This window comes from Anser brachyrhynchus (assembly GCF_964034855.1).
Source record: "Anser brachyrhynchus genome assembly, chromosome: 21".
NCBI classification, from domain to species: Eukaryota; Metazoa; Chordata; class Aves; order Anseriformes; family Anatidae; genus Anser; species Anser brachyrhynchus.
This window is the reverse complement of record NC_137714.1, coordinates 220,197-287,204: the sequence shown is the minus strand read 5'-3', so window position 1 is coordinate 287,204 and position 67,008 is coordinate 220,197. Positions and strand designations below refer to the sequence as shown.

The 67,008-nt window shown below is 59.3% G+C and overlaps 3 protein-coding genes and 1 long non-coding RNA gene across 7 annotated transcripts; 2 read left to right on the top strand and 2 right to left on the bottom strand.

The window, feature by feature from the left end:
* The first annotated feature begins 44,338 nt into the window (after positions 1–44,338).
* LOC308181285 lies at positions 44,339–46,878 on the top strand. 2 transcript variants are annotated; one of them, XR_013941391.1, is made up of 4 exons: positions 44,339–44,504; positions 44,755–44,864; positions 44,939–45,065; positions 45,872–46,878. It is a non-coding gene; the product is annotated as an uncharacterized lncRNA (long non-coding RNA). The 2 variants fall into 2 exon arrangements; XR_013941392.1 differs by having other exon boundaries at positions 45,757–46,878.
* Positions 46,879–47,018: 140 nt separating this feature from the next.
* Positions 47,019–51,200, bottom strand: CLDN19 (claudin 19). 3 transcript variants are annotated; one of them, XM_080564295.1, is made up of 5 exons: positions 50,902–51,182; positions 49,790–49,954; positions 49,551–49,635; positions 48,878–49,024; positions 47,019–47,394 (listed from the first exon to the last, which is right to left on the bottom strand). In XM_080564295.1, exons 1-5 carry the CDS (start codon positions 51,122–51,124, stop codon positions 47,346–47,348), a joined length of 669 nt encoding a protein of 222 aa, XP_080420421.1. In that variant the 5' UTR covers positions 51,125–51,182; the 3' UTR covers positions 47,019–47,345. The 3 variants fall into 3 exon arrangements, with proteins under 3 accessions (XP_080420421.1, XP_080420423.1, XP_080420422.1); XM_080564297.1 differs by lacking the exon at positions 49,551–49,635 and having other exon boundaries at positions 50,902–51,199; XM_080564296.1 differs by lacking the exon at positions 49,551–49,635 and having other exon boundaries at positions 47,019–49,024; positions 50,902–51,200.
* Positions 51,201–52,594: 1,394 nt separating this feature from the next.
* P3H1 (prolyl 3-hydroxylase 1) lies at positions 52,595–60,504 on the bottom strand. Its single transcript, XM_080564293.1, has 15 exons — positions 59,980–60,504; positions 59,245–59,397; positions 58,720–58,909; positions 58,118–58,249; positions 57,018–57,157; positions 55,977–56,066; positions 55,797–55,849; positions 55,307–55,428; positions 54,980–55,107; positions 54,778–54,873; positions 54,447–54,597; positions 53,949–54,066; positions 53,656–53,731; positions 53,320–53,460; positions 52,595–53,206 (listed from the first exon to the last, which is right to left on the bottom strand). The coding sequence occupies exons 1-15, from the start codon at positions 60,478–60,480 to the stop codon at positions 53,063–53,065; spliced, it is 2,235 nt and encodes a 744-aa protein (XP_080420419.1). The 5' UTR covers positions 60,481–60,504; the 3' UTR covers positions 52,595–53,062.
* A 62-nt stretch (positions 60,505–60,566) lies between these two features.
* Positions 60,567–64,177, top strand: LOC308181044 (uncharacterized protein C1orf50 homolog). Its single transcript, XM_080563620.1, has 4 exons — positions 60,567–60,744; positions 61,774–61,860; positions 62,944–63,075; positions 63,834–64,177. The coding sequence occupies exons 1-4, from the start codon at positions 60,589–60,591 to the stop codon at positions 64,014–64,016; spliced, it is 558 nt and encodes a 185-aa protein (XP_080419746.1). The 5' UTR covers positions 60,567–60,588; the 3' UTR covers positions 64,017–64,177.
* Positions 64,178–67,008: the final 2,831 nt, after the last annotated feature.

Sequence of the window (67,008 nt, the reverse complement as noted above, 5' to 3'; positions counted from 1 at the left end):
CCTGCCCCCGCAGCGGAGGCCCCGGGACGACGAGTGGTGGGGGGCCGGGGTGGGCAGGGGCCTGCAGCAGGCAGGTGCCTGCGGGGTGCAGGAGCTCCCCATGGAGCACGGCCCCGGGCCCCAGCCAGAGGGGATCCTGGGGCAGCACCGTCCCCGTCCCCACGGGCTGTCCCCACTGGTAGACGGGGGCCCAGGGAGGAGCGGTGTGGGGGAGCTGCCCCACAGCAGGGAGCTGCCCCACGGCGGGGAGCTGCCCAAGCTGCAGGTGGTGCCCCTCGGGTGGGAGGTGCCCCCCAGGTGCCAGCTGCACCCCGGCGGGGAGCTGCAGCACCTGCCCCTGGACCCCCGGCACCACGTGCCAGACGGTGGCCTGGGGCAGCGCGTAGGGGAGGGTGGGTACCTGGGGGGGCTGCAAGGGCAGCGCCATCGCTCCGGGGAGGGAGGGCAGCAGCCAGGCAGCCACCGTTGGCGGCACGGCTGGGACGACGAAGGGGGAGTTTTGCATCTGCGGAAGCCGCGGAAGCCGTCTGGGGAAACCCTCTGTGGGAAAAAGGGCGCTGGGGTGAGATCTGGGGCGCTGGGCTCGCCAGCAGGGCCGCAGCCCCGGGAGGAGCGGGAGCCGGCTGCTGTACCTGCCATGGTGGCTGGAGAGTGGGGCGGTCGGTTGGGGAACGCGGGCAACGGCCGTTCCGTCCCAACGGCTGACCAGCCCCTCGCCGCCATCTTGGTGAGGACTGCAGCTTTTGGACCCAAGCAGGCTTCCCATCGCAAGACTTTTCCATCCCCATCGGGCTTTCCCTCCCACGCATCATTTGCCATGCCCAGGACGGTTTCACACCAACACTTCCCCGTCCCAAGCATTTCCCGTCCCAGTACCAGCTTTGCATCCTAACGGTCATTTCCCATCCTTACAATTTCACATGATAACAGATTCCCATACGAGATATTTCCCATCGACACGAAGCGTTTCTTAATCCAAAGAGATCTCATCCCAAAGAATTCCCATTCCTCTGATTACTTTTCCAAGTACTTCCTTCCCCAGTGAATGTTACCCACCCCATTAAAGACTTCCCATCCCAATACTTCCCCATCCCCGGAGTGATTTCCCATCCCAACGCTTTTGCTTCCCAATGATTTCAAACCCAGGGAAGATTTCCCATCTCTTTGAGTTCCTAGCCCAATGGCTTTCCACCCCAAGGAAGTCTTCCCATCCCAGCAATGATTTCTCGGCCCACTCATCATTTCCCATCCCAATCATTTCCCATTTTCACCATCCAACAGACAGCTTAGCCAGCCCACAGCTAGAGAGAGATCACAACAGGGATTTGGACGATTCTGTTAGATGCAAGGTCACGGAGACTTGGTGTGCTACCGATTGCTCTTTATTACAGATCAACACAGATCGCCAGTACCAAGGGCGCTGGGATGAATCTGGTGAATATGCAGATACAAGGCTCTTACATTTCTTACCAGGAAATAAACAGATATGGGCATTTCTCTCTACCCACCTTAGTAAAAAGATAGGAAGGGTAGAGCACTAATTAAGAGTAGCATGCTCAGCCACCGGCACGGAGGCTGCCCGCTCCTCAGCACCTCTAAGCAGCAGCACCTTCACGTCTCCTCCTGCACCAGCAGCACATCAGCGCCTCTTGTTCCAGCAGCAGGACATCGGCGTCTCCCATTGCACCATGCAGACCTCCACGCCTCGAGTGCCACCAGCAGTACTCAATGCGAGCTGGACGCTCAGGGCACTTATGGCCACCCACCTTTGTGACTCTCTGCTGACCTCACACGGCTCTCGGGCGCCCCGATGGCAGAGGTTACGGCGCTAAGCTGACTGCCAGGAGAAAAGGCTGACATGAAATGGCTGCTCCACAATGCCAGGAGCAAGGTCTGCTGGAATGGGGGTTCGGAGGGGAGCTCGGCCTTGGGCCTGGGAACTGTGCCTGGGAGCCAGGGACGTCCTTGGTGTGCAGCTGGACGCCTGGGCCTGAGAAAGCAAGGTTTCTTTAGAGAGAATTGGAAGCATCGTCACCTAGTGGCTGTGTCAGGGGGACGAGAGAAATGCACAGCATCTCTTGGTTCCCTGAAGTGCACGTGTCCTACGCCCTTGGATGTCTCCATGATAGAAAAAGGGACTGATTTTTACCCAAAACAGAGCTCCTTTCTCTCGGGAGCTTCTCATGCTGCGTGTCCTCCTCTCTTTCTTGTATTTGGCTATGACTTTAGGCTTGTTCTTGCTACTCCTTAAGCAGACTGAAGCTTCCCCGGAACATCACATTAACTGCTTTTCACTACCTCTAAGTGCCTTTCCTCCGCTTCTCATCTAATTAATTAGTGCTATCCTCTTCACGCCTGCTACAGAGGTATCTTTCCTACCTGGTACAAGCTAGAAGAGCTTAGCAGCATCCATACGTCTCTTTCCTTTAGTCCTCACAGTAGACTTGCTCGAGGTAATTTGTGTTGAGCAGTAATCAAGAGAAAGTGTCACCAAGCCAAGGCTGCATTTGCTTGTGTCTTATGGAATCCCTGCAGCTGTGTCCCCTCCCAGCTTCCTGTGTGCCCCAAGCATCCTCGCTTGCAGGGCAGTAGAAGATGCAGAAAAGTCCTGGCCTTAGTGGAAGCACTGCCCTGCAAGAGCTAAGACATCCCTCTTAGCAGCTCACTGTAGCCCCGAAATCCCAAAAAACGGCATGTGCCAGCTACTGGGAAGGAAATGAACTCTGTCATTGTGATATACCCGCTCAAGGCCCTGCACTTTGGCCCAGGTGTCTATGAGACGGTTTTGGAAATGAATCCTGTTGTGTGACTCCGTTCTTTCTGGGTGCTACATCCCCATAAAGCTTGCTTTTCAAGGCCCAGGAGGGTCTGCCGGGCACTGGCCTGGGTTCCCAGCCTGACCCACCTGCTGGGAATCAGGGAGGCTCGGTCGGTGTCTTGTGTTGGGTTTACGAGGACAGGTTCTGGTAGCGGGGGGCTGCAGGGGTGTCCTCTGTGAGGAGAATGCAGCAGCTGCCCCATGTTAGATAAGGGCCGGTTCCAGGAGGCTCCAGAGGGACCCGCTGCTGCCCAGAACTGAGACAAAACGGATGATGTTTGCGCCTGTGTGAGAGCCCATCTAAGAAAGGGAAAGAAACCTGCTGCACAGCAGCGTCTGGGTCAGGGAGGAGTGAGAAACCTCTCTGCAGCCCCCAAGGTGAGTGCAGCAGGAGGCAGGAGGTGCTCCAGGCTCACAGCAGCAGTTCCCCTGCGGCCTGGGGAGAGGCCCCTGGTGGAGCAGGCTGTCCCCCTGCAGCCCACGGGTCCCACACGGAGCAGATCTCCACGCTGCAGCCCGTGGAGGAGCCCCCGGTGGAGCAGGTGGATGTGGCCTGGAGGAGGCCGCGGCCTGTGGAGAGCCCCCGCAGGAGCAGGCCCGGGCTGGACTGGAACAGGCTCTGCTGAGCCTCTTTTGCCCGTGACGATCATTGTGGAGTGATCTCCCTGTCCTTCTCTCAGCCCTTGAGCCCTTTCCATCCTATTTTCTCCCCTTTCCCTTTGAGGAGGGGCAGGGAGAGAGCGGTTGAGGTGGAGCTCAGCTGCCCAGCTGAGGAAAACCACCACGTCTCTCCCTTGCCGCTGCTGCAGCACGGTGGGTGCAGGCAACACCTGCTGTTCTTCGACCCTCAGCAACCCCACAGCATCTTCCTGGAAGGGATCCCTTTCCTTCACGCCTGACAGGCGCCGCCTCCAGAGGCTTGTGCCCCGTTTCCGATCGCTTTCTCAGTGCCCCCTTCCCCAGAGAAGGATCCCAGCTGCTTGGCTTCCCTGCCCTCCGATTCCAGGCTCCCGGAGCTGTTATCCCAGCATCGCAGCAGCCAGGTGACAATGTGCTCGCCTGCATGACAGCTGAAATCTTGTCCCATGTCTCGCAGCTCGCCCAGGGATGGGGATCACCTGCTTACTGCTGCTTTTCTCTCTTTTCTATTTTATAACAGCCTCCTCTTCCCTGGGATGGCCCTACATTGGGGTCGCCTGCCTCGCCTTCCTATTGCTCCTTCCCCTTCTTCGGAGGACTTTCTTCCCTGCCTAAACGAGATGACTTCTGCATCCATTCCTTCATCTTGTGTGTGTATTGGCGACTGATACGGCAACGGGGTAGTCCCCGGAGCCAGCTGTAGGGCCTGTCACAGGGTTGGAGTGGCTGCTGGTAAAATCACAGGGCTTGGAGGGGCTGCAGGGTGCGTCGCAGGTTTGCATCAGATCAAGATGCATTTCCCTAGAACCACACATTTCCTCCTGAAGGTGCTGAATAGTATTGAATGGTCTTCAAAATGCATAGAGCAGACCCAGCAAACGTACAGCTGGTGCTCGGAAGTAGTTAACTTTTATTTTGTTGCTGTTAATTTTGTATCATGACAACAGATGCAAATATGTATCTTGAGTTGAGGGCAAAGGTGAGCTTGGATCTGAAGCACACAGGCGTTCACTAATGTCCCCCCCATCCTGAGTGAATCCAGAACGACTCGGAAGGAAAAATGAAGTACAAAGCAGTGCGTTGTGATAAAGAGAGTTTAATAGGGTAGAAAAGGAAGAGAACCTAAAAAAATGCCATCCTGTACAACACAGTCAATAAAGTAAATTTAATAAATAAAATTAATAAATATAATAAATAAAATAAATATTAAAATTAATAAAAAAATAAATAAAAATGAAACCAATTTGTCCTATTCTAATGAATTCCTATCCCCATCGTGACTTCCCATCCCACTGGTCATTTCCTATCCCAACAACCTCCCGTGTCTGATCCCAAGGCTGAATTCCCAACTCCCATCACCCTCCCATCCACCCAGCCGTCCACCCATTTTCTCCCGTCCGTGCTGGCCATGCCCACATCCATGCACGGACTGAGCATGGGCAGCGGGAGCGGGCTGCATGAAATCCCCTCGGCATCCCAGTGCCAGAACAGCTGCAGGCAGAGGCCTTGCTGAGTGAACACCTACACTAGAGGAATTTAATAAGGAAGGCACTAAATAAGAGAAATGACCCGAAAGAAGAAAGAAGTTTGGGATCTCAGCCATTTGGTGTCCCAACAAGCAGTTCCCACGCCCAACCTTTCCCACCCCAGCTATTGCCAACATCCCAACAGCTTCCCATTGCAACGTTCATTCGTGACGCGCGCATTTCCCATTGCCCCAGTTGCCCATCCCTGACAGTGGCAAACACTGCCTAGCTCCAGCACTGGAGAAGGGAGAGGGCAAGCGAGAGGGGCAAGGGCTGAGGAGCGTGGCTGAAGCTGGAGCAGGTGCCTGCAGAGGTCTCTGTGCCTGCATGCTGAGCGGGCCCGGGTGCTGCGGGGGCCGTCGAGGAGCGCAGGGTCACGGGTAGCCGTAATACTTGGCTATGGCGTGGTCCTTCTGCCGCTGCACGAAGAATTGCACGGGGCCGATCTTCATCTGGTGGGCCGCCCGCTGCCGCTCCTCCTGGGCCAGCTTCTTCAGGCGCTCCCGCTCGGGACGCTGCTGCGGCGTGATGGGCACCGACGCCTCCTGCTCCTCCAGCGGCGTGGGCGCCGCGTCGCCGCCCGCCCAGGGCCCCACGCAGGGCACGTAGTCCACGCGGGGCTGCGCCGGACGCTGCAGCGTGCGCGGCTGCGTGGGCAGAGGCTCCCGCTGCGCTTGGCCCCCCGCGGCTGGCAGGCACGGCGCTCTGGGCGCCTGCTGCAGGGGAGCTCTCCACGCTCGCGCCGTGCTGCCTGGTGGTGCCGGCACCGCCTGGGCCTTGTCTCCAGCTGGGGGCCGGGGGGCAGCGGGCACAACGCTGGAGCCTGGCACCGTCGGCGGGGCCCTGGGCATGCTGCTGGGGCCGCTGGAGGTGGGCTGCGGCTGCACACAGGGCGGCTGGCGCACTGGCCCCAGCGCCTTCGCCCTGGCCCCCAGCGGCTGCAAAGTCTCGCTGGGGGTCTTTGTCCCCGGGTGCTGGCGCTGCAGCGTCTTGTCCCCGATGGCTTGGGGACGGAGCCTGTCCTGGGCCCGCACGGCACGGGCACGGGCACGGGGCTTAATGGGGGGGGGCTCCAGCAGCAGCAGCGCTCTCCGGGGAGGCGGTGCCGCTGCTCCTTGCCCCCCAGCAGCCCCCGGGCTTCGGGCCCTCTTGCTGGGCGCCCTGGTGCTGTCGCTCGCCGGCTGCTGCCTGCCGCCGCCCGCTTGGCCGCTGCTGCCAGCCACCGCGCTGTGGCCACCCGTCTTCCCCTGGCACAGCGTCTTGGGGCCTTGGCCACCCTGGCCCAGCAGCGTCGTCTTCTCCTTGCCGGGGGTTTTCTCCGTCGCCGGCCTCCTGTGCTGGGAGCTCTGCGCTGTGCTGGGGGTGCTGGTGGGCGCGGGGCGCTTGGCCCCCCACTTGGTGCCGGTGGGCGCAGGGGCAGGCGGGGGGCTCTTGAGGGGACTCAGAGGGGGATTGGGCAGGGGCCTCCTAAGGGCACTAATAAATTCAGGGCCGGGGGGGCTCTTGAGGGGACCCAGAGGGGGATTGGGCAGGGGTCTCCTAAGGGCACTAATAAATTCAGGGTCGGGGGGGCTCTTGAGGGGACTCAGGCGAGGCTTGGGCAGGGGTCTCCTAAGGGAATTAAGGAATTCAGGGTCGGGGGGTCTCTTGAGGGGACGCGAGGGAGGGTTGGGCAGGGGTCTGCTAAGGGCAGTGAGGAATTCAGGGTGGGGGGGCCTTCTGGGGAGAGTGAAGGGAGGGTTGGGCAGGGGTCTCCTGAGGGCACTGAGCTGGGGACTGGCTGCAGGCTTGAGGGGGGAGCTCGCTGCCGGCACAGCGGGGGGCTGCACCGCCCGCCCACCCTGCACCTTCTCGGGGTGCACCCCAGGGGTTGAGGGTACCTCACCCAGCGCTCTGGTGGCTGCCAGTCCCTGTGTGCTCGGCTCCTCGATGTCCTCGCAGAGGTCGGGCAGCTCAGACAGGAAGCGGCTGAGCACAGGACTGCTGGGGACACCGGGGAAGGCGTCCTGGGGCTCCACAGCATCGAGCCAGCTGAGCAGCTCCTCCAAGCCGGAGATGTCCAGGTCGGCCGGGAGCTGGTCCTGCAGGTGCTGCAGCTGCTGGCTGTCCCCTGCCAGGTGGGGAAAGGCCTCGGCGAAGGCATCGGGGCCCAGCTCAAGCAGCTCCAGGGGCTCCTCAGGCACCTCTGCAACTGTCGCCGCTGAGGAAAAAGCAAGCAAATCCCCCAGGATGGGCGATGCCAGCTTTCCCATGGCTCCTGGGTGTGGGGCGCCCAGCGGCCGGCTGTGCCAGCCCCAAACTCACCGTCGGGCGTCACCGTCTGGGTGCTGGCGGTCGTTGGAGCCTGGGCAGGCTCGGGGGGAGTGGGGCCGGGCAGCGGGGGCCCCTGGTCCTCGCTGAGCCCCACGGCGTGGTCGCAGGGCTCCGGCAGCTGCCCCCGGCTGCTGGTCAGGGTGCGGGGCACGGGGAGCGCCTGCCCCCGCAGCGGAGGCCCCGGGACGAGGAGGGGTGGGGGGCCCGGGTCGGCAGGGGCCTGCAGCAGGCGGGTGCCTGCGGGGTGCAGGAGCTCCCCATGGAGCACGGCCCCGGGCCCCAGCCAGAGGGGATCCTGGGGCAGCACCGTCCCCGTCCCCACGGGCTGTCCCCACTGGTAGACGGGGGCCCAGGGAGGAGCGGTGTGGGGGAGCTGCCCCACAGCAGCGAGCTGCCCCACGGCGGGGAGCTGCCCAAGCTGCAGGTGGTGCCCCTCGGGTGGGAGGTGCCCCCCAGGTGCCAGCTGCACCCCGGCGGGGAGCTGCAGCACCTGCCCCTGGACCCCCGGCACCACGTGCCAGACGGTGGCCTGGGGCAGCGCGTAGGGGAGGGTGGGTACCTGGGGGGGCTGCAAGGGCAGCGCCATCGCTCCGGGGAGGGAGGGCAGCAGCCAGGCAGCCACCGTTGGCGGCACGGCTGGGACGACGAAGGGGGAGTTTTGCGTCTGCGGAAGCCGCGGAAGCCGTCTGGGGAAACCCTCTGTGGGAAAAAGGGCGCTGGGGTGAGATCCGGGGCGCTGGGCTCGCCAGCAGGGCCGCAGCCCCGGAAGGAGCGGGAGCCGGCTGCTGTACCTGCCATGGTGGCTGGAGAGTGGGGCGGTCGGTTGGGGAACGCGGGCAACGGCCGTTCCGTCCCAACGGCTGACCAGCCCCTCGCCGCCATCTTGGTGAGGACTGCAGCTTTTGGACCCAAGCAGGCTTCCCATCGCAAGACTTTTCCATCCCCATCGGGCTTTCCCTCCCACGCATCATTTGCCATGCCCAGGACGGTTTCACACCAACACTTCCCCGTCCCAAGCATTTCCCGTCCCAGTACCAGCTTTGCATCCTAACGGTCATTTCCCATCCTTACAATTTCACATGATAACAGATTCCCATACGAGATATTTCCCATCGACACGAAGCCTTTCTTAATCCAAAGAGATCTCATCCCAAAGAATTCCCATTCCTCTGATTACTTTTCCAAGTACTTCCTTCCCCAGTGAATGTTACCCACCCCATTAAAGACTTCCCATCCCAATACTTCCCCATCCCCGGAGTGATTTCCCATCCCAACGCTTTTGCTTCCCAATGATTTCAAACCCAGGGAAGATTTCCCATCTCTTTGAGTTCCTAGCCCAATGGCTTTCCACCCCAAGGAAGTCTTCCCATCCCAGCAATGATTTCTCGGCCCACTCATCATTTCCCATCCCAATCATTTCCCATTTTCACCATCCAACAGACAGCTTAGCCAGCCCACAGCTAGAGAGAGATCACAACAGGGATTTGGACGATTCTGTTAGATGCAAGGTCACGGAGACTTGGTGTGCTACCAATTGCTCTTTATTACAGATCAACACAGATCGCCAGTACCAAGGGCGCTGGGATGAATCTGGTGAATATGCAGATACAAGGCTCTTACATTTCTTACCAGGAAATAAACAGATATGGGCATTTCTCTCTACCCACCTTAGTAAAAAGATAGGAAGGGTAGAGCACTAATTAAGAGTAGCATGCTCAGCCACCGGCACGGAGGCTGCCCGCTCCTCAGCACCTCTAAGCAGCAGCACCTTCACGTCTCCTCCTGCACCAGCAGCACATCAGCGCCTCTTGTTCCAGCAGCAGGACATCGGCGTCTCCCATTGCACCATGCAGACCTCCACGCCTCGAGTGCCACCAGCAGTACTCAATGCGAGCTGGACGCTCAGGGCACTTATGGCCACCCACCTTTGTGACTCTCTGCTGACCTCACACGGCTCTCGGGCGCCCCGATGGCAGAGGTTACGGCGCTAAGCTGACTGCCAGGAGAAAAGGCTGACATGAAATGGCTGCTCCACAATGCCAGGAGCAAGGTCTGCTGGAATGGGGGTTCGGAGGGGAGCTCGGCCTTGGGCCTGGGAACTGTGCCTGGGAGCCAGGGACGTCCTTGGTGTGCAGCTGGACACCTGGGCCTGAGAAAGCAAGGTTTCTTTAGAGAGAATTGGAAGCATCGTCACCTAGTGGCTGTGTCAGGGGGACGAGAGAAATGCACAGCATCTCTTGGTTCCCTGAAGTGCACGTGTCCTACGCCCTTGGATGTCTCCATGATAGAAAAAGGGACTGATTTTTACCCAAAACAGAGCTCCTTTCTCTCGGGAGCTTCTCATGCTGCGTGTCCTCCTCTCTTTCTTGTATTTGGCTATGACTTTAGGCTTGTTCTTGCTACTCCTTAAGCAGACTGAAGCTTCCCCGGAACATCACATTAACTGCTTTTCACTACCTCTAAGTGCCTTTCCTCCGCTTCTCATCTAATTAATTAGTGCTATCCTCTTCACGCCTGCTACAGAGGTATCTTTCCTACCTGGTACAAGCTAGAAGAGCTTAGCAGCATCCATACGTCTCTTTCCTTTAGTCCTCACAGTAGACTTGCTCGAGGTAATTTGTGTTGAGCAGTAATCAAGAGAAAGTGTCACCAAGCCAAGGCTGCATTTGCTTGTGTCTTATGGAATCCCTGCAGCTGTGTCCCCTCCCAGCTTCCTGTGTGCCCCAAGCATCCTCGCTTGCAGGGCAGTAGAAGATGCAGAAAAGTCCTGGCCTTAGTGGAAGCACTGCCCTGCAAGAGCTAAGACATCCCTCTTAGCAGCTCACTGTAGCCCCGAAATCCCAAAAAACGGCATGTGCCAGCTACTGGGAAGGAAATGAACTCTGTCATTGTGATATACCCGCTCAAGGCCCTGCACTTTGGCCCAGGTGTCTATGAGACGGTTTTGGAAATGAATCCTGTTGTGTGACTCCGTTCTTTCTGGGTGCTACATCCCCATAAAGCTTGCTTTTCAAGGCCCAGGAGGGTCTGCCGGGCACTGGCCTGGGTTCCCAGCCTGACCCACCTGCTGGGAATCAGGGAGGCTCAGTCGGTGTCTTGTGTTGGGTTTACGAGGACAGGTTCTGGTAGCGGGGGGCTGCAGGGGTGTCCTCTGTGAGGAGAATGCAGCAGCTGCCCCATGTTAGATAAGGGCCGGTTCCAGGAGGCTCCAGAGGGACCCGCTGCTGCCCAGAACTGAGACAAAACGGATGATGTTTGCGCCTGTGTGAGAGCCCATCTAAGAAAGGGAAAGAAACCTGCTGCACAGCAGCGTCTGGGTCAGGGAGGAGTGAGAAACCTCTCTGCAGCCCCCAAGGTGAGTGCAGCAGGAGGCAGGAGGTGCTCCAGGCTCACAGCAGCAGTTCCCCTGCGGCCTGGGGAGAGGCCCCTGGTGGAGCAGGCTGTCCCCCTGCAGCCCACGGGTCCCACACGGAGCAGATCTCCACGCTGCAGCCCGTGGAGGAGCCCCCGGTGGAGCAGGTGGATGTGGCCTGGAGGAGGCCGCGGCCTGTGGAGAGCCCCCGCAGGAGCAGGCCCGGGCTGGACTGGAACAGGCTCTGCTGAGCCTCTTTTGCCCGTGACGATCATTGTGGAGTGATCTCCCTGTCCTTCTCTCAGCCCTTGAGCCCTTTCCATCCTATTTTCTCCCCTTTCCCTTTGAGGAGGGGCAGGGAGAGAGCGGTTGAGGTGGAGCTCAGCTGCCCAGCTGAGGAAAACCACCACGTCTCTCCCTTGCCGCTGCTGCAGCACGGTGGGTGCAGGCAACACCTGCTGTTCTTCGACCCTCAGCAACCCCACAGCATCTTCCTGGAAGGGATCCCTTTCCTTCACGCCTGACAGGCGCCGCCTCCAGAGGCTTGTGCCCCGTTTCCGATCGCTTTCTCAGTGCCCCCTTCCCCAGAGAAGGATCCCAGCTGCTTGGCTTCCCTGCCCTCCGATTCCAGGCTCCCGGAGCTGTTATCCCAGCATCGCAGCAGCCAGGTGACAATGTGCTCGCCTGCATGACAGCTGAAATCTTGTCCCATGTCTCGCAGCTCGCCCAGGGATGGGGATCACCTGCTTACTGCTGCTTTTCTCTCTTTTCTATTTTATAACAGCCTCCTCTTCCCTGGGATGGCCCTACATTGGGGTCGCCTGCCTCGCCTTCCTCTTGCTCCTTCCCCTTCTTCGGAGGACTTTCTTCCCTGCCTAAACGAGATGACTTCTGCATCCATTCCTTCATCTTGTGTGTGTATTGGCGACTGATACGGCAACGGGGTAGTCCCCGGAGCCAGCTGTAGGGCCTGTCACAGGGTTGGAGTGGCTGCTGGTAAAATCACAGGGCTTGGAGGGGCTGCAGGTAAAATCACAGGGGTTGCAGGGGCTGCAGGTAAAATCACAGCGGTTGCAGGGGCTGCAGGGTGCGTCGCAGGTTTGCATCAGATCAAGATGCATTTCCCTAGAACCACACATTTCCTCCTGAAGGTGCTGAATAGTATTGAATGGTCTTCAAAATGCATAGAGCAGACCCAGCAAACGTACAGCTGGTGCTCGGAAGTAGTTAACTTTTATTTTGTTGCTGTTAATTTTGTATCATGACAACAGATGCAAATATGTATCTTGAGTTGAGGGCAAAGGTGAGCTTGGATCTGAAGCACACAGGCGTTCACTAATGTCCCCCCCATCCTGAGTGAATCCAGAACGACTCGGAAGGAAAAATGAAGTACAAAGCAGTGCGTTGTGATAAAGAGAGTTTAATAGGGTAGAAAAGGAAGAGAACCTAAAAAAATGCCATCCTGTACAACACAGTCAATAAAGTCAATTTAATAAATAAAATTAATAAATATAATAAATAAAATAAATATTACAATTAATAAAAAAATAAATAAAAATGAAACCAATTTGTCCTATTCTAATGAATTCCTATCCCCATCGTGACTTCCCATCCCACTGGTCATTTCCTATCCCAACAACCTCCCGTGTCTGATCCCAAGGCTGAATTCCCAACTCCCATCACCCTCCCATCCACCCAGCCGTCCACCCATTTTCTCCCGTCCGTGCTGGCCATGCCCACATCCATGCACGGACTGAGCATGGGCAGCGGGAGCGGGCTGCATGAAATCCCCTCGGCATCCCAGTGCCAGAACAGCTGCAGGCAGAGGCCTTGCTGAGTGAACACCTACACTAGAGGAATTTAATAAGGAAGGCACTAAATAAGAGAAATGACCCGAAAGAAGAAAGAAGTTTGGGATCTCAGCCATTTGGTGTCCCAACAAGCAGTTCCCACGCCCAACCTTTCCCACCCCAGCTATTGCCAACATCCCAACAGCTTCCCATTGCAACGTTCATTCGTGACGCGCGCATTTCCCATTGCCCCAGTTGCCCATCCCTGACAGTGGCAAACACTGCCTAGCTCCAGCACTGGAGAAGGGAGAGGGCAAGCGAGAGGGGCAAGGGCTGAGGAGCGTGGCTGAAGCTGGAGCAGGTGCCTGCAGAGGTCTCTGTGCCTGCATGCTGAGCGGGCCCGGGTGCTGCGGGGGCCGTCGAGGAGCGCAGGGTCACGGGTAGCCGTAATACTTGGCTATGGCGTGGTCCTTCTGCCGCTGCACGAAGAATTGCACGGGGCCGATCTTCATCTGGTGGGCCGCCCGCTGCCGCTCCTCCTGGGCCAGCTTCTTCAGGCGCTCCCGCTCGGGACGCTGCTGCGGCGTGATGGGCACCGACGCCTCCTGCTCCTCCAGCGGCGTGGGCGCCGCGTCGCCGCCCGCCCAGGGCCCCACGCAGGGCACGTAGTCCACGCGGGGCTGCGCCGGACGCTGCAGCGTGCGCGGCTGCGTGGGCAGAGGCTCCCGCTGCGCTTGGCCCCCCGCGGCTGGCAGGCACGGCGCTCTGGGCGCCTGCTGCAGGGGAGCTCTCCACGCTCGCGCCGTGCTGCCTGGTGGTGCCGGCACCGCCTGGGCCTTGTCTCCAGCTGGGGGCCGGGGGGCAGCGGGCACAGCGCTGGAGCCTGGCACCATCGGCGGGGCCCTGGGCATGCTGCTGGGGCCGCTGGAGGTGGGCTGCGGCTGCACACAGGGCGGCTGGCGCACTGGCCCCAGCGCCTTCGCCCTGGCCCCCAGCGGCTGCAAAGTCTCGCTGGGGGTCTTTGTCCCCGGGTGCTGGCGCTGCAGCGTCTTGTCCCCGATGGCTTGGGGACGGAGCCTGTCCTGGGCCCGCACGGCACGGGCACGGGCACGGGGCTTAATGGGGGGGGGCTCCAGCAGCAGCAGCGCTCTCCGGGGAGGCGGTGCCGCTGCTCCTTGCCCCCCAGCAGCCCCTGGGCTTCGGGCCCTCTTGCTGGGCGCCCTGGTGCTGTCGCTCGCCGGCTGCTGCCTGCCGCCGCCCGCTTGGCCGCTGCTGCCAGCCACCGCGCTGTGGCCACCCGTCTTCCCCTGGCACAGCGTCTTGGGGCCTTGGCCACCCTGGCCCAGCAGCGTCGTCTTCTCCTTGCCGGGGGTTTTCTCCGTCGCCGGCCTCCTGTGCTGGGAGCTCTGCGCTGTGCTGGGGGTGCTGGTGGGCGCGGGGCGCTTGGCCCCCCACTTGGTGCCGGTGGGCGCAGGGGCAGGCGGGGGGCTCTTGAGGGGACTCAGAGGGGGATTGGGCAGGGGCCTCCTAAGGGCACTAATAAATTCAGGGCCGGGGGGGCTCTTGAGGGGACCCAGAGGGGGATTGGGCAGGGGTCTCCTAAGGGCACTAATAAATTCAGGGTCGGGGGGGCTCTTGAGGGGACTCAGGCGAGGCTTGGGCAGGGGTCTCCTAAGGGAATTAAGGAATTCAGGGTCGGGGGGTCTCTTGAGGGGACGCGAGGGAGGGTTGGGCAGGGGTCTGCTAAGGGCAGTGAGGAATTCAGGGTGGGGGGGCCTTTTGGGGAGAGTGAAGGGAGGGTTGGGCAGGGGTCTCCTGAGGGCACTGAGCTGGGGACTGGCTGCAGGCTTGAGGGGGGAGCTCGCTGCCGGCACAGCAGGGGGCTGCACCGCCCGCCCACCCTGCACCTTCTCGGGGTGCACCCCAGGGGTTGAGGGTACCTCACCCAGCGCTCTGGTGGCTGCCAGTCCCTGTGTGCTCGGCTCCTCGATGTCCTCGCAGAGGTCGGGCAGCTCAGACAGGAAGCGGCTGAGCACAGGACTGCTGGGGACACCGGGGAAGTCGTCCTGGGGCTCCACTGCATCGAGCCAGCTGAGCAGCTCCTCCAAGCCGGAGATGTCCAGGTCGGCCGGGAGCTGGTCCTGCAGGTGCTGCAGCTGCTGGCTGTCCCCTGCCAGGTGGGGAAAGGCCTCGGCGAAGGCATCGGGGCCCAGCTCAAGCAGCTCCAGGGGCTCCTCAGGCACCTCTGCAACTGTCGCCGCTGAGGAAAAAGCAAGCAAATCCCCCAGGATGGGCGATGCCAGCTTTCCCATGGCTCCTGGGTGTGGGGCGCCCAGCGGCCGGCTGTGCCAGCCCCAAACTCACCGTCGGGCGTCACCGTCTGGGTGCTGGCGGTCGTTGGAGCCTGGGCAGGCTCGGGGGGAGTGGGGCCGGGCAGCGGGGGCCTCTGGTCCTCGCTGAGCCCCACGGCGTGGTCGCAGGGCTCCGGCAGCTGCCCCCGGCTGCTGGTCAGGGTGCGGGGCGCGGGGAGCGCCTGCCCCCGCAGCGGAGGCCCCGGGACGACGAGTGGTGGGGGGCCGGGGTGGGCAGGGGCCTGCAGCAGGCAGGTGCCTGCGGGGTGCAGGAGCTCCCCATGGAGCACGGCCCCGGGCCCCAGCCAGAGGGGATCCTGGGGCAGCACCGTCCCCGTCCCCACGGGCTGTCCCCACTGGTAGACGGGGGCCCAGGGAGGAGCGGTGTGGGGGAGCTGCCCCACAGCAGGGAGCTGCCCCACGGCGGGGAGCTGCCCAAGCTGCAGGTGGTGCCCCTCGGGTGGGAGGTTCCCCCCAGGTGCCAGCTGCACCCCGGCGGGGAGCTGCAGCACCTGCCCCTGGACCCCCGGCACCACGTGCCAGACGGTGGCCTGGGGCAGCGCGTAGGGGAGGGTGGGTACCTGGGGGGGCTGCAAGGGCAGCGCCATCGCTCCGGGGAGGGAGGGCAGCAGCCAGGCAGCCACCGTTGGCGGCACGGCTGGGACGACGAAGGGGGAGTTTTGCGTCTGCGGAAGCCGCGGAAGCCGTCTGGGGAAACCCTCTGTGGGAAAAAGGGCGCTGGGGTGAGATCCGGGCCGCTGGGCTCGCCAGCAGGGCCGCAGCCCCGGGAGGAGCGGGAGCCGGCTGCTGTACCTGCCATGGTGGCTGGAGAGTGGGGCGGTCGGTTGGGGAACGCGGGCAACGGCCGTTCCGTCCCAACGGCTGACCAGCCCCTCGCCGCCATCTTGGTGAGGACTGCAGCTTTTGGACCCAAGCAGGCTTCCCATCGCAAGACTTTTCCATCCCCATCGGGCTTTCCCTCCCACGCATCATTTGCCATGCCCAGGACGGTTTCACACCAACACTTCCCCGTCCCAAGCATTTCCCGTCCCAGTACCAGCTTTGCATCCTAACGGTCATTTCCCATCCTTACAATTTCACATGATAACAGATTCCCATACGAGATATTTCCCATCGACACGAAGCGTTTCTTAATCCAAAGAGATCTCATCCCAAAGAATTCCCATTCCTCTGATTACTTTTCCAAGTACTTCCTTCCCCAGTGAATGTTACCCACCCCATTAAAGACTTCCCATCCCAATACTTCCCCATCCCCGGAGTGATTTCCCATCCCAACGCTTTTGCTTCCCAATGATTTCAAACCCAGGGAAGATTTCCCATCTCTTTGAGTTCCTAGCCCAATGGCTTTCCACCCCAAGGAAGTCTTCCCATCCCAGCAATGATTTCTCGGCCCACTCATCATTTCCCATCCCAATCATTTCCCATTTTCACCATCCAACAGACAGCTTAGCCAGCCCACAGCTAGAGAGAGATCACAACAGGGATTTGGACGATTCTGTTAGATGCAAGGTCACGGAGACTTGGTGTGCTACCAATTGCTCTTTATTACAGATCAACACAGATCGCCAGTACCAAGGGCGCTGGGATGAATCTGGTGAATATGCAGATACAAGGCTCTTACATTTCTTACCAGGAAATAAACAGATATGGGCATTTCTCTCTACCCACCTTAGTAAAAAGATAGGAAGGGTAGAGCACTAATTAAGAGTAGCATGCTCAGCCACCGGCACGGAGGCTGCCCGCTCCTCAGCACCTCTAAGCAGCAGCACCTTCATGTCTCCTCCTGCACCAGCAGCACATCAGCGCCTCTTGTTCCAGCAGCAGGACATCGGCGTCTCCCATTGCACCATGCAGACCTCCACGCCTCGAGTGCCACCAGCAGTACTCAATGCGAGCTGGACGCTCAGGGCACTTATGGCCACCCACCTTTGTGAGGTCAAAGGCTGACAGTGACTCTCTGCTGACCTCACACGGCTCTCGGGCGCCCCGATGGCAGAGGTTACGGCGCTAAGCTGACTGCCAGGAGAAAAGGCTGACATGAAATGGCTGCTCCACAATGCCAGGAGCAAGGTCTGCTGGAATGGGGGTTCGGAGGGGAGCTCGGCCTTGGGCCTGGGAACTGTGCCTGGGAGCCAGGGACGTCCTTGGTGTGCAGCTGGACACCTGGGCCTGAGAAAGCAAGGTTTCTTTAGAGAGAATTGGAAGCATCGTCACCTAGTGGCTGTGTCAGGGGGACGAGAGAAATGTGCACGTGTCCTACGCCCTTGGATGTCTCCATGATAGAAAAAGGGACTGATTTTTACCCAAAACAGAGCTCCTTTCTCTCGGGAGCTTCTCATGCTGCGTGTCCTCCTCTCTTTCTTGTATTTGGCTATGACTTTAGGCTTGTTCTTGCTACTCCTTAAGCAGACTGAAGCTTCCCAGGAACATCACATTAACTGCTTTTCACTACCTCTAAGTGCCTTTCCTCCGCTTCTCATCTAATTAATTAGTGCTATCCTCTTCACGCCTGCTACAGAGGTATCTTTCCTACCTGGTACAAGCTAGAAGAGCTTAGCAGCATCCATACGTCTCTTTCCTTTAGTCCTCACAGTAGACTTGCTCGAGGTAATTTGTGTTGAGCAGTAATCAAGAGAAAGTGTCACCAAGCCAAGGCTGCATTTGCTTGTGTCTTATGGAATCCCTGCAGCTGTGTCCCCTCCCAGCTTCCTGTGTGCCCCAAGCATCCTCGCTTGCAGGGCAGTAGAAGATGCAGAAAAGTCCTGGCCTTAGTGGAAGCACTGCCCTGCAAGAGCTAAGACATCCCTCTTAGCAGCTCACTGTAGCCCCGAAATCCCAAAAAACGGCACGTGCCAGCTACTGGGAAGGAAATGAACTCTGCCATTGTGATATACCCGCTCAGGGCCCTGCACTTTGGCCCAGGTGTCTGTGAGACGGTTTTGGAAATGAATCCTGTTGTGTGACTCCGTTCTTTCTGGGTGCTACGTCCCCATAAATCTTGCTTTTCAAGGCCCAGGAGGGTCTGCCGGGCACTGGCCTGGGTTCCCAGCCTGACCCACCTGCTGGGAATCAGGGAGGCTCGGTCGGTGTCTTGTGTTGGGTTTACAAGGACAGGTTCTGGTAGCGGGGGGCTGCAGGGGTGTCCTCTGTGAGGAGAATGCAGCAGCTGCCCCATGTTAGATAAGGGCCGGTTCCAGGAGGCTCCAGAGGGACCCGCTGCTGCCCAGAACTGAGACAAAACGGATGATGTTTGCGCCTGTGTGAGAGCCCATCTAAGAAAGGGAAAGAAACCTGCTGCACAGCAGCGTCTGGGTCAGGGAGGAGTGAGAAACCTCTCTGCAGCCCCCAAGGTGAGTGCAGCAGGAGGCAGGAGGTGCTCCAGGCTCACAGCAGCAGTTCCCCTGCGGCCTGGGGAGAGGCCCCTGGTGGAGCAGGCTGTCCCCCTGCAGCCCACGGGTCCCACACGGAGCAGATCTCCACGCTGCAGCCCGTGGAGGAGCCCCCGGTGGAGCAGGTGGATGTGGCCTGGAGGAGGCCGCGGCCTGTGGAGAGCCCCCGCAGGAGCAGGCCCGGGCTGGACTGGAACAGGCTCTGCTGAGCCTCTTTTGCCCGTGACGATCATTGTGGAGTGATCTCCCTGTCCTTCTCTCAGCCCTTGAGCCCTTTCCATCCTATTTTCTCCCCTTTCCCTTTGAGGAGGGGCAGGGAGAGAGCGGTTGAGGTGGAGCTCAGCTGCCCAGCTGAGGAAAACCACCACGTCTCTCCCTTGCCGCTGCTGCAGCACGGTGGGAGCAGCCAACACCTGCTGTTCTTCGACCCTCAGCAACCCCACAGCATCTTCCTGGAAGGGATCCCTTTCCTTCACGCCTGACAGGCGCCGCCTCCAGAGGCTTGTGCCCCGTTTCCGATCGCTTTCTCAGTGCCCCCTTCCCCAGAGAAGGATCCCAGCTGCTTGGCTTCCCTGCCCTCCGATTCCAGGCTCCCGGAGCTGTTATCCCAGCATCGCAGCAGCCAGGTGACAATGTGCTCGCCTGCATGACAGCTGAAATCTTGTCCCATGTCTCGCAGCTCGCCCAGGGATGGGGATCACCTGCTTACTGCTGCTTTTCTCTCTTTTCTATTTTATAACAGCCTCCTCTTCCCTGGGATGGCCCTACATTGGGGTCACCTGCCTCGCCTTCCTCTTGCTCCTTCCCCTTCTTCGGAGGACTTTCTTCCCTGCCTAAACGAGATGACTTCTGCATCCATTCCTTCATCTTGTGTGTGTATTGGCGACTGATACGGCAACGGGGTAGTCCCCGGAGCCAGCTGTAGGGCCTGTCACAGGGTTGGAGTGGCTGCTGGTAAAATCACAGGGCTTGGAGGGGCTGCAGGTAAAATCACAGGGGTTGCAGGGGCTGCAGGTAAAATCACAGCGGTTGCAGGGGCTGCAGGGTGCGTCGCAGGTTTGCATCAGATCAAGATGCATTTCCCTAGAACCACACATTTCCTCCTGAAGGTGCTGAATAGTATTGAATGGTCTTCAAAATGCATAGAGCAGACCCAGCAAACGTACAGCTGGTGCTCGGAAGTAGTTAACTTTTATTTTGTTGCTGTTAATTTTGTATCATGACAACAGATGCAAATATGTATCTTGAGTTGAGGGCAAAGGTGAGCTTGGATCTGAAGCACACAGGCGTTCACTAATGTCCCCCCCATCCTGAGTGAATCCAGAACGACTCGGAAGGAAAAATGAAGTACAAAGCAGTGCGTTGTGATAAAGAGAGTTTAATAGGGTAGAAAAGGAAGAGAACCTAAAAAAATGCCATCCTGTACAACACAGTCAATAAAGTAAATTTAATAAATAAAATTAATAAATATAATAAATAAAATAAATATTACAATTAATAAAATAATAAATAAAAATGAAACCAATTTGTCCTATTCTAATGAATTCCTATCCCCATCGTGACTTCCCATCCCACTGGTCATTTCCTATCCCAACAACCTCCCGTGTCTGATCCCAAGGCTGAATTCCCAACTCCCATCACCCTCCCATCCACCCAGCCGTCCACCCATTTTCTCCCGTCCGTGCTGGCCATGCCCACATCCATGCACGGACTGAGCATGGGCAGCGGGAGCGGGCTGCATGAAATCCCCTCGGCATCCCAGTGCCAGAACAGCTGCAGGCAGAGGCCTTGCTGAGTGAACACCTACACTAGAGGAATTTAATAAGGAAGGCACTAAATAAGAGAAATGACCCGAAAGAAGAAAGAAGTTTGGGATCTCAGCCATTTGGTGTCCCAACAAGCAGTTCCCACGCCCAACCTTTCCCACCCCAGCTATTGCCAACATCCCAACAGCTTCCCATTGCAACGTTCATTCGTGACGCGCGCATTTCCCATTGCCCCAGTTGCCCATCCCTGACAGTGGCAAACACTGCCTAGCTCCAGCACTGGAGAAGGGAGAGGGCAAGCGAGAGGGGCAAGGGCTGAGGAGCGTGGCTGAAGCTGGAGCAGGTGCCTGCAGAGGTCTCTGTGCCTGCATGCTGAGCGGGCCCGGGTGCTGCGGGGGCCGTCGAGGAGCGCAGGGTCACGGGTAGCCGTAATACTTGGCTATGGCGTGGTCCTTCTGCCGCTGCACGAAGAATTGCACGGGGCCGATCTTCATCTGGTGGGCCGCCCGCTGCCGCTCCTCCTGGGCCAGCTTCTTCAGGCGCTCCCGCTCGGGACGCTGCTGCGGCGTGATGGGCACCGACGCCTCCTGCTCCTCCAGCGGCGTGGGCGCCGCGTCGCCGCCCGCCCAGGGCCCCACGCAGGGCACGTAGTCCACGCGGGGCTGCGCCGGACGCTGCAGCGTGCGCGGCTGCGTGGGCAGAGGCTCCCGCTGCGCTTGGCCCCCCGCGGCTGGCAGGCACGGCGCTCTGGGCGCCTGCTGCAGGGGAGCTCTCCACGCTCGCGCCGTGCTGCCTGGTGGTGCCGGCACCGCCTGGGCCTTGTCTCCAGCTGGGGGCCGGGGGGCAGCGGGCACAGCGCTGGAGCCTGGCACCGTCGGCGGGGCCCTGGGCATGCTGCTGGGGCCGCTGGAGGTGGGCTGCGGCTGCACACAGGGCGGCTGGCGCACTGGCCCCAGCGCCTTCGCCCTGGCCCCCAGCGGCTGCAAAGTCTCGCTGGGGGTCTTTGTCCCCGGGTGCTGGCGCTGCAGCGTCTTGTCCCCGATGGCTTGGGGACGGAGCCTGTCCTGGGCCCGCACGGCACGGGCACGGGCACGGGGCTTAATGGGGGGGGGCTCCAGCAGCAGCAGCGCTCTCCGGGGAGGCGGTGCCGCTGCTCCTTGCCCCCCAGCAGCCCCCGGGCTTCGGGCCCTCTTGCTGGGCGCCCTGGTGCTGTCGCTCGCCGGCTGCTGCCTGCCGCCGCCCGCTTGGCCGCTGCTGCCAGCCACCGCGCTGTGGCCACCCGTCTTCCCCTGGCACAGCGTCTTGGGGCCTTGGCCACCCTGGCCCAGCAGCGTCGTCTTCTCCTTGCCGGGGGTTTTCTCCGTCGCCGGCCTCCTGTGCTGGGAGCTCTGCGCTGTGCTGGGGGTGCTGGTGGGCGCGGGGCGCTTGGCCCCCCACTTGGTGCCGGTGGGCGCAGGGGCAGGCGGGGGGCTCTTGAGGGGACTCAGAGGGGGATTGGGCAGGGGCCTCCTAAGGGCACTAATAAATTCAGGGCCGGGGGGGCTCTTGAGGGGACCCAGAGGGGGATTGGGCAGGGGTCTCCTAAGGGCACTAATAAATTCAGGGTCGGGGGGGCTCTTGAGGGGACTCAGGCGAGGCTTGGGCAGGGGTCTCCTAAGGGAATTAAGGAATTCAGGGTCGGGGGGTCTCTTGAGGGGACGCGAGGGAGGGTTGGGCAGGGGTCTGCTAAGGGCAGTGAGGAATTCAGGGTGGGGGGGCCTTTTGGGGAGAGTGAAGGGAGGGTTGGGCAGGGGTCTCCTGAGGGCACTGAGCTGGGGACTGGCTGCAGGCTTGAGGGGGGAGCTCGCTGCCGGCACAGCAGGGGGCTGCACCGCCCGCCCACCCTGCACCTTCTCGGGGTGCACCCCAGGGGTTGAGGGTACCTCACCCAGCGCTCTGGTGGCTGCCAGTCCCTGTGTGCTCGGCTCCTCGATGTCCTCGCAGAGGTCGGGCAGCTCAGACAGGAAGCGGCTGAGCACAGGACTGCTGGGGACACCGGGGAAGGCGTCCTGGGGCTCCACGGCATCGAGCCAGCTGAGCAGCTCCTCCAAGCCGGAGATGTCCAGGTCGGCCGGGAGCTGGTCCTGCAGGTGCTGCAGCTGCTGGCTGTCCCCTGCCAGGTGGGGAAAGGCCTCGGCGAAGGCATCGGGGCCCAGCTCAAGCAGCTCCAGGGGCTCCTCAGGCACCTCTGCAACTGTCGCCGCTGAGGAAAAAGCAAGCAAATCCCCCAGGATGGGCGATGCCAGCTTTCCCATGGCTCCTGGGTGTGGGGCGCCCAGCGGCCGGCTGTGCCAGCCCCAAACTCACCGTCGGGCGTCACCGTCTGGGTGCTGGCGGTCGTTGGAGCCTGGGCAGGCTCGGGGGGAGTGGGGCCGGGCAGCGGGGGCCCCTGGTCCTCGCTGAGCCCCACGGCGTGGTCGCAGGGCTCCGGCAGCTGCCCCCGGCTGCTGGTCAGGGTGCGGGGCGCGGGGAGCGCCTGCCCCCGCAGCGGAGGCCCCGGGACGACGAGTGGTGGGGGGCCGGGGTGGGCAGGGGCCTGCAGCAGGCAGGTGCCTGCGGGGTGCAGGAGCTCCCCATGGAGCACGGCCCCGGGCCCCAGCCAGAGGGGATCCTGGGGCAGCACCGTCCCCGTCCCCACGGGCTGTCCCCACTGGTAGACGGGGGCCCAGGGAGGAGCGGTGTGGGGGAGCTGCCCCACAGCAGGGAGCTGCCCCACGGCGGGGAGCTGCCCAAGCTGCAGGTGGTGCCCCTCGGGTGGGAGGTGCCCCCCAGGTGCCAGCTGCACCCCGGCGGGGAGCTGCAGCACCTGCCCCTGGACCCCCGGCACCACGTGCCAGACGGTGGCCTGGGGCAGCGCGTAGGGGAGGGTGGGTACCTGGGGGGGCTGCAAGGGCAGCGCCATCGCTCCGGGGAGGGAGGGCAGCAGCCAGGCAGCCACCGTTGGCGGCACGGCTGGGACGACGAAGGGGGAGTTTTGCGTCTGCGGAAGCCGCGGAAGCCGTCTGGGGAAACCCTCTGTGGGAAAAAGGGCGCTGGGGTGAGATCCGGGCCGCTGGGCTCGCCAGCAGGGCCGCAGCCCCGGGAGGAGCGGGAGCCGGCTGCTGTACCTGCCATGGTGGCTGGAGAGTGGGGCGGTCGGTTGGGGAACGCGGGCAACGGCCGTTCCGTCCCAACGGCTGACCAGCCCCTCGCCGCCATCTTGGTGAGGACTGCAGCTTTTGGACCCAAGCAGGCTTCCCATCGCAAGACTTTTCCATCCCCATCGGGCTTTCCCTCCCACGCATCATTTGCCATGCCCAGGACGGTTTCACACCAACACTTCCCCGTCCCAAGCATTTCCCGTCCCAGTACCAGCTTTGCATCCTAACGGTCATTTCCCATCCTTACAATTTCACATGATAACAGATTCCCATACGAGATATTTCCCATCGACACGAAGCGTTTCTTAATCCAAAGAGATCTCATCCCAAAGAATTCCCATTCCTCTGATTACTTTTCCAAGTACTTCCTTCCCCAGTGAATGTTACCCACCCCATTAAAGACTTCCCATCCCAATACTTCCCCATCCCCGGAGTGATTTCCCATCCCAACGCTTTTGCTTCCCAATGATTTCAAACCCAGGGAAGATTTCCCATCTCTTTGAGTTCCTAGCCCAATGGCTTTCCACCCCAAGGAAGTCTTCCCATCCCAGCAATGATTTCTCGGCCCACTCATCATTTCCCATCCCAATCATTTCCCATTTTCACCATCCAACAGACAGCTTAGCCAGCCCACAGCTAGAGAGAGATCACAACAGGGATTTGGACGATTCTGTTAGATGCAAGGTCACGGAGACTTGGTGTGCTACCAATTGCTCTTTATTACAGATCAACACAGATCGCCAGTACCAAGGGCGCTGGGATGAATCTGGTGAATATGCAGATACAAGGCTCTTACATTTCTTACCAGGAAATAAACAGATATGGGCATTTCTCTCTACCCACCTTAGTAAAAAGATAGGAAGGGTAGAGCACTAATTAAGAGTAGCATGCTCAGCCACCGGCACGGAGGCTGCCCGCTCCTCAGCACCTCTAAGCAGCAGCACCTTCACGTCTCCTCCTGCACCAGCAGCACATCAGCGCCTCTTGTTCCAGCAGCAGGACATCGGCGTCTCCCATTGCACCATGCAGACCTCCACGCCTCGAGTGCCACCAGCAGTACTCAATGCGAGCTGGACGCTCAGGGCACTTATGGCCACCCACCTTTGTGAGGTCAAAGGCTGACAGTGACTCTCTGCTGACCTCACACGGCTCTCGGGCGCCCCGATGGCAGAGGTTACGGCGCTAAGCTGACTGCCAGGAGAAAAGGCTGACATGAAATGGCTGCTCCACAATGCCAGGAGCAAGGTCTGCTGGAATGGGGGTTCGGAGGGGAGCTCGGCCTTGGGCCTGGGAACTGTGCCTGGGAGCCAGGGACGTCCTTGGTGTGCAGCTGGACACCTGGGCCTGAGAAAGCAAGGTTTCTTTAGAGAGAATTGGAAGCATCGTCACCTAGTGGCTGTGTCAGGGGGACGAGAGAAATGTGCACGTGTCCTACGCCCTTGGATGTCTCCATGATAGAAAAAGGGACTGATTTTTACCCAAAACAGAGCTCCTTTCTCTCGGGAGCTTCTCATGCTGCGTGTCCTCCTCTCTTTCTTGTATTTGGCTATGACTTTAGGCTTGTTCTTGCTACTCCTTAAGCAGACTGAAGCTTCCCAGGAACATCACATTAACTGCTTTTCACTACCTCTAAGTGCCTTTCCTCCGCTTCTCATCTAATTAATTAGTGCTATCCTCTTCACGCCTGCTACAGAGGTATCTTTCCTACCTGGTACAAGCTAGAAGAGCTTAGCAGCATCCATACGTCTCTTTCCTTTAGTCCTCACAGTAGACTTGCTCGAGGTAATTTGTGTTGAGCAGTAATCAAGAGAAAGTGTCACCAAGCCAAGGCTGCATTTGCTTGTGTCTTATGGAATCCCTGCAGCTGTGTCCCCTCCCAGCTTCCTGTGTGCCCCAAGCATCCTCGCTTGCAGGGCAGTAGAAGATGCAGAAAAGTCCTGGCCTTAGTGGAAGCACTGCCCTGCAAGAGCTAAGACATCCCTCTTAGCAGCTCACTGTAGCCCCGAAATCCCAAAAAACGGCACGTGCCAGCTACTGGGAAGGAAATGAACTCTGCCATTGTGATATACCCGCTCAGGGCCCTGCACTTTGGCCCAGGTGTCTGTGAGACGGTTTTGGAAATGAATCCTGTTGTGTGACTCCGTTCTTTCTGGGTGCTACGTCCCCATAAATCTTGCTTTTCAAGGCCCAGGAGGGTCTGCCGGGCACTGGCCTGGGTTCCCAGCCTGACCCACCTGCTGGGAATCAGGGAGGCTCGGTCGGTGTCTTGTGTTGGGTTTACAAGGACAGGTTCTGGTAGCGGGGGGCTGCAGGGGTGTCCTCTGTGAGGAGAATGCAGCAGCTGCCCCATGTTAGATAAGGGCCGGTTCCAGGAGGCTCCAGAGGGACCCGCTGCTGCCCAGAACTGAGACAAAACGGATGATGTTTGCGCCTGTGTGAGAGCCCATCTAAGAAAGGGAAAGAAACCTGCTGCACAGCAGCGTCTGGGTCAGGGAGGAGTGAGAAACCTCTCTGCAGCCCCCAAGGTGAGTGCAGCAGGAGGCAGGAGGTGCTCCAGGCTCACAGCAGCAGTTCCCCTGCGGCCTGGGGAGAGGCCCCTGGTGGAGCAGGCTGTCCCCCTGCAGCCCACGGGTCCCACACGGAGCAGATCTCCACGCTGCAGCCCGTGGAGGAGCCCCCGGTGGAGCAGGTGGATGTGGCCTGGAGGAGGCCGCGGCCTGTGGAGAGCCCCCGCAGGAGCAGGCCCGGGCTGGACTGGAACAGGCTCTGCTGAGCCTCTTTTGCCCGTGACGATCATTGTGGAGTGATCTCCCTGTCCTTCTCTCAGCCCTTGAGCCCTTTCCATCCTATTTTCTCCCCTTTCCCTTTGAGGAGGGGCAGGGAGAGAGCGGTTGAGGTGGAGCTCAGCTGCCCAGCTGAGGAAAACCACCACGTCTCTCCCTTGCCGCTGCTGCAGCACGGTGGGAGCAGCCAACACCTGCTGTTCTTCGACCCTCAGCAACCCCACAGCATCTTCCTGGAAGGGATCCCTTTCCTTCACGCCTGACAGGCGCCGCCTCCAGAGGCTTGTGCCCCGTTTCCGATCGCTTTCTCAGTGCCCCCTTCCCCAGAGAAGGATCCCAGCTGCTTGGCTTCCCTGCCCTCCGATTCCAGGCTCCCGGAGCTGTTATCCCAGCATCGCAGCAGCCAGGTGACAATGTGCTCGCCTGCATGACAGCTGAAATCTTGTCCCATGTCTCGCAGCTCGCCCAGGGATGGGGATCACCTGCTTACTGCTGCTTTTCTCTCTTTTCTATTTTATAACAGCCTCCTCTTCCCTGGGATGGCCCTACATTGGGGTCACCTGCCTCGCCTTCCTCTTGCTCCTTCCCCTTCTTCGGAGGACTTTCTTCCCTGCCTAAACGAGATGACTTCTGCATCCATTCCTTCATCTTGTGTGTGTATTGGCGACTGATACGGCAACGGGGTAGTCCCCGGAGCCAGCTGTAGGGCCTGTCACAGGGTTGGAGTGGCTGCTGGTAAAATCACAGGGCTTGGAGGGGCTGCAGGTAAAATCACAGGGGTTGCAGGGGCTGCAGGTAAAATCACAGCGGTTGCAGGGGCTGCAGGGTGCGTCGCAGGTTTGCATCAGATCAAGATGCATTTCCCTAGAACCACACATTTCCTCCTGAAGGTGCTGAATAGTATTGAATGGTCTTCAAAATGCATAGAGCAGACCCAGCAAACGTACAGCTGGTGCTCGGAAGTAGTTAACTTTTATTTTGTTGCTGTTAATTTTGTATCATGACAACAGATGCAAATATGTATCTTGAGTTGAGGGCAAAGGTGAGCTTGGATCTGAAGCACACAGGCGTTCACTAATGTCCCCCCCATCCTGAGTGAATCCAGAACGACTCGGAAGGAAAAATGAAGTACAAAGCAGTGCGTTGTGATAAAGAGAGTTTAATAGGGTAGAAAAGGAAGAGAACCTAAAAAAATGCCATCCTGTACAACACAGTCAATAAAGTAAATTTAATAAATAAAATTAATAAATATAATAAATAAAATAAATATTACAATTAATAAAATAATAAATAAAAATGAAACCAATTTGTCCTATTCTAATGAATTCCTATCCCCATCGTGACTTCCCATCCCACTGGTCATTTCCTATCCCAACAACCTCCCGTGTCTGATCCCAAGGCTGAATTCCCAACTCCCATCACCCTCCCATCCACCCAGCCGTCCACCCATTTTCTCCCGTCCGTGCTGGCCATGCCCACATCCATGCACGGACTGAGCATGGGCAGCGGGAGCGGGCTGCATGAAATCCCCTCGGCATCCCAGTGCCAGAACAGCTGCAGGCAGAGGCCTTGCTGAGTGAACACCTACACTAGAGGAATTTAATAAGGAAGGCACTAAATAAGAGAAATGACCCGAAAGAAGAAAGAAGTTTGGGATCTCAGCCATTTGGTGTCCCAACAAGCAGTTCCCACGCCCAACCTTTCCCACCCCAGCTATTGCCAACATCCCAACAGCTTCCCATTGCAACGTTCATTCGTGACGCGCGCATTTCCCATTGCCCCAGTTGCCCATCCCTGACAGTGGCAAACACTGCCTAGCTCCAGCACTGGAGAAGGGAGAGGGCAAGCGAGAGGGGCAAGGGCTGAGGAGCGTGGCTGAAGCTGGAGCAGGTGCCTGCAGAGGTCTCTGTGCCTGCATGCTGAGCGGGCCCGGGTGCTGCGGGGGCCGTCGAGGAGCGCAGGGTCACGGGTAGCCGTAATACTTGGCTATGGCGTGGTCCTTCTGCCGCTGCACGAAGAATTGCACGGGGCCGATCTTCATCTGGTGGGCCGCCCGCTGCCGCTCCTCCTGGGCCAGCTTCTTCAGGCGCTCCCGCTCGGGACGCTGCTGCGGCGTGATGGGCACCGACGCCTCCTGCTCCTCCAGCGGCGTGGGCGCCGCGTCGCCGCCCGCCCAGGGCCCCACGCAGGGCACGTAGTCCACGCGGGGCTGCGCCGGACGCTGCAGCGTGCGCGGCTGCGTGGGCAGAGGCTCCCGCTGCGCTTGGCCCCCCGCGGCTGGCAGGCACGGCGCTCTGGGCGCCTGCTGCAGGGGAGCTCTCCACGCTCGCGCCGTGCTGCCTGGTGGTGCCGGCACCGCCTGGGCCTTGTCTCCAGCTGGGGGCCGGGGGGCAGCGGGCACAGCGCTGGAGCCTGGCACCGTCGGCGGGGCCCTGGGCATGCTGCTGGGGCCGCTGGAGGTGGGCTGCGGCTGCACACAGGGCGGCTGGCGCACTGGCCCCAGCGCCTTCGCCCTGGCCCCCAGCGGCTGCAAAGTCTCGCTGGGGGTCTTTGTCCCCGGGTGCTGGCGCTGCAGCGTCTTGTCCCCGATGGCTTGGGGACGGAGCCTGTCCTGGGCCCGCACGGCACGGGCACGGGCACGGGGCTTAATGGGGGGGGGCTCCAGCAGCAGCAGCGCTCTCCGGGGAGGCGGTGCCGCTGCTCCTTGCCCCCCAGCAGCCCCCGGGCTTCGGGCCCTCTTGCTGGGCGCCCTGGTGCTGTCGCTCGCCGGCTGCTGCCTGCCGCCGCCCGCTTGGCCGCTGCTGCCAGCCACCGCGCTGTGGCCACCCGTCTTCCCCTGGCACAGCGTCTTGGGGCCTTGGCCACCCTGGCCCAGCAGCGTCGTCTTCTCCTTGCCGGGGGTTTTCTCCGTCGCCGGCCTCCTGTGCTGGGAGCTCTGCGCTGTGCTGGGGGTGCTGGTGGGCGCGGGGCGCTTGGCCCGCCACTTGGTGCCGGTGGGCGCAGGGGCAGGCGGGGGGCTCTTGAGGGGACTCAGAGGGGGATTGGGCAGGGGCCTCCTAAGGGCACTAATAAATTCAGGGCCGGGGGGGCTCTTGAGGGGACCCAGAGGGGGATTGGGCAGGGGTCTCCTAAGGGCACTAATAAATTCAGGGTCGGGGGGGCTCTTGAGGGGACTCAGGCGAGGCTTGGGCAGGGGTCTCCTAAGGGAATTAAGGAATTCAGGGTCGGGGGGTCTCTTGAGGGGACGCGAGGGAGGGTTGGGCAGGGGTCTGCTAAGGGCAGTGAGGAATTCAGGGTGGGGGGGCCTTTTGGGGAGAGTGAAGGGAGGGTTGGGCAGGGGTCTCCTGAGGGCACTGAGCTGGGGACTGGCTGCAGGCTTGAGGGGGGAGCTCGCTGCCGGCACAGCAGGGGGCTGCACCGCCCGCCCACCCTGCACCTTCTCGGGGTGCACCCCAGGGGTTGAGGGTACCTCACCCAGCGCTCTGGTGGCTGCCAGTCCCTGTGTGCTCGGCTCCTCGATGTCCTCGCAGAGGTCGGGCAGCTCAGACAGGAAGCGGCTGAGCACAGGACTGCTGGGGACACCGGGGAAGGCGTCCTGGGGCTCCACGGCATCGAGCCAGCTGAGCAGCTCCTCCAAGCCGGAGATGTCCAGGTCGGCCGGGAGCTGGTCCTGCAGGTGCTGCAGCTGCTGGCTGTCCCCTGCCAGGTGGGGAAAGGCCTCGGCGAAGGCATCGGGGCCCAGCTCAAGCAGCTCCAGGGGCTCCTCAGGCACCTCTGCAACAGTCGCCGCTGAGGAAAAAGCAAGCAAATCCCCCAGGATGGGCGATGCCAGCTTTCCCATGGCTCCTGGGTGTGGGGCGCCCAGCGGCCGGCTGTGCCAGCCCCAAACTCACCGTCGGGCGTCACCGTCTGGGTGCTGGCGGTCGTTGGAGCCTGGGCAGGCTCGGGGGGAGTGGGGCCGGGCAGCGGGGGCCCCTGGTCCTCGCTGAGCCCCACGGCGTGGTCGCAGGGCTCCGGCAGCTGCCCCCGGCTGCTGGTCAGGGTGCGGGGCGCGGGGAGCGCCTGCCCCCGCAGCGGAGGCCCCGGGACGACGAGTGGTGGGGGGCCGGGGTGGGCAGGGGCCTGCAGCAGGCAGGTGCCTGCGGGGTGCAGGAGCTCCCCATGGAGCACGGCCCCGGGCCCCAGCCAGAGGGGATCCTGGGGCAGCACCGTCCCCGTCCCCACGGGCTGTCCCCACTGGTAGACGGGGGCCCAGGGAGGAGCGGTGTGGGGGAGCTGCCCCACAGCAGCGAGCTGCCCCACGGCGGGGAGCTGCCCAAGCTGCAGGTGGTGCCCCTCGGGTGGGAGGTGCCCCCCAGGTGCCAGCTGCACCCCGGCGGGGAGCTGCAGCACCTGCCCCTGGACCCCCGGCACCACGTGCCAGACGGTGGCCTGGGGCAGCGCGTAGGGGAGGGTGGGTACCTGGGGGGGCTGCAAGGGCAGCGCCATCGCTCCGGGGAGGGAGGGCAGCAGCCAGGCAGCCACCGTTGGCGGCACGGCTGGGACAACGAAGGGGGAGTTTTGCGTCTGCGGAAGCCGCGGAAGCCGTCTGGGGAAACCCTCTGTGGGAAAAAGGGCGCTGGGGTGAGATCCGGGCCGCTGGGCTCGCCAGCAGGGCCGCAGCCCCGGGAGGAGCGGGAGCCGGCTGCTGTACCTGCCATGGTGGCTGGAGAGTGGGGCGGTCGGTTGGGGAACGCGGGCAACGGCCGTTCCGTCCCAACGGCTGACCAGCCCCTCGCCGCCATCTTGGTGAGGACTGCAGCTTTTGGACCCAAGCAGGCTTCCCATTGCAAGACTTTTCCATCCCCATCAGGCTTTCCCTCCCACGCATCATTTGCCATGCCCAGGACGGTTTCACACCAACACTTCCCCGTCCCAGGCATTTCCCGTCCCAGTACCAGCTTTGCATCCTAACGGTCATTTCCCATCCTTACAATTTCACATGATAACAGATTCCCATACGAGATATTTCCCATCGACACGAAGCGTTTCTTAATCCAAAGAGATCTCATCCCAAAGAATTCCCATCTCTCTGATTACTTTTCCAAGTACTTCCTTCCCCAGTGAATGTTACCCACCCCATTAAAGACTTCCCATCCCAATACTTCCCCATCCCCAGAGTGATTTCCCATCCCAACGCTTTTGCTTCCCAATGATTTCAAACCCAGGGAAGATTTCCCATCTCTTTGAGTTCCTAGCCCAATGGCTTTCCACCCCAAGGAAGTCTTCCCATCCCAGCAATGATTTCTCGGCCCACTCATCATTTCCCATCCCAATCATTTCCCATTTTCACCATCCAACAGACAGCTTAGCCAGCCCACAGCTAGAGAGAGATCACAACAGGGATTTGGACGATTCTGTTAGATGCAAGGTCACGGAGACTTGGTGTGCTACCGATTGCTCTTTATTACAGATCAACACAGATCGCCAGTACCAAGGGCGCTGGGATGAATCTGGTGAATATGCAGATACAAGGCTCTTACATTTCTTACCAGGAAATAAACAGATATGGGCATTTCTCTCTACCCACCTTAGTAAAAAGATAGGAAGGGTAGAGCACTAATTAAGAGTAGCATGCTCAGCCACCGGCACGGAGGCTGCCCGCTCCTCAGCACCTCTAAGCAGCAGCACCTTCACGTCTCCTCCTGCACCAGCAGCACATCAGCGCCTCTTGTTCCAGCAGCAGGACATCGGCGTCTCCCATTGCACCATGCAGACCTCCACGCCTCGAGTGCCACCAGCAGTACTCAATGCGAGCTGGACGCTCAGGGCACTTATGGCCACCCACCTTTGTGAGGTCAAAGGCTGACAGTGACTCTCTGCTGACCTCACACGGCTCTCGGGCGCCCCGATGGCAGAGGTTACGGCGCTAAGCTGACTGCCAGGAGAAAAGGCTGACATGAAATGGCTGCTCCACAATGCCAGGAGCAAGGTCTGCTGGAATGGGGGTTCGGAGGGGAGCTCGGCCTTGGGCCTGGGAACTGTGCCTGGGAGCCAGGGACGTCCTTGGTGTGCAGCTGGACACCTGGGCCTGAGAAAGCAAGGTTTCTTTAGAGAGAATTGGAAGCATCGTCACCTAGTGGCTGTGTCAGGGGGACGAGAGAAATGTGCACGTGTCCTACGCCCTTGGATGTCTCCATGATAGAAAAAGGGACTGATTTTTACCCAAAACAGAGCTCCTTTCTCTCGGGAGCTTCTCATGCTGCGTGTCCTCCTCTCTTTCTTGTATTTGGCTATGACTTTAGGCTTGTTCTTGCTACTCCTTAAGCAGACTGAAGCTTCCCAGGAACATCACATTAACTGCTTTTCACTACCTCTAAGTGCCTTTCCTCCGCTTCTCATCTAATTAATTAGTGCTATCCTCTTCACGCCTGCTACAGAGGTATCTTTCCTACCTGGTACAAGCTAGAAGAGCTTAGCAGCATCCATACGTCTCTTTCCTTTAGTCCTCACAGTAGACTTGCTCGAGGTAATTTGTGTTGAGCAGTAATCAAGAGAAAGTGTCACCAAGCCAAGGCTGCATTTGCTTGTGTCTTATGGAATCCCTGCAGCTGTGTCCCCTCCCAGCTTCCTGTGTGCCCCAAGCATCCTCGCTTGCAGGGCAGTAGAAGATGCAGAAAAGTCCTGGCCTTAGTGGAAGCACTGCCCTGCAAGAGCTAAGACATCCCTCTTAGCAGCTCACTGTAGCCCCGAAATCCCAAAAAACGGCACGTGCCAGCTACTGGGAAGGAAATGAACTCTGCCATTGTGATATACCCGCTCAGGGCCCTGCACTTTGGCCCAGGTGTCTGTGAGACGGTTTTGGAAATGAATCCTGTTGTGTGACTCCGTTCTTTCTGGGTGCTACGTCCCCATAAATCTTGCTTTTCAAGGCCCAGGAGGGTCTGCCGGGCACTGGCCTGGGTTCCCAGCCTGACCCACCTGCTGGGAATCAGGGAGGCTCGGTCGGTGTCTTGTGTTGGGTTTACAAGGACAGGTTCTGGTAGCGGGGGGCTGCAGGGGTGTCCTCTGTGAGGAGAATGCAGCAGCTGCCCCATGTTAGATAAGGGCCGGTTCCAGGAGGCTCCAGAGGGACCCGCTGCTGCCCAGAACTGAGACAAAACGGATGATGTTTGCGCCTGTGTGAGAGCCCATCTAAGAAAGGGAAAGAAACCTGCTGCACAGCAGCGTCTGGGTCAGGGAGGAGTGAGAAACCTCTCTGCAGCCCCCAAGGTGAGTGCAGCAGGAGGCAGGAGGTGCTCCAGGCTCACAGCAGCAGTTCCCCTGCGGCCTGGGGAGAGGCCCCTGGTGGAGCAGGCTGTCCCCCTGCAGCCCACGGGTCCCACACGGAGCAGATCTCCACGCTGCAGCCCGTGGAGGAGCCCCCGGTGGAGCAGGTGGATGTGGCCTGGAGGAGGCCGCGGCCTGTGGAGAGCCCCCGCAGGAGCAGGCCCGGGCTGGACTGGAACAGGCTCTGCTGAGCCTCTTTTGCCCGTGACGATCATTGTGGAGTGATCTCCCTGTCCTTCTCTCAGCCCTTGAGCCCTTTCCATCCTATTTTCTCCCCTTTCCCTTTGAGGAGGGGCAGGGAGAGAGCGGTTGAGGTGGAGCTCAGCTGCCCAGCTGAGGAAAACCACCACGTCTCTCCCTTGCCGCTGCTGCAGCACGGTGGGAGCAGCCAACACCTGCTGTTCTTCGACCCTCAGCAACCCCACAGCATCTTCCTGGAAGGGATCCCTTTCCTTCACGCCTGACAGGCGCCGCCTCCAGAGGCTTGTGCCCCGTTTCCGATCGCTTTCTCAGTGCCCCCTTCCCCAGAGAAGGATCCCAGCTGCTTGGCTTCCCTGCCCTCCGATTCCAGGCTCCCGGAGCTGTTATCCCAGCATCGCAGCAGCCAGGTGACAATGTGCTCGCCTGCATGACAGCTGAAATCTTGTCCCATGTCTCGCAGCTCGCCCAGGGATGGGGATCACCTGCTTACTGCTGCTTTTCTCTCTTTTCTATTTTATAACAGCCTCCTCTTCCCTGGGATGGCCCTACATTGGGGTCACCTGCCTCGCCTTCCTCTTGCTCCTTCCCCTTCTTCGGAGGACTTTCTTCCCTGCCTAAACGAGATGACTTCTGCATCCATTCCTTCATCTTGTGTGTGTATTGGCGACTGATACGGCAACGGGGTAGTCCCCGGAGCCAGCTGTAGGGCCTGTCACAGGGTTGGAGTGGCTGCTGGTAAAATCACAGGGCTTGGAGGGGCTGCAGGTAAAATCACAGGGGTTGCAGGGGCTGCAGGTAAAATCACAGCGGTTGCAGGGGCTGCAGGGTGCGTCGCAGGTTTGCATCAGATCAAGATGCATTTCCCTAGAACCACACATTTCCTCCTGAAGGTGCTGAATAGTATTGAATGGTCTTCAAAATGCATAGAGCAGACCCAGCAAACGTACAGCTGGTGCTCGGAAGTAGTTAACTTTTATTTTGTTGCTGTTAATTTTGTATCATGACAACAGATGCAAATATGTATCTTGAGTTGAGGGCAAAGGTGAGCTTGGATCTGAAGCACACAGGCGTTCACTAATGTCCCCCCCATCCTGAGTGAATCCAGAACGACTCGGAAGGAAAAATGAAGTACAAAGCAGTGCGTTGTGATAAAGAGAGTTTAATAGGGTAGAAAAGGAAGAGAACCTAAAAAAATGCCATCCTGTACAACACAGTCAATAAAGTAAATTTAATAAATAAAATTAATAAATATAATAAATAAAATAAATATTACAATTAATAAAATAATAAATAAAAATGAAACCAATTTGTCCTATTCTAATGAATTCCTATCCCCATCGTGACTTCCCATCCCACTGGTCATTTCCTATCCCAACAACCTCCCGTGTCTGATCCCAAGGCTGAATTCCCAACTCCCATCACCCTCCCATCCACCCAGCCGTCCACCCATTTTCTCCCGTCCGTGCTGGCCATGCCCACATCCATGCACGGACTGAGCATGGGCAGCGGGAGCGGGCTGCATGAAATCCCCTCGGCATCCCAGTGCCAGAACAGCTGCAGGCAGAGGCCTTGCTGAGTGAACACCTACACTAGAGGAATTTAATAAGGAAGGCACTAAATAAGAGAAATGACCCGAAAGAAGAAAGAAGTTTGGGATCTCAGCCATTTGGTGTCCCAACAAGCAGTTCCCACGCCCAACCTTTCCCACCCCAGCTATTGCCAACATCCCAACAGCTTCCCATTGCAACGTTCATTCGTGACGCGCGCATTTCCCATTGCCCCAGTTGCCCATCCCTGACAGTGGCAAACACTGCCTAGCTCCAGCACTGGAGAAGGGAGAGGGCAAGCGAGAGGGGCAAGGGCTGAGGAGCGTGGCTGAAGCTGGAGCAGGTGCCTGCAGAGGTCTCTGTGCCTGCATGCTGAGCGGGCCCGGGTGCTGCGGGGGCCGTCGAGGAGCGCAGGGTCACGGGTAGCCGTAATACTTGGCTATGGCGTGGTCCTTCTGCCGCTGCACGAAGAATTGCACGGGGCCGATCTTCATCTGGTGGGCCGCCCGCTGCCGCTCCTCCTGGGCCAGCTTCTTCAGGCGCTCCCGCTCGGGACGCTGCTGCGGCGTGATGGGCACCGACGCCTCCTGCTCCTCCAGCGGCGTGGGCGCCGCGTCGCCGCCCGCCCAGGGCCCCACGCAGGGCACGTAGTCCACGCGGGGCTGCGCCGGACGCTGCAGCGTGCGCGGCTGCGTGGGCAGAGGCTCCCGCTGCGCTTGGCCCCCCGCGGCTGGCAGGCACGGCGCTCTGGGCGCCTGCTGCAGGGGAGCTCTCCACGCTCGCGCCGTGCTGCCTGGTGGTGCCGGCACCGCCTGGGCCTTGTCTCCAGCTGGGGGCCGGGGGGCAGCGGGCACAGCGCTGGAGCCTGGCACCGTCGGCGGGGCCCTGGGCATGCTGCTGGGGCCGCTGGAGGTGGGCTGCGGCTGCACACAGGGCGGCTGGCGCACTGGCCCCAGCGCCTTCGCCCTGGCCCCCAGCGGCTGCAAAGTCTCGCTGGGGGTCTTTGTCCCCGGGTGCTGGCGCTGCAGCGTCTTGTCCCCGATGGCTTGGGGACGGAGCCTGTCCTGGGCCCGCACGGCACGGGCACGGGCACGGGGCTTAATGGGGGGGGGCTCCAGCAGCAGCAGCGCTCTCCGGGGAGGCGGTGCCGCTGCTCCTTGCCCCCCAGCAGCCCCCGGGCTTCGGGCCCTCTTGCTGGGCGCCCTGGTGCTGTCGCTCGCCGGCTGCTGCCTGCCGCCGCCCGCTTGGCCGCTGCTGCCAGCCACCGCGCTGTGGCCACCCGTCTTCCCCTGGCACAGCGTCTTGGGGCCTTGGCCACCCTGGCCCAGCAGCGTCGTCTTCTCCTTGCCGGGGGTTTTCTCCGTCGCCGGCCTCCTGTGCTGGGAGCTCTGCGCTGTGCTGGGGGTGCTGGTGGGCGCGGGGCGCTTGGCCCGCCACTTGGTGCCGGTGGGCGCAGGGGCAGGCGGGGGGCTCTTGAGGGGACTCAGAGGGGGATTGGGCAGGGGCCTCCTAAGGGCACTAATAAATTCAGGGCCGGGGGGGCTCTTGAGGGGACCCAGAGGGGGATTGGGCAGGGGTCTCCTAAGGGCACTAATAAATTCAGGGTCGGGGGGGCTCTTGAGGGGACTCAGGCGAGGCTTGGGCAGGGGTCTCCTAAGGGAATTAAGGAATTCAGGGTCGGGGGGTCTCTTGAGGGGACGCGAGGGAGGGTTGGGCAGGGGTCTGCTAAGGGCAGTGAGGAATTCAGGGTGGGGGGGCCTTTTGGGGAGAGTGAAGGGAGGGTTGGGCAGGGGTCTCCTGAGGGCACTGAGCTGGGGACTGGCTGCAGGCTTGAGGGGGGAGCTCGCTGCCGGCACAGCAGGGGGCTGCACCGCCCGCCCACCCTGCACCTTCTCGGGGTGCACCCCAGGGGTTGAGGGTACCTCACCCAGCGCTCTGGTGGCTGCCAGTCCCTGTGTGCTCGGCTCCTCGATGTCCTCGCAGAGGTCGGGCAGCTCAGACAGGAAGCGGCTGAGCACAGGACTGCTGGGGACACCGGGGAAGGCGTCCTGGGGCTCCACGGCATCGAGCCAGCTGAGCAGCTCCTCCAAGCCGGAGATGTCCAGGTCGGCCGGGAGCTGGTCCTGCAGGTGCTGCAGCTGCTGGCTGTCCCCTGCCAGGTGGGGAAAGGCCTCGGCGAAGGCATCGGGGCCCAGCTCAAGCAGCTCCAGGGGCTCCTCAGGCACCTCTGCAACAGTCGCCGCTGAGGAAAAAGCAAGCAAATCCCCCAGGATGGGCGATGCCAGCTTTCCCATGGCTCCTGGGTGTGGGGCGCCCAGCGGCCGGCTGTGCCAGCCCCAAACTCACCGTCGGGCGTCACCGTCTGGGTGCTGGCGGTCGTTGGAGCCTGGGCAGGCTCGGGGGGAGTGGGGCCGGGCAGCGGGGGCCCCTGGTCCTCGCTGAGCCCCACGGCGTGGTCGCAGGGCTCCGGCAGCTGCCCCCGGCTGCTGGTCAGGGTGCGGGGCGCGGGGAGCGCCTGCCCCCGCAGCGGAGGCCCCGGGACGACGAGTGGTGGGGGGCCGGGGTGGGCAGGGGCCTGCAGCAGGCAGGTGCCTGCGGGGTGCAGGAGCTCCCCATGGAGCACGGCCCCGGGCCCCAGCCAGAGGGGATCCTGGGGCAGCACCGTCCCCGTCCCCACGGGCTGTCCCCACTGGTAGACGGGGGCCCAGGGAGGAGCGGTGTGGGGGAGCTGCCCCACAGCAGCGAGCTGCCCCACGGCGGGGAGCTGCCCAAGCTGCAGGTGGTGCCCCTCGGGTGGGAGGTGCCCCCCAGGTGCCAGCTGCACCCCGGCGGGGAGCTGCAGCACCTGCCCCTGGACCCCCGGCACCACGTGCCAGACGGTGGCCTGGGGCAGCGCGTAGGGGAGGGTGGGTACCTGGGGGGGCTGCAAGGGCAGCGCCATCGCTCCGGGGAGGGAGGGCAGCAGCCAGGCAGCCACCGTTGGCGGCACGGCTGGGACAACGAAGGGGGAGTTTTGCGTCTGCGGAAGCCGCGGAAGCCGTCTGGGGAAACCCTCTGTGGGAAAAAGGGCGCTGGGGTGAGATCCGGGCCGCTGGGCTCGCCAGCAGGGCCGCAGCCCCGGGAGGAGCGGGAGCCGGCTGCTGTACCTGCCATGGTGGCTGGAGAGTGGGGCGGTCGGTTGGGGAACGCGGGCAACGGCCGTTCCGTCCCAACGGCTGACCAGCCCCTCGCCGCCATCTTGGTGAGGACTGCAGCTTTTGGACCCAAGCAGGCTTCCCATCGCAAGACTTTTCCATCCCCATCAGGCTTTCCCTCCCACGCATCATTTGCCATGCCCAGGACGGTTTCACACCAACACTTCCCCGTCCCAGGCATTTCCCGTCCCAGTACCAGCTTTGCATCCTAACGGTCATTTCCCATCCTTACAATTTCACATGATAACAGATTCCCATACGAGATATTTCCCATCGACACGAAGCGTTTCTTAATCCAAAGAGATCTCATCCCAAAGAATTCCCATCTCTCTGATTACTTTTCCAAGTACTTCCTTCCCCAGTGAATGTTACCCACCCCATTAAAGACTTCCCATCCCAATACTTCCCCATCCCCAGAGTGATTTCCCATCCCAACGCTTTTGCTTCCCAATGATTTCAAACCCAGGGAAGATTTCCCATCTCTTTGAGTTCCTAGCCCAATGGCTTTCCACCCCAAGGAAGTCTTCCCATCCCAGCAATGATTTCTCGGCCCACTCATCATTTCCCATCCCAATCATTTCCCATTTTCACCATCCAACAGACAGCTTAGCCAGCCCACAGCTAGAGAGAGATCACAACAGGGATTTGGACGATTCTGTTAGATGCAAGGTCACGGAGACTTGGTGTGCTACCGATTGCTCTTTATTACAGATCAACACAGATCGCCAGTACCAAGGGCGCTGGGATGAATCTGGTGAATATGCAGATACAAGGCTCTTACATTTCTTACCAGGAAATAAACAGATATGGGCATTTCTCTCTACCCACCTTAGTAAAAAGATAGGAAGGGTAGAGCACTAATTAAGAGTAGCATGCTCAGCCACCGGCACGGAGGCTGCCCGCTCCTCAGCACCTCTAAGCAGCAGCACCTTCACGTCTCCTCCTGCACCAGCAGCACATCAGCGCCTCTTGTTCCAGCAGCAGGACATCGGCGTCTCCCATTGCACCATGCAGACCTCCACGCCTCGAGTGCCACCAGCAGTACTCAATGCGAGCTGGACGCTCAGGGCACTTATGGCCACCCACCTTTGTGAGGTCAAAGGCTGACAGTGACTCTCTGCTGACCTCACACGGCTCTCGGGCGCCCCGATGGCAGAGGTTACGGCGCTAAGCTGACTGCCAGGAGAAAAGGCTGACATGAAATGGCTGCTCCACAATGCCAGGAGCAAGGTCTGCTGGAATGGGGGTTCGGAGGGGAGCTCGGCCTTGGGCCTGGGAACTGTGCCTGGGAGCCAGGGACGTCCTTGGTGTGCAGCTGGACACCTGGGCCTGAGAAAGCAAGGTTTCTTTAGAGAGAATTGGAAGCATCGTCACCTGTGTGTCAGGGGCTGTGTCAGGGGGACGAGAGAAATGCACAGCATCTCTTGGTTCCCTGAAGTGCACGTGTCCTACGCCCTTGGATGTCTCCATGATAGAAAAAGGGACTGATTTTTACCCAAAACAGAGCTCCTTTCTCTCGGGAGCTTCTCATGCTGCGTGTCCTCCTCTCTTTCTTGTATTTGGCTATGACTTTAGGCTTGTTCTTGCTACTCCTTAAGCAGACTGAAGCTTCCCCGGAACATCACATTAACTGCTTTTCACTACCTCTAAGTGCCTTTCCTCCGCTTCTCATCTAATTAATTAGTGCTATCCTCTTCACGCCTGCTACAGAGGTATCTTTCCTACCTGGTACAAGCTAGAAGAGCTTAGCAGCATCCATACGTCTCTTTCCTTTAGTCCTCACAGTAGACTTGCTCGAGGTAATTTGTGTTGAGCAGTAATCAAGAGAAAGTGTCACCAAGCCAAGGCTGCATTTGCTTGTGTCTTATGGAATCCCTGCAGCTGTGTCCCCTCCCAGCTTCCTGTGTGCCCCAAGCATCCTCGCTTGCAGGGCAGTAGAAGATGCAGAAAAGTCCTGGCCTTAGTGGAAGCACTGCCCTGCAAGAGCTAAGACATCCCTCTTAGCAGCTCACTGTAGCCCCGAAATCCCAAAAAACGGCACGTGCCAGCTACTGGGAAGGAAATGAACTCTGCCATTGTGATATAACCGCTCAAGGCCCTGCACTTTGGCCCAGGTGTCTGTGAGACGGTTTTGGAAATGAATCCTGTTGTGTGACTCCGTTCTTTCTGGGTGCTACGTCCCCATAAATCTTGCTTTTCAAGGCCCAGGAGGGTCTGCCGGGCACTGGCCTGGGTTCCCAGCCTGACCCACCTGCTGGGAATCAGGGAGGCTCGGTCGGTGTCTTGTGTTGGGTTTACGAGGACAGGTTCTGGTAGCGGGGGGCTGCAGGGGTGTCCTCTGTGAGGAGAATGCAGCAGCTGCCCCATGTTAGATAAGGGCCGGTTCCAGGAGGCTCCAGAGGGACCCGCTGCTGCCCAGAACTGAGACAAAACGGATGATGTTTGCGCCTGTGTGAGAGCCCATCTAAGAAAGGGAAAGAAACCTGCTGCACAGCAGCGTCTGGGTCAGGGAGGAGTGAGAAACCTCTCTGCAGCCCCCAAGGTGAGTGCAGCAGGAGGCAGGAGGTGCTCCAGGCTCACAGCAGCAGTTCCCCTGCGGCCTGGGGAGAGGCCCCTGGTGGAGCAGGCTGTCCCCCTGCAGCCCACGGGTCCCACACGGAGCAGATCTCCACGCTGCAGCCCGTGGAGGAGCCCCCGGTGGAGCAGGTGGATGTGGCCTGGAGGAGGCCGCGGCCTGTGGAGAGCCCCCGCAGGAGCAAGCCCGGGCTGGACTGGAACAGGCTCTGCTGAGCCTCTTTTGCCCGTGACGATCATTGTGGAGTGATCTCCCTGTCCTTCTCTCAGCCCTTGAGCCCTTTCCATCCTATTTTCTCCCCTTTCCCTTTGAGGAGGGGCAGGGAGAGAGCGGTTGAGGTGGAGCTCAGCTGCCCAGCTGAGGAAAACCACCACGTCTCTCCCTTGCCGCTGCTGCAGCACGGTGGGAGCAGCCAACATCTGCTGTTCTTCGACCCTCAGCAACCCCACAGCATCTTCCTGGAAGGGATCCCTTTCCTTCACGCCTGACAGGCGCCGCCTCCAGAGGCTTGTGCCCCGTTTCCGATCGCTTTCTCAGTGCCCCCTTCCCCAGAGAAGGATCCCAGCTGCTTGGCTTCCCTGCCCTCCGATTCCAGGCTCCCGGAGCTGTTATCCCAGCATCGCAGCAGCCAGGTGACAATGTGCTCGCCTGCATGACAGCTGAAATCTTGTCCCATGTCTCGCAGCTCGCCCAGGGATGGGGATCACCTGCTTACTGCTGCTTTTCTCTCTTTTCTATTTTATAACAGCCTCCTCTTCCCTGGGATGGCCCTACATTGGGGTCGCCTGCCTCGCCTTCCTATTGCTCCTTCCCCTTCTTCGGAGGACTTTCTTCCCTGCCTAAACGAGATGACTTCTGCATCCATTCCTTCATCTTGTGTGTGTATTGGCGACTGATACGGCAACGGGGTAGTCCCCGGAGCCAGCTGTAGGGCCTGTCACAGGGTTGGAGTGGCTGCTGGTAAAATCACAGGGCTTGGAGGGGCTGCAGGTAAAATCACAGGGGTTGCAGGGGCTGCAGGGTGCGTCGCAGGTTTGCATCAGATCAAGATGCATTTCCCTAGAACCACACATTTCCTCCTGAAGGTGCTGAATAGTATTGAATGGTCTTCAAAATGCATAGAGCAGACCCAGCAAACGTACAGCTGGTGCTCGGAAGTAGTTAACTTTTATTTTGTTGTTGTTAATTTTGTATCATGACAACAGATGCAAATATGTATCTTGAGTTGAGGGCAAAGGTGAGCTTGGATCTGAAGCACACAGGTGTTCACTAATGTCCCCTCCATCCTGAGTGAATCCAGAACGACTCGGAAGGAAAAATGAAGTACAAAGCAATGCGTTGTAATAAAGAGATTTTAATAGGGTAGAAAAGGAAGAGAACCTAAAAAAATGCCATCCTGTACAACACACTCAATAAAGTAAATTTAATGAAATAAAAATAAAACCAATTTTTCCCATTCTAATGAATTCCTAGGTGATGGAGCCCCCCCTCCCTGGTGGTATTTAAGAGACATGTGGAGGTGGCACTAAGGGATGTGGTGTATTGATGGGACTCTGTAGCTCAGGTTGGTGGTTGCACTTGGTGATCTTGAAGGTCTTTTCAAACCTAGATGATGCTATGTTTCTATAACACCTCTGATCCATCCCATGGGCCTCAGCGCTGCCAAAGTGCTCAAGTACTCTAGGCTGAGGCTGGACCACCAGTTTTGTGTGTAGATAGGGCCTTTGGGGTATGTTCGTTTTGCAGTCATCTCTTCCACATAGACCACCTACAGTTGCCAACCCTTAGTATTGCCCCTTTGGGAATTAAGAGTTCTTTGGAAACTATTGTCAAACAGTGACCATTGTCAGACCACCCTATGATCTGAGCAATTGTTAAATAAATAGACTATTAACGAAATCACATGGGTCTCTGAGCTGCATGGGTTAAGCAGCCCTGACCCCACGTGTGTGTTGTGGGGCAAGGTTCACCATCGCAGGGTCTTTGCCCTTCGTACAGACACTGCCTGCCCTATGGACAGGGCCAGGAAGCAGGGCATGGTGCCCTGAGACCAGTGAGAAAAATCTCCCACAAGATGCTCTCTTGGGACACTGCTGAGAGTGGAGGTACCACTCACACCGTCTCTGAACATCTCCATCAGCTTCCCTCTGAGAGTCTCTGCTATTAACAGGCACCTTCTTAGACCCCAATTTACAATGCTTTTTTAATTTCCCAGGCCACCTTCTGAGCTAACTCCCCATAACCTTTCTTCCTTCCATTAGACCCTGACTGTGTTGCAGGCTTTGAAGAAAATCTGTTCAGCCATATGAGTTAAGTGAGAAAGGGGAAAAAAGAAAAAAAAATTCTTCTCTGGAGGAAACAGTCATTTTTTTGCGCTTGGGTAATTCCAAAACAGCTTAGTTTTACTGCCTGAGCCTTGGCTGGTGCAGCAGGTGGTAGAGCTGCCAGCTTCATTGTGTTTGGAAGTGTTTTATGGAGAAATAATGATGTTTAGGGCAAAGGAGAGCTGGTGTATGCGTGTCCATGTGTGTGCATGCGGGAAGCATCCTGTCTTCCTCCTGGACAGAACATAGACAGGTAACTCATGCATTCACCAGCTGCTACCTTGACTCATCATGTGGCATGATGGTGGCCTCCATCATGCATCTGTCCATCTGTCCCTACTGCCCTTTCCGTGTCCCCGAGAGCAAACAGGGCTGAGCAGCCACCCCATTCTCATTTTGGAAGAAGCTGAAGAGACTAGGCTTCAGTGAGGTGGGAGCAGGTACCAGCCAGCTGCACGCTGGGGCTGCCCAGCAGTGCTTTGGCACAGGCAGAGCTTTCAGGAGAGGCGAGGGCTGTGGTACTGCTTGGGGAGCATCGCTCAGCACGGTCTGCTGCAAAACGGCTTCTGGGAGAGGTGCTTTCTGCTGGTGGGATCAGGAGGTCCACAAGTGCACTCCCCTCCCGGCCCTGGCTGGCAGCATCGTGACTTGTCCTCCGCAGGCTCTGAGATCTTGACCTGCTTGGTGGCACGACAGAGGTGAGAGGAGAGCCCCAAGTGCCATCCACACAGCGACCAGTGTGGGGGGTTAAATCCAGCCCTGAACCCTTTTAGCAACGAGGAGGTGCTAGGGAAGCCTTACCTTCATTGTGTGGTGGTCAGGCTCCTCCTTGAAGGCATGGGACAATGACAAAAGCTCTTCAGGGATCCTGAAGTGGGTCCTGAAGGCTTTTGAGCACCGGTGGGATTTGATGCTGACCCATCCAGAGGTGCTTGATGGAGTCCAGGAAGCACAACACCCACCAGAGCCCAGCTGCACTGTAAGCCCATGCCTGCACTGGGCTATTTAATGTTCCCCAAGGGCACGTCAGATATGCTTTGTGCTCCAAGGCATGATGGGGAGCCCTGTGGTTAAAAAGGTAATGGGCTGGGAACAGAGGTCGGCCTCCAAAAAATACCACATCTTGACACCTGTGGGAACCAGCTGGGGCTGTGGAGAAACACTCCCCAGGTGGGGGACTCTGTGTCCTGGGCAATTATCCCTTGTTCTTTAATCATGCCTTTTAATTACTGCTCATGGATGAGTGGCCTAAAACATGTTGGCTTCACAGTACTGATGCAACAGGGTCAGAGGAACAGAGGTGGCAGGAGGACGAAAAATGCAGTCTGTTGCGAGGGAGATAATGCAAACCTTTGGCCAGGCGTGCAGTCAATAATTAAGACCCTTTTTTTTTTTCTATTAAAGAAGAAAACCAGTGCTATCCATCAGGTATCTAACTGTGAAATGGTACAGCATTTCTCATCTCCCAAAGATGTTATAGGTTTTGAACTGTCAGAGAGATTAGTCTGAAGGCAGCAAGACCAAAGCACGCCCCCCCCCCCCCCCCCCCCCCCCCCCCGAATTCAAAGCTCTCTAGGGAGGGAGGCAAGAAAAGGCTCTAAAGGACAAAGCCTCACTTAATGGGTCCTGTAAAACCTCCTGGCCATTATGCGCCGTCACTCTTTGCTGGTGGTTACAGGTCAGATAACTGTGCATGGTCGGCCAGATGCATTTTTGTGGGCTATTTGCTGAGCCTCGAAAGCACTGCCTCGGTACCTCAGCTGCCTCATGCTGCCCCAAAACCTGCAGGTTTGTTCACTGATTCCTTACTACCTGGAAAAACTACTTTTGCTCTTGCTTTCTTACAAAACATCTTGTTGCAGCACCTCTGACCGCCTCCAGTGTAAGCTGTGCCCTGTGGCTGTCGGTCATCACGATGCTCTCATCGCCTACACCGATGGAAACAACACCCCACATACGGATTACCATGTCAGGGGTTATATTTGAGAGGTACTTCACCTTATTTATTTATTTATTTATTTATTTATTTATTTATTTCCCTCTAAATACTCCTCTGCAGCATTGCACTGCAGGGATTTTGGCAGGGTGCTGCAGCACTCCTGTCACAGCAAATTCTTGCGGTTCAGCTCTGCAGAGGCACTCGGGTGCCTGACATGAGCAGTTGCTGTGGCTTTGTTTTGGGTTATCCTGTTTCACCTGGTATTTTGGCACAAGGCCGGCCCTCTTCTTGGGAAAGCTTGCGCATGTAGTGGTGAACTGGTGCTGAAAACTTCCAGGACAGTTTCTGTACCATTATTTTCCAACGTTTACATTTCAGGAATTTTCTATTTATGGTACTTTGATGTTCATGAAACAGGTGAAATTCTGGTATGGCCACAAGCAATACACAGCCACAGGTGTTTGTCTTATGGACACTTATAAAATATGCTTGCTTTTATTTTCTGCTCTTTTAATCAGTCAGTTTTTTATATATGACATGAGTCCACCTGTTTGATTCTCAGTTGAAATCTTTTGGGGTTTGAAAAGATACAGGCAGGGGGCAAATCTATCAGAATATAAGTAATTAAGTTCCCCTGGTGAGTGAAAACTGGATGAAGGTCAGATCTGGTTTCTTACTCGGTTTGTAAAACTGGTGCATAAGAAATACTGCTGACAGAGTGCCTGAGACTTTCTGTTTTAGCATGCCGTGCAGGGAATCTTGTATGGCTACAAATGGAAGAAAAAGAGATCCAAAGAGGTTTTTCCTCCAGGAGGGAGATGGAAAAATGAATAAAATGAATACTATTATTTCCCAGTGTTTTGGAAGCAAGCAAGCAAGCCACCAATACGTACAACCAGAAACCTAACTACTGTTCAGCATACTGGTTATATAAGAAGCAAAGAAAAAGAGAAAAGAAGCCCCAAACTGCTCTTTTTACTCTGCGCAGCATGATTTGGATGGAGGCAGATCCCACGCAGTGCAAGACGAGCTGCGGGCCATCACAGCAAGTCTGGCAGCTCATTCCCATATTTTGTTCCACTTTGCCATGTGCAAAACACACAAGGGATTGTCTGGAGGACAGTGGGGGCCTTTATGCCCCCAAACACGTTATCGCTGCTGCAGCTCAGCTATTTTTCCCCCCTCTCTGATGTGCCTCCAGCCTGTGTGGCTGTTCCCAGGGAGCCGCAGGGCTGAGACCTCGCATGGCCTCCAGTGATGTCACAGGAGTCACCAGAGACCCCAAATCTCTGTTTTGGGGGACTACGGGGTGTATCTGTGAGCCAGGTGCCATGGGAAGGACAGGGGAGGACAGGCTGTTGCCCAGAGAGATACAACCCAGTCCTGAATTCTTGGAAAAGAGATTACAGCTTGCAGGGCTCCTCTTCCAGATTTTTTTTGCAGGTGTTTTAGCACTGCACTGAAGAACGGGACTTCTTAGGGAAGGAGAGCCCAGCCTGGAGCCCCCATGTGAGAGGTGACAGCAGAGGATGTGGCTGCTTTCACCCCAGGAAGGACCCTGCTGAGGTGCTGGGCCAGCCCCCCTGAATGGGGCAGCCAGGATTTCCCATGAATGTAAGGCTAAATTAAGCTGTCTTCAGTGACACGCTTTGTACTTTCAGGGTGACACATGGCAAAAGGCTTGAGAGATAGCACCTGCCCCTGAGCACCTGCAAAAGTTCTGCTTAGCGTGGCTCAAGTCTTTGGGGCCAGCTATTATGAGCCCCAGTTATTTCTGATGCCTCCCCACATGCCAAGAGGAGGGCATTGGCCACGGTGCTGCCCCAAGAAGCAGCAACAGGCAAAAATATTTGGCACAGGGAGGTTGTCTGGAGAAGCTCCTGCCCAGACCTCACCGTGCAGTAGGCTGGCGCAGTCCGGCAGAGCGGTTGCTTGCATGGGACTGTTCAGAAGAGGCCCAGATTTGGACGGGGGAAAAAGAGACGACTTTAGAAAGATGCCCGTAGTTGGAAATATTTTAATACCACTGAGTCACAATTTTTAGTACAAACAATCAGGAAAAAAAAATTTAGAAATCCCGAACAGTGCCATTCCCACGGTGTCCATCCCATAGAAAAGTTAATATAATTTCATATTAAAAGAATAAAAACATTCTTCTACACAACGCTGTGCTCTTTGTATAAAAACATGTTTCAGCTATTATTTTTTTAAAGCGTGATTTTCCTTTTCAGTCCTCACTGCAGTAGCTTTGGTGTGTATTTTTTGAGGGGAAACCCATCAGCTGGGTTCAGCCGACCAAGCACTGCTCTCCCCTGACGGGTGAAGACAGACTACAAGCACTGCTCTCCCCTGACGGGTGAAGATATTTTTACATGGGGTCTGCAAGTCAAAAGAGAGAGAGGGCTGTTAGTCCTGCCTGCCAGAGAGAAACCAACCCCAGGGCAGAGACCGCGCGGCTTCCCCTCCAACACGAGGAGACGCTGCCCATCCTCTAACGTGGGGCTGCAGACAAGGGATAACTGGCAAAATTTAGCCAGGAACCAAAGCAGCACACGGGCATAAAGCAAAAATAAGCAGGGAGAAATCAACTACTTGGGTAATTGGGATTAAAAAAAAATAGTAATTAAAACGGCTCTTTGGATCATTTCCACCATTTGGTTTCCTGCGGTTTAGCTGGCATACCACACATAACAGACGGACAGCTGGCAGTACAGGGCCTTCGGGGGATTTACAGAAGAAATTGGAGTGATGGAGGTTCAGAGCAGTTAGTAACAGCCAAGACGCAGTACACAGAGGTGGTGGCAATTAGTGCTCCTGAGCTTAAAGACTTCACCGCACGCTCCAGGGAATCCTGTCCAGGGGATCCTGTCAGGGAAGGGGCATTTGGAGACAGCAGGAAGACATCAAAATTCACAGGTCTGTCCATCTCTGAGTTACCTGAAAGAGCTGCTCTGGGCACCAAAATAAAAACAAACCACTGCTTGTGGCTCAAAGTCCCCTTTTTTGCCTGCTTTAATTTGACCAACACCAGAGTTTGCTCTTCTGCTTGACAAGGCCACGTACTTGTGCCTGGTGAAAAATGCGCTCAGGTCAGATTTTAGTTGACAGAGCTCAGCTGGAGCACCAGCAACTGCCAGGCTGCCACTGGCCAGAGTGGTTTCTAATTCCTTGTGAGCTCAAAATGAGAATTAATAAATAAAAATGTTGCTTTGGGGCAGCAGCCGGGCAGGGAATAATTGCACCCTGAAAGCAGGAATGTTTCCTAAGACCCCACGGCCAGGGCACAGGGGCACCAAGCCCCAGGGTGGGCTTTCTGCTGCTCGGGTCCAACACAGGTTGGCAGCATCCTTTTCCCTGGAAAACCTGGAAAAACTCTGCACTGGATCCTGACGGCAAGGCTGCAGGACACACAGAGGCAAGCAGGGACAGCCACGTGTGGCGTGGGGGCTGCGACACAAAGCGCCTCTGTGCCGCACACCCCCGCAGGACCAGCACCTGCCAAAGCGGCGCTGGGCACAGGGGCCAGAGCCACGGGACGTGGCCCAGCCACCCACAGCCCCAGCAGCTCGGGGCTGGGGACGGACATGCAGCCTCCCCTGGGGAGCCTGGTGGTGCTGGATTCAGGAACTGATAACAAAAATAAAAATCTAGAGGTTTGCACTGCATGCAGTGCCGTGGCCTGGAAGCTGGAAAAGCCCCTGAGAAATAGGTGTGTTCGGAGTAGATGAAAGGTCTCACGTGGTGCCCAGGGACCGTGCGGCGTTCGCCGTGCCGGGTGGGAACACCGGGGTCTGGCCTGCTCTTGGGAAGGGAGGGAGGCGTTCAGTGGCAGAGGGAGAGCAGGGTTAGGGATCAGACGTACTCCCGAGCTGTTGAGGGCTGCGACTGCCGATAGTACTGCTGTCCTTGCCGCTCCTTGGTGGGGCAGGAACAGCACAGGAGGGAGCCCCCCAGCATGGTGAGGCTGGCGGCCCCCCAGCCAACAAACAACGCTGAGCCGAATTCGTACCTGTGGCAAGAGAGAGGGGGACATCAGGGAGGAGGACCAGGAGTGCAAAAGGCAGGGGTGCAAAGAGAAACAGGGACCCCTGCGACACCCAGGCCCTCAAAGCCACGAGGAAGCTGCTGGCAGCACTGAGGCAGACGCTGAGTGTCCTTCTCTCCAGCCCCCCCATGCTTCACATTGGCCTGACCTTGCTTTTAAGATTTCCTGCAGCTATCGGGCTGCTCCCCCACACTTTCTTCCTCCCATGTGCTGAAACCCCACACGACTGCTCTTACAGTGTCTCAGTGTAAAGTCAGCAGTGGCACTAAGATTAAAACTCAATCAGCTGCTTAAAACCAGGACTGAAAGTGCTGGAAGGACTTCCATAGTGTCACAACTGCAGCGTGGCACAGGCACAGCCCCAATCCTGCCCTAGCTGCAGGCACATCTGCCTGCCCTGCGCCTTGCCCAAACCCACAAAACGTGCAGGTGTGTCGGGGACAAGCTGGGATTCAAAGAGTGCCCCTCAGGCGGGGGGCACAACTCCTACCTTGCGTTGATCGGGGTGCTGGCACTGAAGAACTCATAGGTGACCTGTGTTGCATACAGGGACACGGCCGCTAACGTACACAGACCTGAACATCAAACACTGAACATCAGCAACACCCAGCCCATCGCCAAACCGTTCCCTCTTCCCTTTCTCTGCCAACAAGCCTTTAAAAGCTGTTTGAGCTCTTTTGCATCGAAGAAGGGCAAGGACCCATGGGCTGGACCTGCCCAGCCACTTACCGGAGAGGATAAAGAGGACACCCCCAGCAACAGCAATGCGGCTCTTGGTAACGGGATCCTCTTCACCAACTTTGGTGCATTTCATGCCCACGACGCTCACAATGATGCCAAAGAAACCCAGGAGAAGAGAAATAACCATGAGAGCCCGGGAGGTCTGGATGTGAACTGCAGGGGGGGAAGACAAAGCTGCTCAGCAGCAGGAGCTTTCAGCCACGGCAGTCTGCAAATCAAAGTCACCTCCCACCAGGATGAACCGGTCCTTAACCCTGGTCCTTAACCCTGGTCCCCCTGTGCAGTCAGGGGCAGGGGCCAGCCACTCACTGCTCCTGTGCCCAGAGGCATCGCGCGTTGTGCCAGAAGACCTCAGCTCACCTCAGGGCACCTCTCCCAGCTCCATGCAGCCACACCCCGACCTTCCTCCCTGCCATGCTCCTCGCTGTGAGTTCCCGGGGTGGGAACCATGGCACCGTGCCCACAGCAGCACCACGTCCCCAAGCGATGTCCCCACCGAGCAGCCGCCATTCCCCCACGTGGCACCTGCCTTGGGGCTCAAACCCACAGAGGCCAAGGGGACAAAGCCACACAGAGGGGCTCAAACCCAGGGGTATAAGATGGGCTCAGCCCTACGATGGAGCTCTAACCCGTAGCAAACCATGGGTGCATCGGGGGGCTCAAACACAGTGAGAAGCATGAAGGGCTCGGACCTATGGCAGGACTCAGACCCACAGAAGAGGAGATCAGGGAGCACAGGGCTGGGGGTGGGCTCTGACCCACTGCAGCAGCCAGAGGAGCTCAGACCTGTGCAGTGCCCAGACCTAAGAGGGGGCCGAGGGGAGCTCAGAGCCGTGGGGCTGGGGGAGGCTTGGCCCCATAAAATGAGCAGATCGGGGAGCTGGGGCCCATTAGAGGGGCTCCGACACGGCGGGAGGAAGGAGTCAGACCTGCTGGGAGCACTGGAGGGGCCAGGGGAGCTCAGACCCACCGGGGGGGGGGGGTGGTGGTGGTGGTGCGGGGTAGGGGGCTCTGAGCCTCAGGGGGCGGCTCGGAGCTTGGAGGGGGGGCTTCAGCCCTATGGGTGTCGGACCCCGGGGCCCCGTCCGCGCTGTACGCACCGTCGAGGGAGAGGAGCGAGTCGTGGAGGCGGCACTGCACCTGCCCGGTGCTCTGGGCGGCGCAGCTCATCCAGAGCCCTTCGTGCAGCCCCACGGCGGTGATGATGGCGTCCCCGGCGTACGAGCTCTGCCGCCACTGGGGCAGCGCCGCGGCGGCCAGCGCCGCCACCCACCCGCCCAGCGCCGCCAGGTACCCGGCCAGCTCCCGCGCCCCGCCGCCCATCGCCGCCGCGCTGCGCCCGCCTCGGCCCGGCCCGGCCCGGCTCGACCCGGGGGCGGTGTCCGGGCCCGCCCCGCTCCGCCCTCCCTCGGGCCGCAGGAGGGGCTGAGGGGCCCGGGGAGATGGAGGGGGGGGTGCTAGGGGGAGGGGGGGGGGGTCCGCGGGCTGCAGGGGGTGTGGGAGGGTCTCCCCGAGAGGAGGGACCCCGGAGGGGATGGCGGGCCCTGAGGGGAGAGGCGGAGGGGCCGGGGGGCATGGGGAAGGTGGGGACCCCCAGGGAAACCAAGGAGGGGCGCAGCGTGCCCCAGGGGCTTGGGGCGGCTGGGGGAGGTGAGGAGCCCCCGCACGGCTGCTCGGGCCAGGACCCCCCTGCCGCGGGGGCAGCCGCAGGAATCTGGCACGGGGCCGGGGCACACGGGTGGCCTGGCACGAGGCCGCTCTGTCAGCCCCCGGACACGAAGCTGGGGTGGGCACGGTGCCCCCCATCACGGCCCGAGGGGTGGTGGGTGCGGGCAGCCATAGGGCCGGAGGGACGCTGGCCTCCTGTGGGGCCTGGCAATCTTTAACTGCCCGGCCTCATCTGCAGTCAGCTCACGCTCGGGGCCGGCTGGCGGGGGGCTGGCTGCCTCCCCTGGACAGGCTGCCATGCTCGAGGGGACAGCGGGGAACCGCTCCTGGTGGAGGGCACGAGCTGCTGCTGGAGCCCACCCAAAGAAACCAACCTCACGGCCGCCCACCTGTGCCCAAGTCCCCCGCCCTGGTCACCAGAGCAGGCCTTCACCCCCTCCAAGCACCAGCGCAGGGCCCCCTTGCAGGCGGCTGGTGGTGGGACCATTTACTCACATTCCCCGGATGGTTATGGTAATGGCCAGGGCACCCAGCACCCCTAGGAACAATTCACTGCCCTGTTCGGCTGGTGCTCAATGTCCTTCTTGTTCAGTACGAGGGCAGAGCCCCGAAGAGGGGTGAACTAGCCCCCACCATGCCAGCCCCAGCTCCCTCCTACTCCCAGCAAGAAGCTCGTGGATCCCTTCCAGGTCCCTGCTGCCTGGGGGATGCTGCAGGGCTAATCTAGGGGCCACGTTGCGCTGCCAAAACTTCCCAGGGTGCTGCCCTAGGCCAGTGGTGCAGCAGACGTGCTTGCCCCCTTTCCAGCAGGACTGGGGGCCAAAACCTGCAGCGGTTGGGTCTTTGGGCACGGACAGGGTGCCCCTGCTCCCCCCCCGTGCCCCATCCCCAGCGCTGCTGGGCAGCAAGCCTCCGTTTAAGCCCGGGGCACGGCACTCCCCAGCTGAGGCACCCGGTCCCCAGCACCACCCGCAGCCGCTGCCCTGGGGCTGCTGCAGGGCAGAGGCCAGGAGCTGCTGGGCGCTGCTGCCCTCGCCTGGACAGCAACAGGGTTGCAGGGCCCAAACAGGGGCTGACGGCACGGCAGGGAGCGTGCCTCCAGGGAGCTGTGCTGCGAGCAGCTTCTTCGGAAAGACACCTTTATTCACCGATTCTCTGCAGAAGGCACTGAAGTAGCAGTGGTGCGGAGTGGGCTCGAGCAAAGCAGTAAGGCACATTTAGAGTGGCTCCAGCCCCCTCAGCCCCACACTGCTACCTTGGTACTGAGTCCTCAACCGTAAAAGATCTTCCCCCTCCCTTTGCCCCACATCTCCCCCCTACCCTCCTGAGTCTGGCTGCTCATCTCCACGGCACCCTGAGGTCAGTGGCAGCTCTGTTGCAGGGGGGTGGATGCCATGGAGCAGCACAGGGCACCCCCAGCTCCCCCTCCTGCACAGGGTGCATCGGCCACAAGGTAGGTCCCAGCTGGCACCCCAGGGCTGAGCAGCCAAAGCTGCGTGCTGCAACTGTGTCCCAAAAGGCTGAAGCTGGTGGTGCTGGCCCGGGCAGGGTAGAGCAGGCCCATGGCGAGGCTGGGACCCTGCACAAGGAGCGTCAGAGCTCGTCCTTCCTTGCTGCATGCGAGCCATCAGTGGTGGTGAGAGCTGGTGGCTCCTGCTCTGTGCCTGTCTCCTGCAGCAAGTCCACCTCCTCCACCCTGAAAAGCATCTTCACCAGGTCGTCAGCCTGCACACGCTCCTGCAGAGCAGAGCTCACGTCAGACCCTGCTACCCCCTGCTTCCACAAAGGGTAGGGGATGACAGCCCCAAAAATCTTCCTGCTGCCAGGAAAGAGTGGGCTGAGGTGCTCACCCGCTCGCTGTGCCGTGGGTCCAGGGTGAACCAGAGGGCAATGGCGCAGCGCTGGCCTTTGGTCACAGCCTTCACCCCGTGGGGGTTCTCCGAACCAGAGGAGAAGCCCACGGCACGGCCGCACTGGGGCTGCACCTCCGCCTGCAAGGGAGACGCTGGTGGGGACCTGCTACACCAGGTGGGGCGAGGGGACAAGTCAGCCCCCGACTCACAGTAGCCCCTTGCACTGGCACAGAGGACTGTCCCAGGGGACAGCAGCAGGCTGGCGGCCAGCGAGCAGGAAGGGGGTTTGGTACCGGGGCTGCACACAGATGTGCGGGGAGCTGAGGTACTTACAGTCTCCGTCTTGGCATCCAGCTCTGTGAAGTAGAAAGCTCCCCCTTCAAAGTCCCCATTGAGGTAGAGGATGGCACTAAAGAAAGCAGGGGACAAGCAGAGGTGACATCCATCACCCCAGACCGCAGCTCAACAAGCAGGTAGGTCTGGAGCTCCCCAAACACCACAGCAAGAGACGGAGGCAGGAGAGCCCAGAATGGGCTGCCCTCCCACCCCAGGGGCTACTGGCCCACCTGCCGCTAAGCCTTAATGCCCTCAGACAGAGGAGCTCTGGCCCACTAACACCTCAGTACCTGTAATCCCGGAAGGTGTAGGCTGGTGGCTCCTTCACACACACCATGGCCTCCGCGTTAAGGATGCAGTTGTCCACATGCACCTCGTGACTGTTGTCACTCCGGCCTTCTTGCTTATCTAGGGTGCAACAAGACCTGGCATTTCAGGACTCCTCTGTCCCTGCAGGGTGGTGACCTGTCCCCAAGCACCACATGTATGGAGATAACAAGGTCACCTGTAACCTAAAGCCCTTCCGCTCGCTGCAACTTGGCCATATGGACTTCTCTCATGGCATTTCTTCCTGCCCTCCAGACACAGCCTCCCCTTGCACCCAACCCCAAATGCCTCCGAGCACTAAAACCCGGCAGGGTATGAAGCTGCCTGGAGAGCCAACGGGGCTGCTCATCTCCCCAACCAGACTTAGGGACAAACTCCCCACACCTTCCTTTTAGGAAACGAGATAGGAGAGCAGGTGCCCTGATTCTCCTTGTGTAACACTTCCCCGGGGCCGTGCTCACCCTCGATGGCTGTGCGGCACACCAGGTGGGAGTAAGAGAAGTGGAGCGGGACCTCCAGGCGGAAGTAGGACTCCATCATGTGCCGTACCTTCTCCGTCACGTTGTAGTAGAGGTGGGCGCTCTGCAGGGGAACCTTGCCCTCCTGGCCCAGCTGCAGGGGGCAGACAGGACACGGGCTCAGCTGCCGGCTGCCCTGGGGCAGGAGCCCTTGTGGAACCTGGCATGGCAACTGAGGCAGCCCCAGGAGGCCTGCAGTGGCAGCCGCCTGCCTTCAGAGTCCCCTCCCTCATCACCGCAGCTTGTTTTTTCCCCTCCCCATAGCCATCCTAACCTTGAGGGCCTTCAGGACGGTCACACCGTAGAAGGTCTCGCTGGGGGTGTGAGGAGATGTCTTCCCACGATAGCCATCCCCAGCCGAGGCAGCTGCCTGCAAAACCCAGCTGACGTTATCCCATCTGACTTCTGAACCACGGGATGCGACCCTTCAGCATCCCTGCCCCATTTCTGCCCGTTCCTCCCCTCCCCGTGCTCACGTTGGTCAGTCTCTGAAGCTCCCGGCACTCCTCAGCTGACAGGACCCCGTCCACCACGACGCGCTGCGAGCCGTTCAAGGCCTTGGAGTTCATGGTGACGCTGGCTCCCTCGTACACCAAGGGGCCACCTGCGGCACAAATGGGATCAGGAGGGAACGTGGATGGGGCCGGGGGCTGCCAGCCCCAGCGTACAGCACTGGTGGGGGTGCTGTGGTTAGCCAGAGCCTTTTGCCTGCTCCTGCCACCACCTGCACGGATGGACTGGAGGCTGGCACCGGGGACACGGAGGTCCCTCTCCCTCCTCCCCTGACCCACAGCTCCCCGCACCTTCTCGGATGAACTTGCTTATATCAGCAGACTCCTTCGCCTTCTCCTCCACCAGCGTCTCGATCTCCTTCATGAGGTTGCCAATCTCCTCCGAGATGCGTGCCGCTGTCTCCCGCTCCACCCTGGGCACACAGTGGCCATCAGCTCCACAGCCCCACTGTCCCCATGTCAGGAACAAGGCATGCCAAGGCAAGGACAGGACAAGTTGTGTCTAGGGGCTGGTGACAAAACCCAAGGTGGGAGAGCGTCACCTCCGCACAGCCCTCACCCCCTGCCCCAAGCCACTCACGGTGGCCTTCCCAACCCTGTGACCCAAGGGCCAAGCTGGAGAACCAAGTGCTGCCCTCCAGCAGCCTCTCCCGGCTCCAACATCAAATAACTTCCCTGGCAGCGACTCTGCAGCCCCCCGGTTCAGCCCAAATCCCAGGAAGGCAGCGGGGTACTCCCCACTGGTTTCCTCCCCATCAGGAAGGCTTGGGCAGCTGCTCACTTTTGTTTCTCTCGCAGCCTCTTTGGTATCACCTCCTCGGGGGTCCACGTGTCCTGCAGCCACAACAACAGCAACATCAGGAGCTGGACGAGGATCCAGCTCGAACACAAACCACTCATCCTTTTCCCCTGCAGACATCCCCTCTGACTGCCACGACCAGCCAGGTCTAACACCACTCACCGGGTCCACAAAGGGGATCCCAAAGACATCATAGCTGAAGAAGAGCAGCTCCTTCTCCATCAGGCTTCGCTGGCGGTATGCCCGGATCTCCTGTGGCAAGGGACAAGAAGGATGGGTCAGGGCACTGCACAACTGCTCTGGAAACATCCTGAGTGAGGGCAGGAGGGCGTGGGATTTGCATCGCTCCCATGGGCCTCCCTGCAGACCCACTGCTCTGGTTTCCTGGACCCTCTGGCAGCTGGGGAGCAGGTGACTTCCCCATCCTGGTTAAACTTTCCTATGTGGACGAGCCCTAGGGACAGGATGAGGGAGACAAAGGCACATGGATAGGGACACATGTCCCTCCTGCAGGAGGCTCTGGAGAAGCAGATTCCCTTTTGTGCCCCATTTGATGCACGGCAGAGACCTGAATCCCTGCCTACCACCTCTAAGGCAGCACCAGAGCCTTTGGCCCCAGCTATTTTGAAGTGAGAGTCTTTCCTTTTAAAGCAAATTCACTTCAGTTGTCCAATCATGTAGAAGAGGTGGGTTTGATCCTCTCAAATACACGCCTTCACAAAAAAAAAGTCTGTTTGCCTCTCCCAAACCTCTCCCAGGAGAGCTGTTCAATTTGTGTAAGCAATCAAGCGTTCACTTAGCCATGCAAATTGGCCAAAGCTATTTAGTCAGCGATGTTTTTCAGTCTCAGCTAAGTTCCAGCTGTTAACAAGCAGTATTCCCTCCTATCTGCCCTGACCCGGCAGCACAGGGAACAGATCTGCCTTGGGACTTGCTCACAAAACCACCAGCTCTGTTACATCGCCCAGGACAGGAGACAGAGAGAGGTGTGAAGCACACATGAGCATGGATCAGTCAGACTCTCCTTTTTGGTCTGAGGCCAGCAGGTCTCTCAACCATCCGCTCCTCTCCGCCCTGCTGATGGAGGGTGACCACTCCCACTGCAAGCCCACCCAGAGCTGACTGCGAAACCTCTGCAAAGGCTGTGAGCCCCAAGAGGACAGAACCTGTCCCCACACTGTCTCGTCCCAGCTGGTCACCCACCTCTCGGGGTTCAATGGGCCTGGCCAGGTCTTCCCCCAGGACAGCAGTATAATAGGCCAAATTCTGGTTCATCACCTCATCGTTTGGGAAGAAGAGCAAGTAGGTTTTGGTGCATTCAATTGCTTTTTCGTAATTCCCACCTGGAAAGAGAAACAGAACTGTTATAGCACGTATTTTCCCTGCCTTGCTGGTGTCCAGCTTTGGCACAGGCGTGATCCGCTGCTGGGACAGCGACTGGGGAGGATGAAAGGGGTTTGGCAGGGGCTAGTCATCAGGGAGAGGATACACTGGCAAGCCCAGTCCAATGCAGAATAAACAGATCATAAGCTCTAAGGCTGGATGCTTTCAAACAGTGCATCAGAGAGTAAATGGGGATGCAGAGGAGAAACAACAGAGAAAACTCTTGTTATTCTGCAAAAGGTCTCCCTTGCAAGCAAGGGTAGATACTCTGGAGGAAAGATAACCACTGCCACAAAGGGAAAGTAACAGCCCAAGGCCCTCTCCCACCTCCACCTCACCAGAAATGAATGCCACTGGCTGGGTAGTTTTCATGCTTGGAAATTATATCTTAAAGCCTATTTCCAAACAGCAACACCCAACCATTTCCAGACCAACCTGCAATTTTCAGCCACTTAAGCACTCTGACCTACTTTCATCTACAGTATTCCATCCTTTCAGTCTTCTTGGGGTTCATTTTTTCCTCCTTCTGGAGAAATATGCAAAGAAATAGTTCAACTTTTTCTAAGGAGGAGAACAACAACAACAAAAAAGAGGTGCGTTCGCCTGGGTTATAACTAACTCTTCTGGAGGGTGCCTCTGTCATTTGGAGTTTGAGGTTGAAAGTTGGCAGGAGGCAAAAAAAAAAAAAAAAAAAACTTCTCTAGGCTGTAGTGAAGCTTCCTGGGAATTTGGCATCTAAAAGGGGACGGAGACTTACTGCAACCAAGGGCAGCAAGACCTAGCTCTCCTGCGGCACATTCCTGCCCATGGAGAAGGGCCTGCCCTTTATTTCTACCCCAGAGCACAATGCCCATGGTGATGCCAGCAGTGCCAGGTGCTGGAGTCCCAGCCAGCAGAGGACGGGGCAATGAGCTGCTTACTGTTGTAGTAGGCAAACTGCAGGTAGTTGAAGTGCGAGGGCAGGAAATCCTCCAGGGGCTTCTCCCGGCCAGGCTGCGAGGCGAGCTCTGTAACACAGCCTTGCTTGCAGCTCAGCACCTGCATGTAGTGATCTGGTAGGAAAAAATACCCACGTCACTGCTTGCAGTCACCAAAGGGCTGGTGGATGGGACCTCGGGGGTCCCCACTCCAGCCACCTGGTGCCAGCACTGCACTCTTCAGTGTCAGAACCCCCCAGGGATGGTGGTCCCCAGCTCCTGCGGGGCTGGCGCCAGAGCTGTGCCACCCTCCAGGGAAGGAGGTGTTCCTCATACCCAGCCCCAGCCTCCCAGTCTTGTGTCCTGGTGACCCTCTGCTGGTCCCTCTCATTTCTCCATGTCCCTCTAGGAGTGTGTGGTGAATCCTGGGCAGCATCCCCAGCACTGAGCAGGTAGAAACACCTCCTACAACTCACTGACCAGGCTCATCCTAGCAAAATCTAGGACAGGGCTTGCCCTTTTCGGGATGAGATGCATGCTCACCCCACAGGGAAATCAGGGGAGTCCCCAGGCTGTCAGGCAGGATGCTGTACACGCACTCCTACCTGTCATGGCCTGGAAAAGATCTGCGTTGTACTCCAGGTAGTTGTAGCCTTCGTAGTCATAGGGCCCCTCGCAGAGTGCGCGGCACTCGGTGTCTGCCACAAAGTACTCCTCCAGCGCCTTCTCCAGGTGCAGGACAGCCGCAGCCGGCTGCTCCTCTGTGTAAAACCTCACGCCTAGCCGAAATTCAGTCTGTGGAGAGCCGGGCTAAGGAATGACTGCGGGGCCTGCTGCTCCTTGCAGCATCCCCTCACCGCAGTGCCGCCACAGCACCGAGGGCATCCCTGGGAGAGGGGAACTTTGCTCCTGCCGCAGCCCCTGCTGCAGGAAAGCCCTTGTCACCCTCCCAGGGGATGTGCCCTCGAAGACACTCAGCCCATGCTGCCCAGTGCCCCTTGGTGGCAGACCCATCTCCTCTTCCCCACATCCAGCCATGGCCAGGAATTTTAGGATCGTCGCCACGATCCCAGCCAACAAAACTCAGCTTTGTAACCCCTCTGGATAAAACCCGTGGATGGGGTGCTCACCATGTGCGGCCTGGCCTCCAGGTCAATGAAGTCGGCCTCCTTGACGCCCGTCATCATCTGGTAGTACTCCAGGTTCTGCTTCATCTCCACGTGCTCAGGGTTGGCCACGAAGAAGGTGTGCGCTGCCGCCACAGCCTTCGCCACCTTGTTGATCTGGGTTGGGGGTGGCGGGAGGCGTGAGGAACCTCCCGGCCATCCAGGACCGAAACCTCCGCCCCGCTTGTCCGTGGCCTGTGCCCACGGCGCTGAGGGGAAGCTCCCCAGGGACCCGATGGGGTCACTGAACAGAACAATAAAGGTCAGAGAAGACCTCCGGGATCGTCCCGTCCAGCCACCCCCTACCTAAAGGGGAGCAGCCCGGCTCTGCCCCGCCGCTGCGGCTCCTCCAGCCGGGCCGGGCCGAGCCTCCGCGTCGCCCCCCCCGCAGCCCCCGAGGGGCCGGTACCGGGGCTGTGTGCGTGAAAAGGGGCCGGTACCGGGGCTCCTCGCTCCCCTGCGCGGCAGGCCCGGGGCGGGCCGCGGCCAGGCCCGACGTGGCACCGCGGGGGGAGCCGGGGAGGGCGGGGAGCACCCGGGGCCGCCTCCCGACCCCCGCCGCCAGGGCGGCCGCCGGCCCCCGAGTCCCGGCCCCCAGCATCGCCCCCTCCCGGGGCCCGGCGCCCCCCACCGCCCGCGGATCTCCGCCCCCGGGAGGACCCCGCGGGACGCTCCCCGCCCCCCCCCCGCGGGCCGTACCTTGAAGTAGGCGACCTGGAGGTAGTTGTAGGGGCTGCGCTTGCGGAACTCGCGCTCCAGCTCCTCGCCCAGGCGGTACCGGGAGGGCGCGGCGGGGCCGCAGCCCCGCAGGCAGGCGGCGCGCCGCAGCAGCCCCCGGAAAAAGAGGAGGTCGCGGAGCGGGGGCTCGGGCTCGGGCTGGGACCGGGGCTCTTCCTCCGCCGGCCCGGCCGTGGAGTTGGCGCAGCGCAGGCGGCACCGCAGCAGCCGGGAGCGCAGCGCGGCGCGGGCCCGCAGCGCCCGCTCCATGTGCAGCACCACGGCGGGCCAGTCGCCCCGCGCGTACGCCTCGGCGCCGGCGGCGAACAGCGCGTCCGGGGGCTCGGCCGGCTCCCGGGTCCCCGCCGGCTCCGGGGGCCCCGCCGGCTCCGGGGGCCCCGCCGGCTCCGGGGGCCCCGCCGCCGCCGCCGCCGCCCACGCCAGCAGCGGCAGCAGCGGCAGCAGCCGCCCCGCCAGCGCCATGGCCCAGCCTCGGCAGGCACCGCCCCCCGCCGCCCCTCGCCCCGCACAGGGCCCGCCCCGCCCCGCCCCTGCCCCCGCCCCGCGGCCCCGCCCCGGCGCGGCTCCGGCATGGCGGCGGCGGGGGGAGCGGAGCCCGGCGGCGGCGGCGATGGCGGCGGCGGCGGCGCGGACCCGGCCCTGGCCCTGGCGGAGGGCGGCGCCGGGCGGGCGGCCCGCGTCGGGGACCCGGGGGACCTGGTGGCCCTGGCCCGGCAGCTGCAGCAGGTGAGGGCCGGCGGGGAAGCGGCCGGGGCGGGTGTGGGGCTGCGCGGGCGGCCGGGGTCCCGCTGCTGCCCGGCCTCCTCCGGGGCCTCCCGGGACAGCGCCGGCCCCGGGGCCTCCCGGCCCGGCCCGCTGCTCTCAGTGCCGCCCTCCGTCTCCTGGGGTCCCCTGTCCTGTGCCCCGCGCTGTGTCCTGCTGCCTCCCCCTGTGCCTCCCAGTATGTCCGGCCGCCTCTCCCAGTCGTCCCAGTGCCTCCCAGTATGTCCTGACGCCTGTCCCAGTCGTCCCAGCGCCTCCCAGTGTGTCCTGACGCCTGTCCCAGTCGTCCCAGCGCCTCCCAGTATGTCCTGACGCCTGTCCCAGTCGTCCCAGCGCCTCCCAGTATGTCCTGACGCCTCTCCCAGTCGTCCCAGCGCCTCCCAGTATGTCCTGACGCCTGTCCCAGTCGTCCCACCGCCTCCCAGTATGTCCTGACGCCTCTCCCAGTCGTCCCAGCGCCTCCCAGTATGTCCTGACGCCTCTCCCAGTCGTCCCAGCGCCTCCCAGTATGTCCTGACGCCTCTCCCAGTCGTCCCAGTGCCTCCCTGTATGTCCTGCCTCTCCTGGCGCCTCCCAGTGTGTCCTGCTGCCTCCCCGAGTGCCCCTCGCTGTGTCCTGTTGCCTCCCCCAGTGCCTCCCAGTCACCCCAGTACATCCTTCTGCCTTCTCCCAGTGCGTCCCACTGCCTCTTGGCCTCGCAGTCTCCTGGAACATCCCGCCGCCCCCTCTGCTGCTGGCTGCAGCCCCAGGCACCCCGGGGCCTCCTCCTGGCCCCGTGGCTGTCACCTCCCTTCCTGGGAGTGCCTTGGTGTCCCCCTGCCAGGCCGGCGGGCTCAGAGCTCCCTGGGCAGCTCGTGCGCCACCGCAGCCCTGTCCAAGCCCTGAGTGAGGCTGCGGCCACGGCTTCTCCAGCGCACACCCAGATCTCTGGCGTGGAAGTGTCTGGAGGGCCCTGGCTGCCCCGGTCCTGACCAGCCCCGCTCTTCCTTGCAGGCGGGTGACTTCGTCCGAGCGAACGCCTGCAACCGCCTGACCGTCATTGCCGAGCAGATCCGGTATTTGCAGGAGCAGGCTCGGAAGGTGAGGGCAGGTCTGGTGGCGGCCGGGCGGGGGGCTCGTTGCCTTGTGCTTGCACGTTGGCTGGGAGGAAACGGGGAGGAAAAAGTAGCTTCGTAGGTGACGGCCAGGCATTTGGAACAAGCTGCAACCTGGATGCGAATCATTGCCAGAAGCCAAACAGAGAAGGTTCAGTGGGGACACAATGAGGGTTTATTGTCTGGTACCAGCTGGGGGCGGGGGAGATGTTTTTGGGGCTTTCCCTTACTCCTCTGCATAGCAAGGAGGACTTCTGCTTGTGCAGGCCAACTCCTTTCTCAGGAGCAGTGGGAGCTGGGGGCCAGACCAGAGCAGCTCAGGCGTCAGTGGTGGCTGCGTGACGGGGAACTCCTGTCCCTGCAGTGTGTGGGTCGTGCTCCAAGGAGGACCTGGCACAGAAAAGATGAGCTTTTCCCCGGTGATTGGCCACGTCTCGGCTCTTGAGTATGTCCCGGCTCTTTTGCCAGAGCAGTCGGCCCCGGCCACAAACCCAGCGGGGCTCGGCTGTCCTCGGTTCTGCCTTCGCCCTCAGGGCTGCAGTCATGAGTTCTGGAAGCAAAGAGAAGTCTTGGAGTGAGAAAGGAGCTGCCGGTCACTGTGACTGGCCCGCAGCCATCAGGGCGAGTGCGTCATTTGGTCATTATCTGCTGGAGCCATGGAGCAGTCAGCTGGTGGAGCTGGGGAGCTGAATTCCCGTTTGTTTGCTGTCCCTGCCCCAGGTGACCTCTGCAGGGCCTGGTGACCGTGTGGGGAGGCAAGGAATGACCCCGGCACGTGGTGGGGTGAGGTGCGGAGGTGAACCTGGGGTTGTGAAGAGGTTGCTGCTGCTTGGAGGTCTCTCCACCTTGGTAGAGGGGTGCATGAGGCCCAGGGTCCAGCTCAGACGAGGAAACAGAGAAAATAAATTGTCCCTTTGGAAAGCATCCGCTTCCTGGGGCGAGTGAAGATGTGCTGCGTGAAGCCAGAACTGTGCTGGGAGGGCAAGGCCGTGCAAGCAGTGCTTTAGGCAGATGTGATAGTGTGCAAATAAGTTATATTTCACCTGGAAATCTTAAATTTGTTTTTTAGGTATTGGAGGAAGCTAACAGAGACGCTGACCTGCACCACGTGGCCTGCAACTTTGTGAAGAAGCCAGGAAACGTTTACTACCTGTATAGGCGGGAGGGTGGCCAAAGATACTTTTCCCTCCTGTCTCCTAAGGTGCGTGGTAACAGCTTTGGAGGAACTGGGAGAGGAGAAAAACAACAAGTTTCCAGTGCTTGGGCACTTCTGGAACTCAGAGAAAAACACCAGCTTGATGGAAACGTTAGTGGGCCCTTGCCCATTTGGTGGTGTTCTTGGTCTGAGTTACCTGCTGGTGTAAGAGCCATTTTTTGAAGTTCTCTTAGATGCTGGCAGAAGGTGGGTGAGATTCATGGCAGGTAGACCTGAATTCAGTCTCTGCAGTGCTTTGTCTGGAAGTAATGAGCAGCAAACGTGCCCTGGGCCTTCCCTGTCCAGTGCAGCTGTGTGGCAGCACAGTTTGTTCAGGTGCTTCAGCGCAGGGGCTGGGTTGGTTTGCAGCTCGGTGTTTCGTTTCTATGGGAAATGGGGATGGCTCTGCCCTCGAGTGGTGGGGTTGGTGTTGGGGGTGTCTTCCTCCCAGGCACCCCTTTTCTTGTGTGCAGGGCGAAGGCTTCAGAGAAAGCAGAGCAAAGTACAGAGCAGGGTAGAGGAGCTCTGCACAGGTTGGGGTGATGTTGAGTCCCCGAGCCTCCCTGTGTCAGTAGCACTGTAGCTTGATCCAGCCTTAGACTCGGGGTAGTTGATCCTATTTTTACGTTAGAAAATGGGGCAGTTGTGTAGCTGGGACTGCCTCAGAGGTGGAAGGGCAAGCCAGCCCAGACAGAGAGGCCATCAGCACAGTCTGGCTTCGAGGGAACCTGAACAGTGATGTGAATCTGTCCTTTCTCCTCCAGGAGTGGGGGACCAGTCCCCACGAGTTTCTCGGTGCCTATAAGCTCCAGCACGACATGTCCTGGACTCCATCTGAGGACATCGAGAGGCGAGATGCTGAAATAAACATCCTGGACAAGCTGCTGAGCCGGCAGGCGGTGCTGCCCCCGTGTACAGAGCCCAACTTCCAGGGTCTCACCAAGTGATGTGAGTCGTGGTGACCATGCGGGGACCTCTGAGCAGATGGGCAGTGTCTGGGTGCTGCCAAAGGCAGGGCAAGGAAAGAGACCAAGAAACAAACATGCTGATGCTGCAAGTACTTGCTCTGCGCTTTAATGAGACTAATTCTGAATTCAGTCTTACTGGATTTTCTAGTAATCGAGTAATTTATTTCTTTGACTTACGCCAAGCTGTGCCAAGTGGCAGATAATATCAGGTGGAGTAATTTCAAGAGAGCTTGGGGCAAAAAGCAAACTTGCTTGGGGTGAATGTGGTGATGCTACAAAATGTGTCCTACCTGTCTGGCTCTGGTGTACCTCAGTGTGACTGCCTGGGGCAGGTAATGATTTCAGGGCTGGATTTTGGCCCTCATTAAAACACGCATACACAGGAAGCCCTGTGGCCTGGGAAGAGTGGTCAAAACCCCACGCAGAAAGGTCTGTTGTGACTTGAGTACGTGGGTCTCTGTCCCAGCTGGTGCAGAGTCTGAACCCCTGAGCCTCGAGCATGGGGTGGCCTGGAGCCCCCTAGTTCTGGAAGAGCATCCTCAAAAGTGCCAGGCAAGCTTCAGGCTGTCGGCCTGGCTGCTATGCATGGTTCGGAAGGTGGGTGTTCCACAGCCCTCGTGCATTCTGTGAGGAAAGGCTGAGGGAGCTCAGGATGTTTAGCCTGGAGAAGAGAAGGCTCTGGGGTGACCTCATTGCAGCTTCTTATACTAAAAGAGGGCTTATAAAAAAAAAAAAGATGGAGAGCAACTTCTTGCTCAGGCAGACAATGATAGGATGAGGGGGAATGGCTTTAAACTAAAAGAGGGGAGATTTAGATTAGAGGTTAGGAGGAAATTCTTCACTCAGAGGGTGGTGAGGCACTGGAACAGGCTACCCAGAGAGGTTGTGGATGCCCCATGCCTGGAGGTGTTCAAGACCAGGTTGGATGAGGCCCTGGGCAACCTGATCTGGTGGGTGGCATCCCTGCCTGTGGCAGGGGGGTTGGAATTTAAGGTCCTTTCCAACCCAAGCCGTTCTATGATTCTGTGATTTCCCCTTGGCATTGAGTGGCTGAGCTGCCAGAGTGAGACAGGAGTGTGCAGGGGCTGCTTACACTGGGTGTATCTGTACCAGAGCACTGGAGAAAATGAAACGAATCAAACTTGATCTCAGATGATCTCCAAGATGGGTCCTGTGTCCTGTCTGCATGCCCGAAGTCCTGCTTTACCAGGGAGGCTCAGTGGTGTGTGGGGCTGGTAAGCCATCTCCAGCCTCTCTTTTCCACCAAGAGCTGGGGGGAGGCAAAGATCAGAGCTGAGGAGATGCCTACCCTCAGTACCCAGGGAACTGTGCCCCTGGGGTCTGGGTCCAGCAGGGATGGAGGTGGGGCTTCTCGGTGGAGCTGGACTCTCCTCACTTCTAAGGCAGCAGGAGAAGAGCATTGTCCTGCCTGGTTGAAGAGCGGCAAACCGCCCCAGTGCCCAGCTTTACGGGCTGGGGCTGCTGGCACCGGCAGCGCTGCTCGTCCCCGGGGAGATGGCTTTGCTCACTGCAGCCTCTCCAGCTACCAGCACGTGTTACCCATACAGATTTTTGCCTTCCCCTCATGGTGAGGAGCATGCACTTGTTGGGGAAGGTCCCTGTGCCCCTGAGGGCTGGCAGCACCGCTTCCCCATGGGAAGACCTGTTCCCTCCTGCGAGGGGAAGAGCAGCACGTCTGAGGGATGCAGGTCATTCCTGGGCTGATGAGGCCAGCGTGCCCCGGAGTGGACCCAAGCTGGGGCCTGAGCAGACCTTCCCGACTCCTCGCCACGATTTCCCAACCTCTCCTCCTGCATCCCGCTGCCACGCACGCTGGAGCCATCCTGGCCAGCTGGATCTGGCCCCCCAGAAGGAGTCCTGGTCTCACAGGGGTGTGACAAAGCTTCCCCGCAGCCTGCGTCCCTCCTGCCCTAGGCTTTCTCCTTTCCCGGTGCTGCCATCGCTGTAGCTCAGCCCCATCCCGGTGGCTGGCCCTGGCAGCAGCCCAGTCCTCGGGCAGTGCGGGACTTTTCAAGCAGCTTTTCCCAGCACGCACTTCCTTGCTTGGAGCACGGGGCAGATTAAAAACAGTGTGTTGTTATTATTAGACCAGGGCATAATTAATTCCTTATCAAGTCACGAGTGCCTAATTTGATATTTTTTTTTCTTTTTTCTCTGCTTGTTTCATCACCTCAGGTCCTATTTTGCTGCATGATATTAAATCTTAACTTGGAAGGGAGAAAGTTAATTACTGCATGGGTTTTTCCGTGGTGCTAATTACAGCAACATCAGGGACCTTCTTGTGTGGTGATTTATGCTCCTCTGGGAGGGGGGTATTCCTGCCCTGGTTGTATCTGTTTTTAAAACTAGGACTAGAGGGAATGGCCTAAAGTTGTGCCGGGGGGGGGGGGGGGGGGGGCGTTCAGGTTGGAAATGAGGAGACATTTCTTCTCAGAAAGAGCAGTCAGGCATTGGAACGGGTTGCCCAGGGAGGTGGTGGAGTCACCGTCCCTGGGGGTGTTCAAGGAAAGGTTGGACGTGGTGCCTGGGGACGTGGTTTAGTGGGTGATGATGGTGGTAGGTTGGACCAGATGATCTTGGAGGTCTTTTCCAACCTTAATCATTCTGTGATGCTGTGAAAAGGTGTACGTTGATGTACATGCACAAGGGGATTAGGGTGATGTTCACAGCCTTCTGTCCTTTGCAGCTTGTGGTTTGGTACGTGACTTCACACCTCCAGCAAAGGCCCTGGCCCCGTGTGCCCCAGAACTCCCCCATGCTCCGCTGCAATTCCCCTGGGTGCCAGCACTTGCTGTTGGAGTGACAGCTGCCTGTCACGGAGGGTTAGTGCTCTGAGCCAGCCTTCTTCCAGCTCTGCTCCTTGTCCTGAGCCCTCCGCTCTCTCGGGTCCTGCTGTGTGGCCGAACCTCGCGGCTGCAGCTCCCTGTCACTTTAGGTGTGGCAAAGGCCT

What these genes read in the sequence shown, in the direction of transcription:
- CLDN19 (XM_080564295.1), bottom strand. Translation starts at nt 51,124, where the DNA reads ATGGGCGGCGGGGCGCGGGAGCTGGCCGGGTACCTGGCGGCGCTGGGC. An exon ending in AGCACCCCGATCAACGCAAG is followed by an intron (nt 49,025 to 49,550) that starts GTAGGAGTTGTG and finishes CTCTTGCCACAG; the next exon opens with GTACGAATTCGGCTCAGCGT. An exon ending in CAGCCCTCAACAGCTCGGGA is followed by an intron (nt 47,395 to 48,877) that starts GTACGTCTGATC and finishes TTTGACTTGCAG; the next exon opens with ACCCCATGTAAAAATATCTT.
- P3H1 (XM_080564293.1), bottom strand. Translation starts at nt 60,480, where the DNA reads ATGGCGCTGGCGGGGCGGCTGCTGCCGCTGCTGCCGCTGCTGGCGTGG. An exon ending in GCAGTTTGCCTACTACAACA is followed by an intron (nt 57,158 to 58,117) that starts GTAAGCAGCTCA and finishes TTCTCTTTCCAG; the next exon opens with GTGGGAATTACGAAAAAGCA. An exon ending in AGGCTGCGAGAGAAACAAAA is followed by an intron (nt 55,429 to 55,796) that starts GTGAGCAGCTGC and finishes CTGTGTGCCCAG; the next exon opens with GGTGGAGCGGGAGACAGCGG.
- LOC308181044 (XM_080563620.1), top strand. Translation starts at nt 60,589, where the DNA reads ATGGCGGCGGCGGGGGGAGCGGAGCCCGGCGGCGGCGGCGATGGCGGC. An exon ending in TGGCCCGGCAGCTGCAGCAG is followed by an intron (nt 60,745 to 61,773) that starts GTGAGGGCCGGC and finishes TCTTCCTTGCAG; the next exon opens with GCGGGTGACTTCGTCCGAGC. An exon ending in TTTCCCTCCTGTCTCCTAAG is followed by an intron (nt 63,076 to 63,833) that starts GTGCGTGGTAAC and finishes TTTCTCCTCCAG; the next exon opens with GAGTGGGGGACCAGTCCCCA.